At 37.8% G+C, this 72,089-nt stretch overlaps 1 long non-coding RNA gene, 1 other non-coding gene and 1 pseudogene across 2 annotated transcripts; all 3 read left to right on the top strand.

The window, feature by feature from the left end:
* Positions 1 to 12,004: 12,004 nt before the first annotated feature.
* Positions 12,005 to 49,873, top strand: LOC131253292 (uncharacterized; annotated as a pseudogene).
* Positions 43,664 to 43,767, top strand: LOC131254624 (small nucleolar RNA R71). The gene has a single exon (XR_009175747.1). It is a non-coding gene; the product is annotated as a small nucleolar RNA R71 (small nucleolar RNA).
* A 19,230-nt stretch (positions 49,874 to 69,103) lies between the features above and the next one.
* LOC131253290 (uncharacterized) lies at positions 69,104 to 70,988 on the top strand. Its single transcript, XR_009175075.1, has 3 exons — positions 69,104 to 69,779; positions 70,513 to 70,590; positions 70,705 to 70,988. It is a non-coding gene; the product is annotated as an uncharacterized LOC131253290 (long non-coding RNA).
* Positions 70,989 to 72,089: the final 1,101 nt, after the last annotated feature.

Raw genomic sequence — 72,089 nt, 5'->3', positions numbered from 1 at the left:
GCTAGAAATACTCATAGCATCTTAGTGTAAGCTTCATCTTTCTTCCTGCCTGGTGGACCCTTCCTTCATGAACACCCTCCATGACCATCATAGCTTCTTTTTTAGATAGGCACCAAAGCAATACTCCATCGGTCCCTTTTTTATATAACTCCTTGTCGACCATCACGTAATTTGTGGATGACCTTCATATACTTCTCTTAGCCTTAACTCGTAGGTTTTGCAGGTATCTAATGAAGGGGGTTCTCCAATCATTTTCCTCCACCTTTATTTGGCAGATTTTCATTATATTCTCCCTCTAGAAATAGAAGGCAAAGACGTTCTCTAGACCGTGATTGACCAATCGACCGATCCCCTCCATGCCTCTAGGCCTGCATCTAACTGTGTTATTCCATTGGCGTCCGCATTATATTCTCTAGCAATGTGCATCAATTCGACCTCCTCAAATCGGTCGATTAGTTTGATTGCTACAACATAATATGGTAACAATGACGAGTTAGTACATTTGAATGATCCCGCCATTTGATTTATTACCAGTCATGAATCACCAATTATCATCACATTCTTCACTCGTAATTCCAGTAACAATTCTAGGCCGATTATCATAGCCTCATACTCTGCTTAATTGTTAGTACATTTGAATTCTAACTAAAATGCTAACTCTTGCTGATTTCCATTGGGGGCAATCAATACGACCCCTGCTCCAGACATCTCATGCGTCCTCGACCCATCGAAAATTAATTTCCATGGTGTAAGTTGCACGTAATGTAGATCTAGGATGTCTTAGGGAATTTGTTCCTCTAGATTTGAAGGGTGTGTTCACCATTGTTTTGACGTTCCTTTCTCCAGTACAGGTGACGAGTGCATGGGCGTGCTAGAATTGGGATTGCAGTTCTAACTCAAACCGAACAATAATGACCCCGAGCACCAAAGTAGACAGGCAATGAGTATGACCGAGATATGAGGAGATCAATCGCCTATTTAGCCACTTGTTCAAAGTGTAAATGGATCAGGCGATAGTCAGATAGTGGGGTTCATCCTCTTATGATGGGTTTCTCCTTGCCTTTTGTACGAAAGGACTTCCATAATGCATGAAGAGTGGAATGTAAAGCGAGAAATCAAAATCGACTGCTAGTGAGTACTTAGACTACAACTACAACTATTGACTATTGCGTTTACACTACGAATTATGCTAAAGAAAGAAAGTAAATGATTACTCTAAAGGATTATACTAAAGAAAGCAAGTAAATGCCATAAGTAAATGATTACTCTAAAGGAAAGAAATTACTTGATAAAAGTAGTAATTAAACTATGAAATGTAAATTTGACAGGATAATTGATAGATAATTAATTTATTGATTTGTTTGGGTTGGTGTGAGATGATTTTTCCTGCTGAAATCTTCTTCTATTTATAGCTTTGATCCAACCATTCTAGATCCTTCCCACGATCTGATGATTACTATAACTACCTCTGCCCTTACTTTGCTTCTAAATTCTTCCCATGATCTTGCATTCCTAGACCCTTGACATCCATTCAGAATCTACATGAACTTAACCACTGATTAACCAATTTGTTAAACCACTTGAGTTCGGTCGCGCCACATTGATTGCTTATGGCGTGCATGGCACGTCATAGCATTCTTTTGAGATTCGATCACACATTCTTAGAATAATTCTTCGACCGTTAACATTGTGCACGTGTGACTCACACGAGTTTGACAGAAATAAGATCCGGTCGAAATAGGGTATAAACATTGCCCCCCTTGTCATTATCTTTTTGGAGAAAAGGGCTAAGACATTTGCATAGATATTAAATGTTCACATGTGTTTCCTATCACCAGCATCAATCACGTTGATATAAAACAGTAAATGTGTCTCGAATAGACACATGTCGTAAAAAGAAATCCGTTCTACTAGAAGAGGCATGCCTCGGCTTTATATTTGAACTTCATATAATCTCTTATCTTTTTCTTCCTTTACTCTGTCTCTTTTTTGCGATTATGGCTTCTTCATCTGAACCCTCTTTTGACCAGAAAGACATCATGTCCATGATGGAACTCTTTGCAGACCATTGTTTGAAAGACATAATTTTCAAGTCTCTGATTCATGAGGACTCTGATGAACCAATCTTCCCATCCAGGAAGAGGCTTAGGTCCCTCATTTTCTCTAGATATTTTGGTAGAATTGCTACAACTTCTAGATCCATTCTTCCCAATTTTCTTAAGAAGTAATATCTTGATTCAATCCGGAAATATACCCGATACAACGAATGCATTCAAAGTTCCAAGGTTATGGCCGAAACCTCTTCCTGGATGGGAAGATTGGTTCATCAGAGTATCAACCCAATTTAGAAATTTATGGAAAGAACTAGGTATCTTCGAATGTATTAAAATCTCTCTTTCCAAATATCTCCCCAATATCCCTCTTCTTCTATCCCTAACATCGTTTTGGAGCATCTCCACAACACTTTTATGTTCGGTTGCAGGCCGATGAGTATTTCCATCAAGGACATTTGCCATCTTACCGAACTTACCCCTTTTGGTATGCCCTACCATGCGAAAGCTAAAGCTAGACAATGCATGAATTTTCCCAACAAGAGTACTAAAGGGTACACCAATTTCATGAACTCTTATGCAAACTCATAGGACTAGTCAAAAAACTCGAGCATCTCGCTTTCCTCCTTTTTTGGATTTGCTGACATCTCCTATGCATTAATGCTCAATAAGTCACGATCGAGTACGTTGCTTTAGCTGAAAGCCTTGTCCAAGGTCAGTGAATAGCATTAACATTGTTTATTCTCATCCATTTGTACAAAGGTCTCTATGAAGTTAATTCGAGAGGATTATACTCAAGTGGGGGCCCTATATAGCTTGCACAAATGTGGTTCGTTGCGTATTTTCGGCCACAATTCTTCAATGGGAACGTATCTTTCTTCATATGGTGACCGAATTATGCACATCCCCATAAAGATTACCACTATTGCTGCGTATTTGGAAGAATTCTTCCCTCTTAGTCTTTCTAACAACAGTATGTCCTTCGTGCCCTTCGCAAAGAAAAATGCTTACGGCCCAGAATGGCTTACTGGACAGTTTGACCCTACTAATGAACATGTGGTCTATTAGCTTCATCATGATTAGAATTGCTTTGTTATTGGTCGAGATCTAGCTTTTGGAGGCGTTATTGAGAAAGGGAAAAATGCGAAAGCTGGAATTGAACAATATCATCTTTCTCTGTTCGCCCGGCAGTTGGGCTTTGTATAGTACATCCCTTATCCTCTTATTCACGTAACTAATAACCAACCTCAATTCCGCGGTGTGATAGTTATCGACAAGGAATTTTACACGTCCCTTAACTTATCTTATCTCAAAGAAGTAATCACTCTTCAAATGCCAGTGTATCCAGAACACCCGACAGTGCTGGATAACTTTATATCCTGGTGGAAGCACCAGTATGCCAAGCTTTTAGGCGATCGAAGTATGGAAGAACTCTTACATTAGTTCTGCTCTCTTCTAGACTTAGCAGAGAATAAGAAGAGAGCTCTCCCCACTGTCCCTACTACTACTGCAAAAGGACGACAAGAGTGAAGACAAGATAGACTAATGCAGTTTCTACATCGGTAGTTGAACCCCCATATCTAGATGTTCCACATATCACTTAAGAACACCTCAACATTTTGGTAGCTGCTCGGCCACAACGGATGGCCCGAAGGAAGATTTCCGACTTAAGAGGTATTAATCCTCCTTCAAAATTTCCTATCCTTTCTTTACAAAAATATTTCCTTCCAAACCTTTTCCAGCGATAAAAAATCGATCACTGTCAAGGTCCAGAAAATCATTGGACACTTCTTCGGCTGAAGCCATAGTGATGTTCGAAAATTATTTTAAAGTAAAGTACCGGCCTAACTTTAGCATGGCTGATTATTCCTATGAAATGGCCGAGGGCATAAAACGACATGAGGAGACTCAATTTAGCAAATCTTAGAACAACTAGACCAAAGCTACAAATAGTTTGAATGATCCTAACCTTCCATTTGAAAGATATCTCAAGCCTTATCATCCCCAACCTTCACCATATCCTACTGTTGTTCGGTCGTTAGCAACTATAATAAAAAATCCAGGAGCTGTCAGAGGCATACTAGTTAGACAGGCAATTCGGTCTGACTTAGGTGGAAACCATTTACTCATGTCTTTCCCTAGACTGATACCTTCATTCATATGCTCACCTCCTTTGCTTGATTCTTTTCAGTGACTCTAGAATTACCTAAGGAAATGGCAATGATAGTCCAAGAGCGGAGTATGCAGCCAATACCAGCAATCCCATTGACTGCAATTATACTGTCGATCCTAGAAATGACAACCATAATAGCTACTACCATGATCACTCCCATGATTCTCAACGATCCTACTCGGATGTCTACGATAGCAATACCTTTGGATTCAAAGATGACAACTGACACAAAAGATACTTCACCTGGAGTTGACACTACTCTTGATTCGCAGCAGGTTCCTTCTCTGTCATTATCAGTTGTGCAGCAAAAAGTTTCAATCTCTCCTACTTGACCTTTCAAATTAGCCATGGTTCCGTCACCCATAGTGATAAGGGAGATCTCGGCTCTGATCGAGCCTACTGTGAGTCTACGACCAAGGTGACAAAATTTTCTGATCGATCGAACGAAACTGAAAGGGTCATAACCGAAGAAGAAGCGATAGCTGATTCTCCTGCAGAGCTGATCGACCAAGTTTGCGCTGAAGTTTTAGAATGACTACTAGTTGATGTAGATTAATAGCCTAAAGTTGTTTCGTCCGATACACCTAATGAACCGGCCGGAGTGGACGTGGCTAATATAATTCCTCCCTCACCTCCTTCACCAGCTGTTCATGAGGTCAATACTTCAAATTCCATCATTCCTTCTTCTGTTGATGATGTGATCTCCCTTCTTGAGAAATACATTTCTAGAGAAACACCCACAATGATGTCTCCTCTCCAACATGACAATCTCCAAAGTTTACAAATTGAGTTGCATGGCCTCCTTCAGAAAGGATTGGTATTCGAAAAGGGTTGGTTGAAACCTTTGACACTGAATTGATAACCAAGATCGGCCAGTTAGTTAATTTGGCATGCGTGATGTCCCATTTGGATCCATCTTTAACGTCCAGACTACCACCTCTCCCGGAACTTTAGGGAATGCTTAACATATATTGTCAAGCCAAGGCAACTGTCACTAGTCTTGAAGCAAAAAATGCAAGTGGCCGATCTCAAAAAAGCCAGCACATGAGAAATTGCTCAAGAGCTCACAACCAAGAATGTTGTCACAAAAGCTGTTGAAATGGAAATTGAGAACTTAAGAGGCCAGAATTATGACCTTAGAGGCCGAGCTGATTACATTGCGAAAACATGTGGCTGATAAGCGAGCAGAACATGATGAGACACTTGAAGAAATCTCCAAATTAGTCCCTGCAGCACGCCTTAGAGCAGAAGACATCGGCCGATTATCTCGATCATCGACGAAAGAGAAGGCACTACTATGGGATGCCAGAAGACGACTAGAGATGGCCGAAATGTTCTTGTAAAATCTTTTATCCTCTGACTTGTAATTTTCTTTTGTAAACGAATGACTATTGAGCTTTTACGACTTAACTTCTTTGATTAACCATCTTGGACACATTCTTCCATGCTTTTCTCAAATTCATCCCACTTTCGAATTTCTTGCTTTAACCGCCCACGTCTAGCATGAACTACGAGATGCAAATCCTAATATTGTGTCACTTACAAATAACGGCCTCACATGACTTGCTATTTAAATGATATCGAATTCCTAAATTTTCCATTATCCTTTCTAATCTAGCTTTTAGTAATGGTTGTCAAGATACTTCCCCTTAGTGCTTGTGCGGATTCTTTTCTTCAAGAGATCTTGGAGGAAGGATTGAAAGATTTCACTTTTTGTTTCCTACCATCTAACGTGAAAATTTTTGCCACTAATGCCTCATGCTTGCTCGGTCATAATCCTTTGACCGAACTAAACAATCGGCTGGGAGAACTACTCCAGAAATTAAAGCGGGTAACCACCATGGCAGATTGCTACGAAAAAGCCTCCTTCTGATGTAGAGTAAATAAATGCCATATTAAACAACAAGAACCGACCGACATGAGTTATAAATATGAAAGGGATTGGTACCACAAGGTACGATGTGTTTAGGTTCATCAATTCAATCGGTTGATGCTCCGAACACTATAGTTGTATCACTCTGGCATGACGTACGAGTTACAAGAACATGGTAGCTCCTTTTACGCCAAAGATACGATTGATTCAAAGGATTTAGAATTTATAGACGAACAAATTTGTATGGATTAGGATCGATCGGTAGCGAGTTATATTGCAAAAGGGACAGCTAAGACCGAAGTTTGTATGATCGCTGCTCACATTGATCAGCTACATCACTTCTTACCGATTAGCTGCTTCACTTCATTTTGAGTGTGGTCGGTAGGGGAGCATAACCTGGTTACGACTCAGAACCAGTGATGTGGGTGTGACCCTGATCGTAGGCCCACCTCAATGCATGCATCATATCCACACCTCCCATTTGCTTTACGAGTTTATGTTAGGGCTTGGTCCAAAGAATGAATTAGATACAAGTTTTAGGTGAACCATCACCAGAAATAGTGGTCGTTGAACACTCACCATTAAAAACTTCCTCTTTGCCCTTATTTTGAGAAGTGAGGTGGAAATCGGGGGGCACAGTTTAGGTGGCCACCAAGGTTAGTGGATCCTTAATTGTGGGTCCCACTGTGATGTATGTGCCTTACATCTACACCGTCCATACATTTTGATAGCTTATTTTATGTAATAATCTAAAAAATGAAGAAGATTCATATCTTAAGTGGACCATGTCACCAGAACATTTATTGAGGATCCACTGAAGCCACACCCAAAACTAGGAGATCCATATTAAAAAGGAGACCAGATTAGCTGTTATCCATTATATAAGGCTTGTAACCTAGTCCGTACCGTTCCTTAGACTCCCGCGATCCTCCCCGTCGAATTTTGGCAACCCATGACCTATAACAAGCGTTTGCGTATGATCCTAAGTCACATCTCATATATCTGAGTCGGCTCAACTCAAAACTTGTACCCTAGCGACCGTGTCGTCGCCGCCGTTCCAATGCCGCGTCTCTCGCGCCGATGCAATACCCAGGCTAGGAGTTGTGGGCCCGCATTCATCTCAAAGAAAATGCCATGCATTACAAATTTCGAGAGAATCTCTACCATCCATTATATCAATCCATCAATCAATTAAGTACACATCCCATCAGAAGTCAAGTACCAACCCATACCCTGCCTATCCCTCTCTTACCCAAAAGTCAACTCTCTCTCTCTCTCTCTCTCTCTCTCTCCACCCATCCCTTTCTTACTCTCACTCATCACTCACACCATCCCTTTTATCCCATCACATCCTCTCCTCTCTCATTTCTCTCTTCACTCCCGAGCAACTAAGAGTGTGGACGTCCAAGCTTTCCATGAGAGAGCCAGGTGTGGCCCACTTCCTACCCCTCTCATCTCTCATCCTAGCCCTTCAATCTCTATCATCTTCCATCAAAGAGAAAGCTTAGGAGCCAAGGATTCCAAGGAGCTAAAGAAGAAGACCATCGGTGGGTGATCTTAGAATTTCTACCGTTGATTTTATTTGAGGGCCCACTTGTGATGGGATGTATTTTGATGTATGTGTTGTAAACAAAGCGGGGCCCATAGTGGCGGGGTCCCTCCACTACGTCGTCTCTCCCTCTCTCTCTCTCACTCTCCCTCTCTTTCATTTCTTTTGGTGATGATGTGGCCGTGTGGCCTACCCGGATGGACCCCACCATGAAGTATGTATTCTAGATCCACGTCATCTGATCGTGAATCCCACCTTGCTATTGCCTTTTAGCAGGCCCTAAATGAAGGGGATCGAAAATATTAGCTGATCCAAAACCTTGGAGGGCCATCACGTAGACCCACCTTAACGTATGCATTATATATTCACGATGTCCAGCTAGTGGGTCCATGGCCTGGACAGTCAGCACCGTCCAGTACATGGGTAATGCTTTAAAATAATCTCTATAAATAGATGAATGGTGTAGATAGTCCTGCTAGGATGATGGGCCCACTTGATGCATATGAGGCCCATTGTGTGATTGCATGAGGCCCATTATGATTGTATGAGGCCATTGTGATTATATGAGGCCCATTGTAATTGTATGTGGCCTATTGTGTGATTGCTTGAGGCCCATTGGGATTGTATGAGGCCATTGTGATTATATGAGGCCCATCGTAATCGTATGAGACCCATTATGTGATTGCATGAGGCCCATTGTGATTGTATGAGGCCATTGTGATTATATGAGGCCCATCGTAATTGTATGTGGACCATTGTGATTGTATAAGGCCAGATGTGATGTATATTGGCTCATATGGTCAGGTCCAATGTGATGTATGAGAAGCCTGTAGATGTGGCCCATTGTAATGTATTCGATTCCCATGGGACGTGGCCCATTGTGATATATTTGAGGCCTATGGGATGTGGCCCAATGTGATGCATGTGAGGCCCATGAGTGAGGCCCAATGAGATATATGTGAGGCCCAAAGCGATGTACATGAGGACCGATGTGATGTGTATGATTCCACCATGATGTATGTAATAATGTTTATGATGGGCCATGCCTTGAGAGCAATGATGGTTTGATGTCCATATTATAAGAGCAATGATGGTTAAATGTCTACATTGTAACTCTCCCTAGGGCTCATTGGTAGGCCTATTCTCACCTCCCCTTAGTGGCCTAACCCAAACTGTTGGGCCCTAATGATCGTTAGGCTCATTCTTGATATGAGTAGGCCGTTTAGGCCCATCCTTGATATGAGGAGAGTAGATCATCATCATATAACATGCTTAGTATAGCTTCACGATCCATGTCCATGTGCATCACATGTATGCTTGATATGAGGAGTTATTGATCACAGCACATGCCATTGGACAGATTATTATGGGACTCCCTGATAAGAGTTGCCCACATGAGCGTGCGGTACGCGTAGGATTACTGCATAACTGGATGGTATGACTCATGCATCTCACATTTTATAATATGACCACTGTATGCCCTAGCGACATCAGGGTCATGGCCTCATATCGTGAATGGTCAGATGAGACACCGAAAATGTTTGGTTCTAACATACGGGAGTCATAGATGTCCCTAGGTGAAAATCCTTAAACCACCGAGGCCAAGGGTTGCTCCAACGTCTAGACTGAGTGGATATACATGAGCGTATGAGGTTCGTATACCAGCGGGCCCCATCTCTCACTATGTCGTGATTGGTTGGAAGGGGGTGTGACCTTACCCACTTGAGTGAGGGAGCAATATCTAGGTTGAGTTTAACCAGCTTGAATAATGGGTCCGCTATTGACGAGCTGGGCTTGATATTGGTAGGTGGATAGTGAGGTCTCTTCCACTTACCCATTGTGTGCTCGGATAGGGGCGGCAAGCTGGCGTAGAGTGTAATAGACCCCAGTGATGATCTCAAAGATGTACGGTACTGAAATGTGAAATTATTGAGCAGGAGTTGCATACTCAGCATTTTACCCATTCATTCACTATCCACTCGGGCTGATGGTGCACAACTAATTTGTTATATGTACCTTCGCAATGACTAGGATTTTAGTTGGGTGCACGACCAACCTGAGATCAGGAGTTTACCACATTGAGTCTAGCTATTCAAATTTAGGTATGGTACTAGTTTAGATAGAAGTCTCTTGTGATGGACCCCATAGCCTGTGATACTACGTACTATCATCCCGACTTCACACTCCAGCTTAGTCATTTCATTCACATCGCATATTGCATTGCATCCTCAGTATATGATATTTGTCTTACTATGTCTCCGCATTGCATAGGTAATCTACAATGCTTCCTCAGTATATGATATTAACTTATTATGTTTTCGCATCGCATAGCTTAGATAAGGCTGATGGTATTTATGGGCTTACCAGCATGTTTCCGCATTGCTTTGATATTGTATACTTGACACTTATCTTGTGCACATACTTACACTACCCTCTAAGCTTTCTATAAGCTTATGCACGATAGATGCGTGCAGGTGGCGTTAGGTCGCAACAACGTTGAGCTTGGAGCCTACATCTGAGCTTCTGGAGCTTTTGGCATTTATCTTGTATTTCCCCTTCATGTATTATACTCAATATTTTGATATTAGTGGATATGTGATGATGATGTTGCCTTTGTAATTTGATTAAACTTGTGGTTATGCTTGTCTACAAAGAAATTCATGCTGAAAATCCTCCTTGTAGGATCCCAGGATTGGAATCAGGCGTATGGGCACTGGAAGCTAAGAATGGGGTACTATGGAGGCTGTCAGCACCGGATTCGGCGATCGGGAATTTTGTGAGCCCGGTTTCCATCATGTTGTTTCTCTAGCCCATTTTAGGGTGTGATCCCAACAATTAAGTAGATCCAAATCTTGGGTGGACCACACCACAGCAAATAATGGTGATTGAGTGCCTCACCATTAAAAATTCCAAAGGGCCCATCGTAAAACCAGTTTTCGAAATGTTTATTTGCCATCCAACCTGTTGATAATGTCAAGCAGACCTGGATGAAGGGAAAACATAAAGATCAGCTTGATCCAAAACTTTTGTCGCCCAGAAAAAGTTTTTAATGATCATTTATCCTTGTTTCTAGTGGTGTGGTCCACCTGATATTTAAATCTTCTTAAGGTTTGGGCTACGTAGCCAGTCATAAATTGTACATGTGGTAGAGAGAACAATTGTAGCCTCTTATCGATGGATGTCTATTTATGGAAACATGACCTTTGGATATTTTCCATTTAACCATCCAATAAATGTTTATAAATCTGCTACTTAGATGATGGAACAACCGTAATTTTGGTTCCATGATCCATCTGCACTAGGTACCATAATTTGGATGGTTTAATTTGACTACTTGTGTGTTACATTTGCAATTTCTAAGTTCTTGCATGTCATCCATCGCACTTTGTGAAGCCCACGTGATGTATGTATTTTATCCATGCTGAGCCTAAAAATGATGTAGATCCAAAGCTCAAGTGGACCCCACCATAGAAAACAGTGGGGATTGAATGCACACCATGGAAAACTTTGTAGGGCCCACCGTGGAGTGATTTCTTATGGCAACGCATGCTTTTTTGGGCCCCATTAAATGAAAACTTATTATGTAATGTATTCTTTTTGCAAGTTCTTTTATTCCTAAATATGCAAATATGTGTATTTAGGCATGTCCTGAAGTTTCATTGAAAAATTCCACCGTTGTCCCCATGTTTTTCCTTCTTCTTCTTTTCTTTTCTTTTTTTCTTTTTTTATTTTTTAATTTAATTTTATTTTTATTTTTATTTTACCCCACACTTCTAGTTATCAGTGATATTATCAGTGATAATGATATTATATCTTTATCTCCGACCAACGAAACTTGTAGCAATACCAATTGCTCGAACATTGGGCATTGCTTCATTTTGTGCACGGATATTAATAAACCTCATGAGCTCTTGCAACAATCTATACTTTGTGCAAAAACCATCAATGGTTTGCAAAGCTGAGAAACCAAATAGCCTCTTCATCATTATGGTATGGGGAAAAAATGAAGCTACTAAGAGGCACAAGGAACATATCTGGGAACCTTTCATATAGCTAGCCTTACATGTCTTCTCCTTTTGAGGAGGTTGATATCAGGTGGGCAGTCAGTTGTTGAAACATTGCCAAGCAATGCTGAGAAAGATGACTACAAATAGCTAGGACTATGCTATTATGATGATATTATGCCCTACTTCTTTTCATTCCAAGGTGACCTATGATAAAAATTATTTTTTTATTTAATTTTTTTTAATGATGCTTGTTCTATTGGGATCTTTTTCTCATCATAGACCCATGAAAGGACCATAATCATGTGTTTCTTTTTCTGTTTCTCTCTATCGTCCATAGGTTCTGTTTCCAAATGATTCATTAGTGATGTTGCTTGCACGCATGATTGGGATGCCTGGTCCTATCGACATGGAGATGTTAGTGGGGGGACAGGAGACACACAAGTATTTCACAAGCGACTACGATCTTATCATAGAAATGAGGTTCCTTTGCAATCTCCCTCTCTTAACTTGAATAGAGTAGAAGCCTTGAAATGTGTTACATAATGTCTACCTTATTGTTTCTTTTATTGAATATTGTTAAATGAAATTTTTTGATAGCTTACTTTGTTTATTAATTATTTTGCTAATAGGAATGCAACAAAAGAATTACATAGACCAGATTAAAGTGTGGAACATTCCAGCTGGACTTTCTTTGATATGTAACTCTAGAAAATTGTCCCAACTTAAGGAGGATCATTTATGAAAGTAACTATTTCTCTATTCATTGAGCTGCTCATATTTCAGTAAATGGATAAGAAATTTTACTAGATGAATATGTAAGTGAATGTTCTGGACTGTATAAAACCAAAACGCCAAAGACTGAATTGGAGCATGATGCAATCATCCATGTATTTAGTACTTGAGACTGTTCATCGCAATTGTATAACGTTACTATGTTCCTGTTGAAATCCCATTTGCTAAGCATTTACTTGGAGATAAGAGGTGGTTAACCTTCCTAAGTGCTTTAATAGAATTTGGATTATCACTTATCATTAGTGAATTGCAGTGGTTATAACCAATTTAATGCTCTCATTCTACACCCATTCTTATTAGCCTATTATGTTTAGGTGTGGTTGTGATAACTTACTTGCCAGTGTGCTTTAATAACTTTTATGGGGCCATAAAGGCTGTTAGGTTAAAGGCAACGGTGGCAACAGTTACATGTTATGGAGTTATAACAGCTGTAATTGCCGTTACGAAAAAAAATGACCTGTAACAGTCTATTACGGGTCCGATACAGGTTTTTTGAGTTTTTTTTTCAATAATTACAAAAAAAAGTAAAAAGACTGTCACGACCGTTATGGAGGCCGTTACAGCTCGTATCATAAAGGTAATGGTGGTGGCTATTACGGCCACCGTTACCATTGTGGATACCTGGCATCACACGTTTGTGCACCTTGTATATTTCATGAATCATGGTTTGGCACTCAATGTCTCATCAACTATCTTCAATTGATATTCTACAGTTACAAGTGTTTGTGTTTTGGCATCTTCATCTTAACTTTGTGTCTTCTTACCCTGATCTAGGACCTCCTTTTAAAAAAAAAAAAATTAACACACGAACGCACACTCCCACACACTCACGCCAAAGTGGAATTTCACCACCTATGGATACTCAAACCCTTGACCGGGTGTTGAAACTCCTCAGAGTCTACCACTTGAGCAAGAGTAAGGATCCCCCTGATCTAGGACCTGCACATTGGATAGATGTTAGAGGTTGGAAATTTTGGATTTCATATTGTAGCCATATTGCCATATATACAAACTGGAAGGGTTGCATTTTGTAGTAATTTCCAATGGGGTAAATCAAAATCCCCATGGTTAGATTTGTGAAGACATTGTCATTGTTGCTGCTTTGATAAGATAGCATTGCACTGGAAAGATTACTACTTGGTTGGTTTTTTTTGTTGCAGAATCACATACCATGAGACCTAATGTCCATATTTCATAGGAAGCAAAATCTATTGAAACATATTTATTTAGTCTTGGATACTCTTGAATCACACCCCTGAATGTATGGGACAACATTTGAGCTTAGAGTTTTTCAAATTATGTTTGGGACAGCATTGTGACCTTTATACTAATAAAAAATTATGTTAAATGGCGAACAATCTTCATGTCAATGCTTTCGTTGATTTCAGAAATGAATTGAAAACCAACATATGAATTAAACTGGGATATGGACCCTTAGATACGCACGCACGCACGTCATTGATGTATGTGTGTGTGTGTGTGTGTGTGTAGACACGCACACACGCACATCATTGATGCCCCACTCGTAAAAAATATTGTCAAAATGATTTCTCCCTAGAGCTTTGGTAAAGACATTGATGGGGATATTAGACGACCTACTTGAGTGTACCAGAGACGGAGGCGACCACCCACATCAGCGCAACTCTCTTTGTGGATGTGAGATGAGTTCTAAATGGGACCTACTGGGCCATTTTTGAAGACCACACATGCATCAAACGTGTATTAGGAAGACCCCACTTTGGGATGATGCATGTGGACTGCTTAGGAGACCATTTTAGTCATGCGGTTTTTATTTCGTGTTGATCCAACTGTTGGATCTTATCGATCAGGCCATCGGGCCACTAGATCTTCCAAATATGGGCCCCTTAGACTCTGATCTTGCTTCTTTTATGTTATTATTATTATTTTTAGGATTTATTTGATGGTTGAGATTGATAATAAATATTTTAGTTTTCTTATTTTAGGTAATGGGCCATTTCAGTTAAGTGAGTGGCATAGTTGTAATTATTTTGATATTTCATTATAAAAGCATGGAGAGAGAGAGAGAGAGAGAGAGAGAGAGAGAGAGAGAGAGAGAGAGAGAGAGAGAGTCTTATGTGAAGGTATTTTTCCTCTTTGTTTTCCAATTAAATTGTGGAAAGGTAGAGGCTTATTTGGTGGTGGACTCCTTCAAGGTGCTTTATTCCTATTTCTCTTCTCCAACAAGGTATTCATCTTTTTCTCCTACATGCACACACGCACGCACACATGCACGCACATGCGTCCGTACGGGTCTTCATGTGTGGGCCCTATTTCGTATCCTTTCGTCTAACCCTACTAGAGAAGATTAAGAAGAGAGAGAGAGAGAGAGAGAGAGAGAGAGAGAGAGAGAGAGAGAGACTCTCTTATGTGAAGGTTTTTTTCCTCTTCGTTTTCTAGGTTTGCGAGAAACCTTCCCTTCCAATTGAATTGTGGAAGGGTAGAGGCTTATTTGTTAGTGGAGTCCTCCAAGGTGCTTTATTCCTCTCTCTTCTCTAACAAGGTATTCATCTTTTTCTCTTTTCTTCATTACTTCCCTTCCCTTACAACCTTTCTAAACCTATTAAAGCCATAACCCAATCCATCCCTTTTCTTCTTTCTCCCTACCCATCCATGTGTTGACTCGCCCGCCCATATGCACACACACATGTACGTGCGTCCGTACGTGTATTAATGTGTGGCCCTTGTTTCGTATTCTTTCCCTCCTTGATCTCCTTCCAACGCTGCCTCATTCCTTTATCCTTTAAACCACCAGGACCCCAACTTCCAAATCTCAATTCGTGAACCTAAAACCCTAACGAAATCAGATTTTATTTTTATCTTTTTTGTAAAACATTTCCCAAACCAAAATTTTATTTGCGTCATTGTCTATTCATGTGGCTGTTACACTACCCACTCTAGATTGAAAGTCCCTACTTCCAAGTGGGCCACTCTCGAATTATTTTATATTTTTGTGCATCACGTATGTGATAACCTAGGACCTTTGTGTTACAAATCTGAATTTCTAAATCTATTTTGTGCATATGTTTGATTTTACATGTTGATTGCTGAAATTAATATGTAATTGATCTCTCATCTTGCATCCTATGGTAGTTTCCATTGTCCAACATCAGACATCAACTAGCTGACATTGAGATTTGACTAGCTTAGAGATTTCACCACCTGAGACCTCTGTTATGAAATGATAGTCAACATTGGTATGCTTGGTTTTCTCATTAAAAACTGATTTCTTGCAACACGAGTGGTTCTACTCAATTATTGCAGAACAACTACATTAGAGTAGTCACAAACTCCATTTCATTTAGAAGCTTTTTTGCTAGATCATGTAAGCACACTCTACTTCTTGCTCTTCTAGGTAACTAAATTACCTCCCACAAGTGGGCAACATCCAATAGCAGAATGCCTATCAATCAGAGAACTTTCTGATGCATTAGGAGTACCTTATATAATGAAGATTGTAAAATAGTAGAAGGAGAGATAGAATAGAGAAGAAGAAAGAAGTGAAGAAAATGTAGAGAGAAGAGAATGGGCTGAAGTTTGGGTTCACATCCCCCTTATTTTATATTATAGAAGTTTCATAACTGCAGATATTGTAATTAATAACAAAAGCAAAAATCCCCTCCATGTCCTATACCAAAATAAGCCATCTAAGTGGTTTATGTAGGTCCATATCACATTCATTAACACTCCCCATCAAGCTGGAGCATAGATATTATCTATGTCATGCTTAGAGTATGTGCTTAGCCTGAGTGAAACAAAGTGCCTTGGTGAACACATTAGCAAGTTAGTCCTAAGATCGAACATAGGGAGTAGAGATTTCACCACTGGAAACTTTCTTATGTATGAAGTGATGGTGGACTTCAATGTGTTTAGTACTTTCATGATAGCTGGATTGTTTTCTATATGTGAAGCAACACGATTGTCACAAAATAATAGCATAGGTAGGTGCACTATAAATCCCACTAGTTGCAACGATTTCTTAATCCATATCAATTCACAGGAGGTATGAACCATTGCTCTGTATTCTGCTTTGGCACTCATCGGGCCACCTCACTGCTTCTTGTTCTGCCGTGTGACTAGATTTCCTTTGACATATGTACAAATATCCAGCAATGGATTACTTATCTGCTAAAGAACCTGCCCAATCTACATCTGAATATCCCGTTACCTAAAAATGACCATTCCATTTATATATAAAATATCTTGACCTGGTGCTCTTTTGAGGTGATGCAAAATTCAAATTACTACTTCCATGTGAGGTACTTTTAAAGAATTCATGAACTAGCTTAACACACTCACTACATACGATATGTCTGGTCGAGTAATAGTTAAGTAAATAAAACTTCCAACTAATCTTATGTACTTCCTTGGATCTTCCATTGCATCTCCTTGATCCCTTACAAGCTTATGATTAGAATCCATTTGAGTGACAACTAACTTAGTCTCTAGATTATCCATCTCTATAAGTAAATCCAAAACATATTTCCATTGAGATAAATTAAGTCCTTTGGATCTGGCTACTTCTGCACCAATGAAGCATCAAAGATGACCCAAATCTTTTATGAGAAAATGTTGTTGAACATACTTTATTTTTTCAATCCTCTTGTTATTACTTCATGTAACAACAATATCATGTGCATATACTATAAAGCACAATGAGAACTGAGATACCTTTATGTACAATAATGGAATGATGAGCATGACTTCAAATAAAGCCATAGTTTTAATACAACCTTTGTTGAACTTGTCAAACCATGCACGTAGAGACTATTGTAACCCATAAATTGCTTTTCAAAGTTTACACTTTTTCCGACTCTCCCTTAGCAAAAAAACTTAAAGGTTGCTCCATATAAACTTCATCTATAAGATCACTATGAAGGAAGGCACTTTTTATGTCAACTTGGAAGAGGGTTCACCCATAATTAACAACTACAGATAGTATAACCCAAATGTGATTCAACTTGGCCATATAAGAGGAGGTTTCATGTAAGTAACACCAAGTGTTTGAGTGATGGAACTTGATTTTGTAGACTCATTTGTAACCCACAACATGTTTACTAGTCAAAAGAGTGGTAAGTTATTATTCTGATGAAGTGCACCCATCACTTCCTCATATAACTAAGGAACAAAGCAAGAAGACTAGAACAGGGCAAAGTTGTTGAAATTTGGAGATAAGCGATGAAAGGGATCATATTAAGAGCTGGGATGATCGACACATGTATTCTTACCTTCTTCTTTTTTTTAGGGCAGTAGGAATATCAGATATATCTGGATAACTTACTGGACCACAAGTTTCTGAAGAAGATATGTTAGATGGCACGTCATGATTGGTTGTAGCATCTTTTCATTTTCGTTGTGAGTAGACCTATAACGCCCTGGTTTTTTTAAACCCATGTATACAACTCAATTTCCAAAAACCCGAGTGTTAGCTTTTAAAATTCGATCTAAATTTAAACCGCTTATCATTAATCAAAGTTAGCAACACACATAGCTAAAGTAAACCATGCATTGTATGAAAACATTTCAAACACCATAAAAGTCCAAACGTAGTGCCCATACAGAACTTATACAATCCACATAACAAGAGTTCATTAAACGAAAACATGAATCTATCATGTAATGGTGGAGCTCAATATGGGTCACAGGGACCCTCTCTAACTCCTCAGCTACCCGATCTGCTCTAGCAATCTAGTGAACAACATTGGCTCGCTTTACACTTGCATCAACTGATATGGTTTGATAGCGTCAATGGCTATCGCAGTGAGGAGTACCCTCTAAGATTACACACTCATCATTCATAAGCTAGCATAAATCACAATATATGAGAAGAGACATATTAAACAATGCAAGTTAAAATCATGATCATATATTCCAAAATAAGCCAGTCAACATAATTTCATCGTAAGTAGAATATAATAGTAATCTCAATGCAAGTGGACATGTCCAAATAGTTGAATAATTTATCATACAAACTCTGCAAAATGGCTAGAAAATCAAGCCTTAAACCTCTACTTCACCCAGAAATCATATTGTATGTGAACACCGCAAGATGGGTAGAAAATCGAAAAGCGAACTTTAGCTCCACCAGGAAATTACAATACGATTGAACACCATAAAATGAAGAGAGAATTAATATACAAACATCTACTTCACCTGGAAATCATGTCATATGTGAACACCACAAGATGGCTAGAAAATATATAAGCAAACGCCCGCTCCACCCAAAAATTATAGTATGACTGAACACCGCAAGATGAAGAGAGAACATCATATAAACATTTACTTCACCCAAAATTTATATCATACATGAACACCTCAAGATAGCTAGAAAGTCGATAAGCGAACTCCCACTCCACCCGAAAATCATAGTATGATTGAACACCGCAAGATGAAGAGACAATCAACATATAAACTCTAAACTACCCGAAAATCATATCATACGTGAACACTGCAAGATGGTTAGAAAATCGATAGGCGAACTCCCACTCCACCCAAAAATCACAGTACGACTGAACACCGCAAGATGGCTAGAAAACCAACATACAGAACTCTACTTTACTCGAAAATCATATCGTATGTGAACACCGCATGATGGTTAGAAAATCGATAAGTGAACTTCAGCTCCACCCAAAAATCACCATATGACTGAACACTGCAAGATGAAGAGAGAATCAACAAGCCACAAAAAGGGCGCCAATGTTCCATCAAAGCCACAAAGGGCAAATAAACGATCTGAGCCACGTAAGGCAAATATGCGGTCATAGCCATAGAAGACAAATATACGATCAAAGCAGTATAAGTCAAATATAGACTGTAAGATGGTAGGTCCACAACAAGTCCCATTCAATCCATCAATTGATCACAAGTAATAACATCTAATCAATTAGCATCTTATACAACTGAAAATAGCATGTGAACATCAAATCAATTATGCTTGCCAAATTTAAAGAGATATATACATTATCTAATACAAGATTAGTTGCCCAACATGTTAGCATATTCATGTAGTAAGATAAACAACTCGATGAGAGAAATCAAGACATCATCTATTTCTAGATTGATGAATTTAAGTGGGAAGTTTAAAAGGTGAGTCTTCACCTTAGAGCGTAGATTTATTTCTTAATTGGTTGGAGATCATTAAAGGACTCAAAACACTTGATTAACCAAAAATATCACATGTCAATGGTTAAGGTAGAATAGATTTGGATGCGCCCAAATGATTAAGGTTCCCAATGTGTATTCGGGTTAGATTCAAATTGGTACAACTAGATAAGTTAAAGCGTTATTTAAATCCAAGAAATGAGTAATCTCAAATCATAAATTAGTCACTAATTAGTTATAATGAACATTCTAGATAGAGTAGGGCTTGCTTACCAAAAATCCAAGTTAACTTGGGTCTAGCCCCACTCAAAATGATCTATCCTTCTCAATGAAAATGATCTGCACTAATATCATTCACATACTTGCAACTAAGGAACTAAATAAATATTTAATTGAATTAAATTAGGGTTAATCATTGCAAGAAGCTAAGTTGACTCACCTCAACTTGGATCAACTCATTTGGGCTAGGCGAGCTTCATTCGAGTAGAATCATCAAGCCCACTCTCTTCCTCCTTGCCCCTCTTTTCCTGCTGGAGCCAGGCTGGACTAGGCCTACCTCAACACTGTCAAACTCAGTTTCAACCAAGTCGACTCGGTTTTGATTGAACAACAACCCCAACCTCCCTTCTCTCTCTCCCTTCTTCCTCTCCTTCTTTTTCTTCTTCTTCTTCTTTCTCACTCCGCTTCTTCTGCTAGAACACCCAGCACTAACCCCAACCTAAAACAAGGCTTTCGACCTTGCTGAATACCTGACTGGGTCAAGTCATCTCGACCCGCCAGTGCACCTGTTTGGTTGAGGCAAACCAGACGGAACTAGTCTCGATTTTCCTAGCAACCCAACTCACAACCCCCCTCTCTCTCTTCTCGTTCTCTAGATTCCGACAAGTCCTGGACATGAATCCCCTCCAGAACTCTCCAACTCAGTGAGTTAGACCGAGCGAACAACTGTTTTACCCCGACAGCCTATTACAACGCCCAAAGCATGACCTTCTTCGTGCTTCTTCCCTCATCTCTGCTCTTCCTGCTTCTTTCTTTCCTTTCTTCTCCTATTTCCTAAAGTTTGTGGCGCTCTGGACTCGGTCCAAACTCAGCAACACCATGGTTGAACGTGCGGTCAGCATGAAGAAAGAGGACAACGTCCTCTCTCTTGGTTTCTCGTTTCTTTCTTCTTTCTCTCTATCTTCTCTCTCGACTTCTCTTTCTCTATTTCCTTCCTTACTCTCTCCCTCTACTGCTTACAATGACGTCTGGACTAAGTCCGCCCAACTCAAGCTGGTGCGGCAACAGCGTTCTCACCTTCACTCATTTTTTTCTTTTATTTATTTCAGATGGCATCCCTAAAAGAGTGGGTTTTATAAGCCACTTAATCATATTTTTGAGAGCTTGAAGAAACTAATCAAGCGGTTAGTTGAGTTATTAATCAATTTCATTTTGAGATGGGTTAGAAAAGATCGGCTAGGCAGGGGCTATTTTGAATGCATGGATGACATGTAACCTTGGGGATGATCATCTGTTGAAGTGGCCCTCCAAATGAACATCTCCGATAAGCAAATGGGGCCCAATGGATTACAATGGGTTTGCCCAATCGACGGAGAAGATGACGCCCTTGATCATGTAGTTTCTGATCGGGAGGGTCATCCTCCATTCCAAGGCATCTGGATGGCTTGGATTGGGCCTCTAAACATTGTGGGACCCTCCAAACAGAAGGTGATTAGTGTATTTACTCGGTGGGTTCGGTTTTCACTTGCGGCAGCGGGTGAAGAAAAGTTTCAAGTGTAGATAGGAAAACCTACTTTGAAGGGCTTGGATTTTGCTTATGTGGAGGGTTGTGATGATAAGGGGGAGGTTTCATGCGGATTGCCAACGTGTAAGGCAAGAAAAATAAAAACTTTCTGTTTTTAGAAAAAGATTGGTTGCACCTAGCCCGCTTGCTCCCGTGATTGTGCATCTGTACGTGCGATGCCACGTGTGAAACTCTAGGGGTTCAGTCTAAATCTCATGTTCTCTAAGATGGATGGTCTAGATCACCTGATGAATGGCTAATGGTGGGCCATCTCGGGACAAAAAACGAACGTTGTCCGCAAGCTGCTCGCGGGTGGGAAAAATTCAAAAGAGAGTTTTTCTCTTCTTCGAGCGGCTAAGTTAGCGCCCTGTTTGACCGACTTCTCGGTCTGGTGCTCGGCGGGCACACGCACACATTGTGCACTTGCAACGAATGTGGGGTCCACAATGATGTCCTGACAACATCCCTTCCATTCAGGACATTTGGTCGAAGGTGAGGCAGATCCAAGGTTTAGGTGAGCCATACATGCAGATTTCGTGTTCAATTAGTGGTTTGCAGGACCCACCGAGTCATTTCAGTAAATCCAATCCACCCATTCATTTAACAAGGTTAGTTAGGGCAGGGGATCAGATACGTGGTCTATCAAAAGTTTCTGGTGGGCCATACCTTTAGATCTTGGTACTTAATGGTGGATTCTCGTTAACCCAATGGCCAAATTGCATTTAAATCCGACCATCAATGGTCATCAGGGTTTCTAGTCTAACCTAAATGGATTCTTGAGGATTGTTTCCATAACTAGGTGGTTGAATTGAGCGATCAGGTGATGATTTGATCAATAGGGTGTGGTGGCCACGATGGATGGTGGATATCGTGATCCGGGGTCCTAAATCTAAGTTGGTCGGTCAGATTTTTCTATTAATGAAATTTGGATCCTAAGAATAGGTTTTTTTAATGATGGGTTGATCCATCTTGAAATATATCGGATGGATAGATTAATATATGGATGGGGACTGTTTCCAAAGGTTGGATTTAGACTAGGAAGCACGTGAATGTTCTCTTAAGCTAGGTTGTATTCATGCTAAATTAGGTTACACGATAAAACTCAAGGACTGAAAAGTATGGGGTGTTACAAGACCTTTAGTGAGGCATAGTGGGAATGGAAGAGCCAGTAGATGAATAAGGTTTCATTTTGTTGACTACAATAGGTATGTCAACAAGTTTTATATTAAGAGATTTGTTATCTTTTAATAAGAACAGAGTATTACTTTTTTTTTTTTTTTTAAAGGTAACATCTACACATATATATTGTCTTCGAAATAATGGGCGATAACAACAATAACCCTTCCATGTGCAATAATATCCAAGAAAAAGACATTTAACTACTTGAAGATCAAACTTATCATAGCCAGACTCTAACTGATGGACAGAACAAACACATCAAGGTAAAGGCATTGTTTTAAATATCGATGATATCGGCCGATATATCCCATAATATATCTTGTATCCCACCTGTGTGATACGAAGTACATAAGTAGTGGGATATATCCTAGATGTTCAATCCGGTTAATATTTTTTTATTTTCGATCTTTTATTTTGTTTCTATAAATCATGTTAAATCAATGTCAAATTATTATAAATCCATGATTTTTCATGTTTTGCATGGCATGAAAAATCACAGATTGGAAACTTCGATTTTGAGATTTGGAAGAGGACCGAGTTGCGAAAAATTTTAAAAAAAAATCAAAATTAAATCAAACATGTATATGTAACCTAATTTAATGATTCTTCTTTTTCTTTTGAACGTATTGCTTGTATTTCCACATGTCTGCTTACATTTATAATTTATATGAATAGACTTTGAATATACTTGCATCAATTCAGTTATACAACGCATAAATTAGGACCCCATACAAAGAAACCCCATTATGTGCAATTGTTTTTTGTAATGTTTTGATTTGTAAGTGTATTGATGTCCTTTTTAACAATCAATGAAATTTCATTGAAAAATTCGACCAATTTCCAATGTTTCCAACAATAACGATATATTAAGCGATACAAATGATATATCTCATGTGATAACCAATACGTATCTGTATCCCAAGGGTGCAATACATAATGCGATACCAATAATTCGAACATTGGGTAAAGGAAACAATGGAGTATCTTGGAACAAAACTTATGAGGTGATTAGCCCTTTAAAATAGATGACGATATCTGCTTTATTAGAAAACATATTATGAGTACTACATCACTCCAAAAAATCTTATAAATATTTATGTGAAATAAGACAACACAAGTTATTTCAAGGAGATGATAATTTTCCCCTTCTACACCCTTGTTTTATTGTGGGGTGTTTCTACATTATATCTGATGTAAGATTCGTGTTTCAAAAAAAAAAAAAGCTTTGGACATGTACTTGTAAGTGCTATAGTTTCTATCCCTCTTTGTTGTCAAATTTGTAGTGCCAAAATCACTATTATACTCTGTTATATAACTTGCATAAGTGAAGCTCTCTCAAGGATCAACATTCATAAACAAGCTAAGCTCACAACAAGCAAAGCTCTCAAGTACAAGACTCAAGATCTGGAATGAAAGAACTGCTCACAAGACAAGACTCTGGAATGAAAGAACTGCTCACAAGACAAGACTCAAGATGAACTTAAGACTCAAGCTGAAACTCAAGCCACTTTCAAGATTGAGTTACATGAAGAGTTCAACTACATCAAGACTTCAAGACTGATACTTCAAGGTCACTTGTTCCTAATGCTTCAATGTCCATACTTCATGATTGAGGTTTGTTTGACCATAGATTGACCTTAGAAGTAGGTCATTTCGGATACATAAGTCGAATGTTATTTTTCATGTGATTGGTCTATTCTTCGACTAGTCCTAGGCCTTCTTCGACTAGTCCTAGACTTACTTCGACCAGTCTAAGAAATTCCTCGACTAGTCGTAAGTTTGTTACAAATTCCGGATAAAATCTGTTAGCCTTCGACTAGTCCTGGAATCTGTTCGACCAGTCGTAGGAACAGTGTCGACTGATCTTCGACTCGAATTCCAGCGAAGCTTTTTAGGACCTACGACCAGTCGAAGGAGATCTACGACCAGTCGAAGGAAGCCTACGACCAGTCGTAGGAGAGCTACGACCAGTCGTAGAACAGTCAGAGCATATCCCGCCGAATTTTTCAAATATCTGTTGTTGCTTCGACTAGTCGAAGAGCACTCTAGACCAGTCGAAGACCCGATCTTCTCACCTATAAATAGTGCACGAATCTCAGAAGAAATTATCAATTTAATTAAAGTATTCAAGCCAATCTTCGTCGAACTTCTGAGAGATAATTCTGTGCTCCATCTAAGCTAAGTGTGCTTATTTAATATTCTTCTTTCCTTAGCTTTATTTTAATTGATTTTGTTTCTGCTATTCCAATCTGAATTTTGAGGTTGTTTTTCTTTCCTGCATTGTTATTTAATTTGGCTATCATTTTCTTTATTATTCCGCTGTTATAAGTTTTTATTTGGCATTGTCCTATTCACCCCCCCTCTAGGACATATAGCTTGGCCTTTTCAAGTGGTATCAGAGCCTAATAGCTCGTTTTTTGGATTTAATTCCTGAGCTAACGATTTAAGCTATTTAAGATGTCAAATTTTGATAGCCTTTCAGTCACTAGGCCTCCACCCTTTGATGGCTCCAACTATGCTTATTGGAAAGCCAGAATGAGGATCTTCCTCAAATCAATGGATGAAAATGTGTGGCAAGCCACAGTGACTGAATGGAATCCTCCTATCATGGAAGTTACTGGGGTTGATGGTTCAAAATCAATGAAAGCCACACCATATTACCAATGGACCACCCTTCAGAAAAGTGAGAGTAGTGCAAATGCTAAAGCACTAAATGCAATTACTTGCGCACTATCACCGGATGAGTTCAAAAGAATCATTTCTTATGATACTGCAAAGCAAGCTTGGGATATATTAGAAATGACACACGAGGGTACTACAATTGTCAAAAAATCTAAAGTCCAACTCCTCATAACCAGATTTGAAGAAATTCATATGGAGGAAAATGAAATGTTTATGGACTTCTACACTAGATTGAATGACATTGTAAACTCAATGTGGGGTCTTGGCGATAAAATCCCAGAAAGTAAAGTGTGTGCAAAAATACTACGCTCACTTCCTGAACGGTTCAATTCTAAAGTAACCGCAATCCAGGAACTTCGTGATACGGATAATATGAGGGTTGAAGAACTAGTTGGTTCTCTACAAACCTACGAGTTAAACTTTAAAGCTCCTAAAGGTAAATCTATCGTGCTAAAATCTTCTAAATGTAATTCAGAAGAAAATTCTGATTCAGAAGATGATATGGCTCTTTTAGCTAAAAAATTTTACAAAATTTTCAAAAGCAAGAAAAGGGTTGATTTTCAAAAATCAAATGACAAAAAGAAGTTTAGACCCAAATTTTGAAAATCTTTGAAAGATAGTCAATGTTACAACTGTCAAGAATATGGGCACTTAGCAAATAAATGTCCTAAAAGGGACAAACCCAGGAAGAAGGGTATGTTGGCTACATGGGATGAATCATCTGATCCTGAAGGTTCTTCTGAATCAGAAGATTCTGAAACTGAGTCGGGCAATGAGGTCAAAGCTCTTATGACTCTAGCCAAATTCACATTTTCAGATAATGACTCTACAAGTGAAGAAAATCTGAATAGTGAATGTGAAAATGAAGATGATCTTCAAGACGCTTACAATGCCCTATATAAGGAAAGTTGTAAAATTGTTGTCAAACTTAAACTTCAAAAAGAAAAGTTTTCTAAACTCAAAAATTGTTTTGAATCGCTTGTTTTAGAAAAATCACAAATTTCAGATTGTTTTGAAAAATCGAAATGCGATTTGGAATTCAAAAACTCCCTAATTGTTGATTTAAAATTTAAAATTGAGAAACTTAAAACTGAAGTATCTTCTCTTCTGAGTTTAAAGGACACATGGAAATATGCCCAAGGTGATCCAAAGTTAGAAAAACTTTTATCCGGATCTAGAAAATGTGGCGATCGATCCGGGTTGGGCTATGATAAAAATCTACCTCCTAAAAAAAAGTATACTCCTCCTATGTTTGTTAAAGGAGAGTCCTCAAACTCAAAAAGGAAAAGTACTTATCAAGATTTTTCTAAAAATTCAAAAACTTTTCAAAAACCTAGAAACAGCCATGTCAACTTTAATCAGAAACGAAATCCACTAGCTGAAAAGATAGTTGATTTACTCAAGGAGCTCTTAAAATCTAACTCTACAGGTCATTCCTACAAATATACACAAAAGAAGACCAACTATGTTCCTAAACCCAAAACAGTTATGAAATGGGTTCCTAAAGTCACCTGCTTGGTTGCTCACACTACTTTCAAAGCAACAAATCATTCAAAGTGGTACCTAGACAGTGGATGCTCCAGGCATATGACAGGTGACAAAGCCTTATTCACCGATCTGAAAGATATGATTGATGGTTCAGTCATATTTGGTGATGGTAGCAACTGCAAGATTATAGGCCCAGGTACGGTTCAACTTTTTAATCTTCCCGTGTTTAAAAATGTTTTATACGTTGAAGGCCTAAAGCACAACTTGCTTAGTATATCACAAATATGTGATAATAACCATAATGTTCGGTTTTCTAATCAAAGCTGTGAGATAATAAACAATAAGGGTTCTGTAATATTAACTGGACGTAGAACGTCTGAAAATTACTATATTATTAGTGAATCCAGCTCATCTAATCAAACATGTTACATGGTCCATACAGACGAGACTGATTTATGGCACAAACGTCTTGGACATGTACATTATCAAAATTTATATCGATTGAGCAAACGAGAACTTGTAAGAGGTTTACCCAAACTTCAGAAATTAGATAAAATATGTGGTGAGTGCCAGATAGGCAAACAAACAAAGAACTCACACAAAAAGGTGAATTCAAATACCACATCAAGACCACTCGAACTTCTCCACATGGATCTGATAGGACCTACTAGAACGGAAAGTCGTGGTGGTAAAAAGTATATCTTGGTAATAGTTGATGACTTTACCAGATTTACTTGGGTAGTCTTCTTAAGGGATAAATCTGAAACCCTTGAAGAAGTAAGAAAAGTTCTTAAAAGGATTCAAACTGAAAAATCTTCTCAAATCAGTAAAATTCGTAGTGATCATGGATCTGAATTTGAGAAAAGCAATTTTGAGAAGTTCTGTACCGACCAAGGAATATTACATGAATTCTCTGCTCCCAAAACTCCACAACAAAATGGAGTTGTAGAAAGAAAGAATAGGGTGCTTCAAGAAATGGCTAATGTCATGTTGAATAGCATGAAGCTCTCTAAAAATCTTTGGGTCAAAGTTAACACAGCTTGCTATATTATTAACCGAGTATACACTAGCAAAGATAATAATAAAACGGCTTACAAATTGTGGTTCAATAAAAAGCCTACTGTTAAATACTTTCGAGTTTTTGGCAGCAAGTGCTATATTTTACGTGATCGTGAAAATTTGGGAAAGTTCGATACGAAGATTGATGAAGGTATTTTTCTAGGATATTCTTTAAACAGTCGAGCTTATAGGGTCCTGAATAAAAGGACTGGTGTGATTCAAGAATCCATTAATGTTGTCATTGATGATCACTTAAACACACCAATCTCTAATTCAGATAATGATGAAGTACTAATCATTGATAAACCCGATACTTCATCGAATCAGACTGATTCTGAGTTAAGGACTGTTAAAGATCATCCAACCACACAAATTCTTGGAAACCCTCTCACCGGTGTTCGCACCCGTAGACAACTTGAGGATATATGTAATTATGTATGTTTTACATCCCAAATTGAACCATCTAACGTAAAAGAAGCTCTGGCTGATGAAAACTGGATTGTTGTGATGCAAGATGAACTCAACCAATTCGTAAGAAATGATGTTTGGTATCTCGTACCAAGACCTAAAGATAAACACATCATTGGAACAAAATGGATTTTCAAAAATAAGTCTGATGAATGTGGAAATATAATTAGAAACAAGGCTAGACTGGTGGTACAAGGTTATACTCAAATTGAAGGGATTGATTTCGATGAAACCTTTGCACCAGTAGCACGTCTTGAATCTATCAGACTATTTATATCCATTGCATGTTTTAGAAAGATAAAGATCTATCAGATGGATGTGAAAAGTGCTTTTCTAAATGGCGATTTACATAAAGAAGTCTATGTTGAACAGCCAATGGGATTTCAAGATTCCAAAAATATTGATCATGTATATCGGCTTAAAAAGGTGTTTTATGGATTAAAACAAGCACCTAGGGCATGGTATGAGAAACTAACAAAATTTCTTTTAACTCATAATTTTCAAATGGGATCTGTTGATAAAACTCTGTTTGTTAAGAAACATAATGATCATATCTTAATGGTACAGATTTATGTTGATGATATCATTTATGGATCAACTTGTACTGACTTGACTACTGAGTTTGCAGATTTGATGAAATCACAGTTCGAAATGAGCATGGTTGGGGAATTGACTTATTTCCTTAGATTACAAGTAAAGCAACAATCTGAAGGAATATTCATTTCTCAATCTAAGTATGCCTTGAATCTAATCAAGAGATTTGGATTTGAGAATGGCAAAAATTTTGATACTCCTATGAGTACTACCCTGAAACTATTAAAAGACTCTAATGGTAAAAATGTTGACTCAAAACTTTATCGGAGTATGATTGGTAGTTTGTTATATTTAACTACTAGTAGACCTGATATTTCTCTAAGTGTTGGTATTTGCGCAAGATATCAATCTGATCCAAAAGAATCTCACTTGATTGCTGTCAAGCGAATTATTAGATATGTCGCAAGTACTGTAAATCTTGGTCTCTGGTATCCTCATGAAACCCATGTCCAATTAGCTGGGTACTCATATGCTGACAGGGCTGGTAATCTAGATGATAGAAAATCAACCAGTGGTGGTTGTTTTTTTATTAGAAATTGTCTAGTTTCCTGGTTTAGTAAGAAACAAAATTCTATATCACTTTCAATAGCTGAAGCTGAGTATATCGCAGCTGGTAATGCATGTACACAGCTTGTTTGGATGCAACGAATGCTAAGTGATTATGGAATTAAACAGGATTCTATGTTATTACATTGTGATAATTCCAGTGCGATAAATATTTCAAAAAATCCTATTCAGCATTCTCGTACTAAGCATATTGACATTAGATTTCATTATATAAGGGAATTAGTAGAAGAAAAAGTTATATCTCTAAAATATATTCCTACTGAAGATCAACGTGCTGATATTTTCACAAAACCTCGTGATAAAAGCAGGTTCAAAAAGATGAAATTTGATCTTGGCATGTGCATTTTAAATTGATAATTTATGCCTTCTTGTATAATATTGTATATATTTGCTAGATTAAATTCCAATTTTTGTGTAAATTGCAAGAAAATTGAATTTTTGGGGTTTGTACGACCAGTCGTGAGTATACACGACCAGTCGTACTACGACCGGTCGTAGATACCCACGACCAGTCGTGGAGCACAGGTTTCACTTCAAATTGGAGATTTTTCACTTTCTTCCTCATTTCTTCTTTCTTCTCCTTGGAGCCGAACTTCGACTCGTCGAACCCATCCTTCAAGTTCTTCAAGGTTAGTGTTCCAAATCTGTTTTTCTTGCATATTTGTGTCAAGATTGCTTCCTTTTCTCTCTTGAAGCTTTCTATCTTGAAAATCATTGAGATTTGGGGTTTGGGTTGTGAAAAATCTGTTTTGAGCAAACCCACTTCTCAATCCTTTGTAACTTCTTTATTCCTTTAATTCCTTGTTGCAAATGGCTTCTAGAGGAAGAAAAACTACTTCACGTGGTCCTTCTTCTTCCTCTAGATCAACCCCTATCTCTAAACGTCATCTTCTTGTTCCCAATGATGATCCATCATTTGTTAGGGACATTAGATCTCGTAAGGTTATCGTTGAACATCTTGTTGATGTCAATTACATTGCTCCATTTGACATCCTTCCTATGCTTGAAGCTGTAGGTTGGACTAACTTATTGCATTGGGGTGGGCCTGCATACCGGTCCATTGCCCAATCCATGTTTTCATGTATTAGTGCATTTTCACAGGATAATTTAACTTTTCAAATTTCTACTAGAGAAGGGCCATTTGACGTTGATCGTCATTTAATTTCAGCCCTTATGGAAATTCCTGTGAATGATGAGGGTATTCCAATTCATAATTTAACTGATAAACCTTCAATGGCTGAAAAACTCATGCTCACTAGAGACTTGTGCAATATGGATGTTCAATGGACTCAAAAAGGGAATGCGCTCCCCGCAAGGTATTTGTTACCCAAATACAGAATTCTTCACAGAATTTTTGTGTCTAATCTGTATCCTCGTTCGGGTAATAAATCTGACTTGACTTCATTTATGGTTCGTGTTATCCATGCTATCTCCAATGGTACTCAGATTTGTTTGCCATCCTTAATCTGTCATTTCATTCTTCAGTTTCGACTCCATCCTGGTCATAGTGACATTCCATTTACATACTTTATGACTGTATTGGCTACTCATATGTTAGTCGATATGCTTGTTGATGAAGCACCAATCCATCATCTAATCTTCAACAATACAAATATTAATAAGATGAAGTTGGATCTGCTTCCTGAACAAGGTGGTGGTGTTTGTGGTGGTCCTGAAGAAGCTGGTGTTGACATTAATATGGATGACATTTTTGAGGAACTGGATTCTGACTCAGCTAATGATCCAGATTTTATACCATTTGATGTTGATGCACGTCTGAGTGCATTAGAAGGTAAAGTTGTGAATATAAATGTTAAGTTGGAAAACATGTCTGTTGCTCATGATTTGCAATTCAAGTACATGCGCAAATATCTTAGGCGCTTGAGCAAAGGCATGCACCAACTTGATCCTTCTATTCCTGCTCCATCTTCAAGTTCTAGTTCTGACTAGTTTCTATGAGACTTTTTGTATGTAATAACTTTCTTACTTAGCACTTGGCTGATTTTGATTTGGATTCTATCTATGTTTAATGCTGGATATTTGTTCTTGATGTAATATTTATGCTGGATATATGTGATGCTATCTTGAGTATCTCTATGACTCTTTTGCTATACTCTATTTCCTCCTTCTGTTTACTCTCATTCCTTTATTTAGTTCTCCTTTGTCATATTGTGACAAAAAGGGGGAGAATGGTTTGTTGTTAATATGATTGTGAGAGGAGTAGCATTGGTTATGTTACTCAGGGGGAGTGGGGTGTCAAGGGGAATATATGTTTGATCTTGTTGAATGATAATGGTTGAATGTTGAAACTGGTTGAATGTTAAATGTTGAATATTGATTTACAGGTATTAACCAGTTGTTTTACTTTTGTTTATCTTGGTTATGTGTTTTGTCACTAATTTGACAAAGGGGGAGATTGTAAGTGTTATAGTTCTATCCCTCTTTGTTGTCAAATTTGTAGTGCCAAAATCACTATTATACTATGTTATATAACTTGCATAAGTGAAGCTCTCTCAAGGATCAACATTCATAAACAAGCTAAGCTCACAACAAGCAAAGCTCTCAAGTACAAGACTCAAGATCTGGAATGAAAGAACTGCTCACAAGACAAGACTCTGGAATGAAAGAACTGCTCACAAGACAAGACTCAAGATGAACTCAAGACTCAAGCTGAAACTCAAGCCACTTTCAAGATTGAGTTACATGAAGAGTTCAACTACATCAAGACTTCAAGACTGATACTTTAAGGTCACTTGTTCCTAATGCTTCAATGTCCATACTTCATGATTGAGGTTTGTTTGACCATAGGTTGACCTTAGAAGTAGGTCATTTCGGATACATAAGTCAAATGTTATTTTTCATGTGATTGGTCTGTTCTTCGACTAGTCCTAGGCCTTCTTCGACTAGTCCTAGACTTACTTCGACCAGTCTAAGACCTGGATCACTCGTAAGTTTGTTACAAATTACGGATAAAATCTGTTCGACCGGTCGTGAGGAATGCTCGACCGATCGTAGGTCAACCTCGACTGATCTTCGACCAGTCGTACAACCTTCGACTCGAAGTCCAGCGATGGTTTACAGGACCTACGACCAGTCGAAGGAAACCTACGACCAGTCGTAGGTGACCTACGACCAGTCGTAAAACGGTCAGAGCATATCCCGCCGGATTTTTCAAATATCTGTTGTTGCTTCGACTAGTCGAAGAGCACTGTAGACCAGTCGAAGACCCGATCTTCTCACCTATAAATAGTGCACGAATCTCAGAAGAAATTATCGATTTAATTAAAGTATTCAAGCCAATCTTCGTCGAACTTCTGAGAGATAATTCTGTGCTCCATCTAAGCTAAGTGTGCTTATTTAATATTCTTCTTTCCTTAGCTTTATTTTAATTGATTTTGTTTCTGCTATTCCAATCTGAATTTTGAGGTTGTTTTTCTTTCCTGCATTGTTATTTAATTTGGCTATCATTTTCTTTATTATTCCGCTGTTATAAGTTTTTATTTGGCATTGTCCTATTCACCCCCCCTCTAGGACATATAGCTTGGCCTTTTCAGTACTCCTTGGCACTATTAGATCAAAATACAGACACTTTTGAACTAAAACTGATTTTGCACTTCTATATGAAAGGTCTTAAAATAAAAAGCAATTTAGATCAATCTTTCATTAAATAAAGCCATGTCATTCTCGAATAATCATCAACGAATATAATAAAATAGACATACTAGATATTTTAACTATACTCCAAACATGTGAATGAACTAGAGAAAAATGAACAAAACAATGCTTCTCAACATTTAGTGAAAAATATCACGGTGATGCTTACTTAACTTACACACATCACACTCTAGATATGACATCGACAATAAGAAACACACTTAAGAATTTTTAATGATGGATGACTGAAACGGTAGTGCCACTGATAAGCTGAGATATTTTTATTTTTATTTTTGTGTGTTGTTGCACCCACAACGTCATGATAAAGATAATACAACCTATAATTCTCATGTTCTCTGCCAATCTTCCTCTGTCCTTAGATCCTAGAAAACACAATGTGAAAGATAGAAATTGACACAACAATTAAGAGATTTGATAAGTTTGCCAATAGATAGAAGGTTTAAAGGAAATTTTGATACAAATAAAACAAATGATAATGAAGGAGAGGAACTTGTATGAGTGGTACCCATTCCACATTCTTTGTTCACTAGTTGGAATTGTGCCGTTATAAATTAGCCCCTAAAGCAGTTGAAGGTATTTTTCATGGGTTTTTTTTTTTCTTAACACAAAAGGGCTACAACTAATACAGTTCTCATCTTCAAAGAATTGTGCTGATGTTACCCTCTTTAAGTCCACTCCATTCTTCTTAAATGATGGTAGTTCTCTTGACTTGGAAGCTTCACCATAAGTGCCTTTGCCTCTTCCCATTGAAGAAGATACTATCCAATCACCTCCTTCCACTAGTTCACCGATTATTGCTATTGTGCCTACACTCAAAGTCTACTCACAATGAAATTGGGAAGATAATGTTACTGACTATGATGTTTCATCTATCATACCTTCTTTTGAGCTTGTTGATGTAGTCAATTTTATAAATGCCCTATTTTATCAATTAGCATGAGTTGTGAGGCATAAAGTCCGGAGAGCTTCAAGGAAGATTCAAGACTGAAGACTTGAAGATCGAAGGCATCCAAAGCACTGAAATGGCTAAGTACTGGGACATCTTCAAAAACCTATACACACCTTGTAAAACTTGACCTTCTATCTGGCCAAACCCCATAGGAAAAACCTATTCAAGAAGTGCTAGTAAGTGGTTGTGGGAAGAAATCTGTTCAAAAAGAAAATCACAAAAATAGTTCAATTTCGATCCCATCGAACTCCCATTCACAACTCGATGGCATCGAACAGGCAAACAAAAATGTCCAGCAACTTCAAATAAAAAATCTGGATTTTTCCAATGGCATCAAAGTGCCTTCGACGGCATTGAAGCCCATTCAATGACATTGAGAAAATGGCTCAAAATGTGTAGCAACTTCAATTTAAAAATCTAGATTGTCTCAATGACATCGAAAGAACACTTCAATGGCATCAAAGGCCACTCGATGACATCGACAGAACTATCCAACAACTTATTTAAGGAAAATCCTAATTTTCTTGATGATATCGAAAGTCCTTTGATGGCATCGAAGACCAATCGATGACATCGATTCTGATAGTTTTCTGCCCATTTTTTAACCATTGCAAAACCTTTCTACTTATACGAAAGAGGGGTTTCTTTGCAAAACGGTGAGAAATAGAGAGAGTCGTGTGTGTGTGTGTGCGCGCGTGTGTGTGTAACCCTAGTTCAAACCCTTCTTCCCAAGTTCTCCTTCCTCATGAAGTTCATCATTTAATCAATGTCTTAAACACATTGATTGAGCATTCAAAGCTTGGATTGAAGAATGAACTCAAGCATTCATTAATGCTCTAGCAACCATTTTTGTTGGCAAATCCTTTATGCTAGATAGCATTAACTGCTTAGCCTTAGGAATCCTAATCTTAACCATAAAGACCTTAAGGCTTGGGCTTTATGGTTAAGATTAGGATTCCTAAGGCTATGCAACCCTAGTTTTCTCTCTCCATTCTCTTTTTTCCCATTTCTTTTCTTTCTCTTTTCTATCTCCTTTCACTTCAGCATAATTCTATGCAATTCATGCTAAAATTAAAAAGAAAATGAAATTTTCATGAAATGTTTTCTCACCTTTGACTTCTGGCCTACCTCTACTTCGTGTTGAGATTTTACCCTGAATCTTAGCTCTAATTCAAACAAAGAAAGAGGAGTGATGGAAATCACCCGAGGAACAAAATCCTCCCACAAAAATGGAGTTTTTTTTTTTTTTTTTGGGGGAATTTTCGTCAAAATTTCTCAATCGGCAATACATTTTCCAAGTATCAACAATAATATCGCTGATATTGCCAATACCAAGCAACTTTTATAAAAGATTCTCACAAAAAAAATCATTTAGTCGATTTATCATGAAATGTTGCCAATATTCATATTAATGTGAAATATCACTGATAATATAAAAAATATCAGTGATGTTTAGAAATTTACCTTGGTAACACTATCTGTATTGCTGACCTAGCAATATTGATAATATTCAGCCATATTATCAATATATCAATTATATTTGGAACACTAAATATAGCTAAGTGAACTTGATCCATCCAACGGCCCCATTTTATATGGGTTATGAGCCAGATGTTGACAACCAAAATTGTTCATATCCTCAATGCTAACCTTCCTAAAGGTCCAGATCATCTCAGATCATCCTCCATCAAGCTCAAATAATGGCTTACAATAAGGGTATCTTATTAGCTGACACGATTGTGTCGTATCCAAATCAGTTGGATATGATACGTGATACGGGGCCAATTCAGCCTATGTTAAAAAAATTTGAACCACATTGGCCCAAAACTGGTTGTTCCAATTCCACACCAAATCAGATCAAATAAGAAAATAGGCAAAAGAAAATCCCAAATTAATCCTCTTAAATATATGCAAAGAGTATACAAGTAAGAGCAAAGAATCAATAAGTTCTAGTGGGAGGAGGAGACCTTTACCTCCCCATTCCCCAAATTTGCACGACCATGATCTGAGAGAACAAGATTTTTCACCCCCGAACTCCAAGATAGTTTTTAAAAAGGAAGTAGTTGATTTCATTAATAAATTTTTTGTTTCAGGTTTGCCACCTACGGAGCTTGGTGCTACGTTCATAACATTGATCTTGAAGGAAGGTGCGGAAAGCTTATCGGATTACAGGCCTATCAGTCTATTTGGTGGGTCGTACAAAATCCTAGCCAAGATCCTGGCATTGAGGTTCAAAATGGAAATTGGGAGATTCATATCAAAATCCCAAGGAGCATTTGTATTGGGAAGGCAGATTGCGGATAGCGTGTTGATGGCCAATGAAAGTATAGATACGTGTCATAGGAGAAAGGATAAAGGGGGGGTCTGCGAGCTGGATGTTTAAAAGGCATATGATCATGTTGATTAAGACTTTCTTGATTACATGCCTCATCAGTTGGGATGTGGAGAGAGATGGCGAGCATGGATTCGTGCGTACATTACTTCGACAAAGTTTTCGGTATTAGTGAATGGTTCGATGTTCATAACCCCAAGTGCAGGGTTGCGATGTAGTAATAACTCAGTGAGACTGAGGTCGAATCCTCAGGGATTAAATTTGTACGTGTTTTGAAAGTAACTAGAAGTAGAACTAGAATAAAAAAAAACTAATCTAAATTCTAGAATAAAAGAAGTACTTGTGAATAAGTATCAATCAATCAACAGGAAACTAGAACACCAAGGATCCACTTGTAGCTATCAAGATGCTACCTTACTTGATTAAATAAACACAACTGGAATCGAAGTTCTATCCTATCTAGTTGGAATATAAAATAATTGAAGCACAATCTGAACTTTGCATTGAATTAGTTCACACATGAAGGAGTATTGTAAAGATTGGAAGGGATTCCATCATCCTACCATGCCCAAGAGATGATTGTGAACAACAGGATTTACTGATCTCACAATCTCATAATGGAAAAAAAGATATTCAGAGCTATCGCAGCATTTATTGTAATTTGAGTCATAATAAACCATAGAAAACTAAAAATATTCCTTATAGAAATCAATGAAGTTTAACATAAACAAGAATTAAAGCAAAATAAACATCCCAACATGCCATAAGCTTCACCTCTTAGCCCAAGCTAAGAGATTAGCTAGTCCTAGCTAACTCAAAAATATAAGAAAAACAAAAAAGATCTACTACAACCTATGAAGAAATCGAAGTAAAAAAATGTCGTCGGCGCTCCACTTAGGCCTCCTCTCCCTTTCAAAACTCTAGAAGATGGTTTAAAATAGCCTAGGAACTCCTTTATATAGTTTTACAACTCAAACTTTCGCACCGAGTTGGAAAAATTTACAAATCGCACCTCGATGACACCTTCAATGTCATCGAAAATGGCTTTGATGTCACCGAAAATCATCCAAAACTGTCTAGCGAGTTTAACCTGAAATTCCTGAATTTATCGAGGCATCGAACAAGCTTCCATTGCACCTTAAATGTCAACGAAGGCTATTCTGGAATTATTTCAGAACTATGTTTTTCTAGCTCGGAATTTCAGAATATCTTTTTTTAGGACAATTTTTAGGATTCCTTTTCTTCACTTCAAATTTTTGATTCTCTTCATTCCTCACTTGGTTTCCTTGGATCTTTAGCATGTGAATTCTTCATTAATGCCTTCAAAATCTCTAATTCTTCATTATCTTCTTTTAAGTTCTAAACCCATCCTTTTAAGCACATATTTATCATAAGCTTCTGAATCACCTCGCATGACAAAAACATATATAATTAAATCAAATTATCAATTAAATGCTAGAAAAACTAATGTAATTAAAGGGTTAAATATGCAATATTTGAGTCTCAAATTCCCCCCAACCAGCATTTTTCTAGTCCCGAGTAAAACATGCATGGCATAATCTTCAAATCTTGAATTGCAATCCTCTTTCAAAAATAATCTTTTGTGTAAACAAGTATGAATGAGTTTAATCCAAAGAGGTGCAAGTGAAAAATTGAAAACCTAGAGCCGAATCATACGAGCAATTAATCAAGTAAGTTCTTTACCAATCACTTAAGGACATAAGTTCATATATCAGGTTTCCAATGTGCTTAGTGAATTTCACTTACTTTCCTTAAAAATACTATCTTTTCATAATGTTAGCCATGTTCACCACATTAAGATTAATTGAGAAATCAAGTACCGATTCTGAATTTATCACCTTTTCCTTCTTTTTCTACTTTTAAAGTTTATATCGACGGTCTTCATTTTCATATTCTTTTCCAGTCTTTTCATTCATTTTCAATGAATTCTTTTTTTCTTTAAATTATCATGACCTTTTTGTCGATCTCTCTGTTTTCTAACTGGTTCTTTTCATCTTTCTAAGGTGGATAGTATTCTCCAGACTTAATCCTCAATATCTATCAATGATAAACATACTAACAATTAGAAATTCTAGTACAATTCATAGAAAACAATTTGAATGTGGCTTGTGACTTAGATTAACATGATATTCAAACTTCCTCTTAATCAATTAAATGCAAGAACTTAGATGATAGTCTACTCGGTTGATCAAACTCCAATAATTCAAAGTTCAATCTCCATCTTATCATCATACTCAAATCATTCGTAATTACACAACCTATCACTTTCCAAATAGGTTTTTAATTTGAGAAATTGAAAATTTTTAAATTTTTTGCTCAACGGCTAAAAAAAAAACTGATTAGTTTACCTAATCCACACCCCCAACCTAAAATCTACAAGGTCCTCAAAGTAAAAGATATAAGCATGCAATGCACATGAAACAATGAAAAGAAAGGAGAAGTGATGGAAAGGTAGTACCTGAAGAAGGAGAATTGAAGCTTTTCCAAAGTTCTCAACATGTAAATGGGTTAGCATGAAGATTAAGCTTACTAAAAAACAAACTATCGTAATCCTAAATTCTATGAAAACAATAAACCTAACTACACCTCCATCAAACTAGGAAGTTAATCCTGATACACAGGATCAATCAGAGATACGAACATATCCTCTGAATTAAACTTCTCAACAAATGGCTTTACATGATGTCCATTCACTTTGATTGCCATTTGTCGGATTCTTTATCTCAACAGCTCCATGAGGATAGACATTGGTAACAGCAAAAGGGTCGGTCCAACGAGATTGAAGTTTTCCCAAAAAAGATGTAACTGAGAATTGTACAGAAGGACTTTTTGATTTGGTATGTAAATGATTTTCAAAGGATGTTCCGATCATGAAACACCTTTATCCTAGCCTTGTAAATTCTTGAGCTCTCGTATGTGTTGTTTAGATTTTTGATAGCTCATTAGGATCTATGCTCCAATTCCACAGGTAAGTGACAAGCTTTCCTATATAAGAGTCTAAAGGGAGACATTTCAATGGGGATCTTAAAAGTTGTACGATAAGCCCATAAAGCATCGGTCAAGCGAATTAACCAATCCTTACGGTCAGGGTTAACCATTTTTTCAGGATTTGTTTAATTTCCCTATTGAAAATCTCAACTTGTCTGTTTGTCTGCGGGTGGTATGGAGTGGTCATGTTATGGGAGATGCCATATTTCTTCATTAAGTTCTCAAATGGCCTATTGCAAAAGTGTAACCCTCCATCACTAATGATGGCCCGAGGCATTCTGAACCGGAAAATGATGTTTTCTTTTAGGAATCTAATGACCGTTTGATGATCATTATTCCTGCACAGGATCGCTTCGACCCACTTAGTGACATAGTCTACTGCCAACAATATATAAATATCTCCAAAGGATTGGGGGAATAATCCCATGAAATCGATGCCCCAGCAATCGAATGCTTCAATGATAAGAATTAGGTTTAGTGGCATCATATTTCGACAGGACAATCCTTCCAAATTCTGACAATGCTCATAAGCTTTGTAAAACTCATGAGTATCTCTGAACATAGTGGGCTAGTAAAAGCCACACTGTAAAATTTTGGTAAAGGTCTTTTTAGTAGAGAAGTGACCACCATAGGCCTGAGAGTGAGAAAAGGAGATGACACTCTGATGTTCATTGTCTGGCACACATCTCCTTAGAATTTAGTTTGGGCAATATTTAAACAGATAAGGACCATCCTAGAAGAACTTATATACCTTGGTAAAGATTTTTTTCTTATCTTGTGCAGTCCAATATGTCAGCATGAAACCTGTGGCAAGATAATTCGCAATGTCAGCAAACCAAGGTAATTGGGAGAGTTTAAACAATTATTTGTTAGGGAATATATCATTAATAGGCTCAAGGGAATTAGGGAGGTCAAGTTGAGAAAGGTGGTCAGCCACTATGTTCTCTACTCCTTTTTTGTCTCGTATTTCAATATTAAATTCTTATAGTAATAGGATCCACCTTATTAGGCGAGGCTTGTCATCCTTCTTAGAAAGAAAGTACTTCAGTGCCACATGATCTTGGATCTGATTAAGTAGGACCTAAATTTGTCCAAAGTGAACACTACGACTAAGAGTTCCTTCTCCATAGCAGTGTAGTTCACTTGGGCCAAATTTAGAGTTCTACTTGCATAGTGAATCACATATGGATTCTTTTCTTTTCTTTGGCCTAACACCACCTCAATGGCATAATCAGATGCATCGCACATAATCTCTCTAGCCTAACACCGCCCCAATAGAATAGTCAGATACATCGCACATAATCTCAAAAGGTATGCTCCAATCGAGTGGCTGCATGATAGGCGCAATAGTTAAAATGCCCTTGAGCTTAATGAAAGCTTCTTGGCATTGTTCGGTCCACTCATATGATACATCCTTTTGTAGTAGATTATGTAAAGGATGAGAGAGATTATTAAAGTCCTTTATGAATCATTTATAAAATCTGGCGTGTCCTAGGAAGGATCGCACGTCACATACGCTCTTGGGTGGAGGTAGGTTAGAGATAAGATCAATTTTTGCCTTGTCTACCTCAATTCCCTTGGACGAAATTATGTGTCCAAGCACAATTCCCTTAAGAACCATGAAATGACATTTCTCCCAATTCAAAACCAAATTATTTTCCTCACATCGCTTCAACACATTTTTAAAATTTTTCAGACACTCGCTGAATGATGAACCAAAGACAGAGAAGTTGTCCATGAAGACCTCTAAATATTGCCCCACCGTGTCAGAAAATATACTCAATATGCATCACTGAAAGGTGGCGAAGGCATTACACAGTCTGAATGACATCCTTTGGTAAGTAAAGGTATCATAGGGGCATGTGAATGTTGTCTTCTCCTAATCTTCAAGGGCTATCTCTATCTAATTGTAGCCCGAATACCTATCAAGGAAGCAATAGTAAGAATGACCAGGTAACCTTTCTAAATTTTGATTAATGAAGAGCAAAGGAAAGTAGTCATTCCTCATGATGCTATTCAATTTTCTGTAATCAATGCACATTTTTCAACCAATGGTGACTCTAATTTGTACAAATTCATTGTTGGCATTGGCTACGATGGTGATTCCGGACTTCATAGAAACCACCTGAGTTGGACTTATCCATTGATTGTAAGATATAGGGTATATGATACCCACATCCAACAACTTAAGTACCTCTCCTTTAACCACTTCCTTCATGTTTGGATTTAATCGACTTTGTGGTTGTCGGGAGGTTTTCGCATTATCCTCGAGATGAATGCGGCGAGTACAAATTAAATGGTCAATTCTCTTGAGATCTATAATCAACCATCTAAGGGCTCCTTTATGCTCAATGAGAGTAGAAATAAGCATACTCTCTTTTTCTTGCTTAAGGTGAGAAGAAATCACCTCTGGGTATATCTCATCGTAACCTAAGTAGACATATTTAAATCAGTGGGCAAAGGTTTCAGTTTAAGCTTCGGTGCCTTAAGGCTAAACGGTAGAGGCACTACATCGGTTCAGGGCAATTTTTCAAATTGTGGCCTCCACCAGTTAATTTCAAGTATCGACGCAACATCAAGCAAGGAATCCATCTCCTTAATTGTGTCATCATCTAAATTAGGGGAGTGGGCCAAGCACCTCTCTAGAAGGTCTGAGTATAGAGTCAGGATTACTCTATCTTTCATGAAAGAATTCATCATATTAATGTCGTGGGTATCGTTATCATCCTCTACTTGTTTGCTCATATTGAAAAAGATGTTGAGCTCCAATGTCATATTTCCGAAAGATAAATTCATAATTTCACTCCTACAATTAATTATTGCATTTGATGTAGCAAGGAATGGATGACCAAGAATGATGGGAATTTGAGTGCTCATATCTACGATGGGTTGAGTATCTAAGACAATAAAGTTTGCTGGATAGTAGAATTTATCAACTTGGACCAACACATCCTCAATCATCCCTATCGGTACACGAACTAAGCAACTGACAAGTTGTAATGTGGTCCGGGTCAGTTTTAATTCACCTAGACCTAATTGTTCATATACCGAGAAGGGAATCAAATTAACGCTCGCTCCCAAGTCAAGAAGTGCATGCTCAATCTGGTGATTCTCAATTATACAGGTGATAGTTGGGCTATCGGGATCTTTATATTTTTGTGGCACATCTTGCTTAAGGATGACACTCACCTTTTTTGTCAGAAAATTTTTCTTTTGAATGCTCTGTCGTTTCTTGGTTATACATAAATCTTTCAGAAATTTGGCATAAGAGGGGATTTGTTTCATAACGTCCAGCAGAGGGATGTTGACTTTCACTTGTTTCAACACCTCTAGAATATCATGTGAGTTAACTAGAGGTTTTGTTGCAATCAAGCGTTGAGGGAATGACGCAATCGACTTACGTTGAGGTTCTGGTTCTAACCCATGTGGAGTAATGTTAGGTCTATCATTCTCATCTTCTTTCGGGGCCTTAGGCTTTTTAACCCTCACAGGAATAAATTTGTCAATTGTCTTTCCACTCCTAAGAGTGGTGATAGACTTAGCCTGCTTTATCTGATTTGAAGAGCGTGGGTCACTTATTTCATATTGTGGTTTTGGGTTAGGGAGAGGCTGGGCCAGAAGTATCCCTTTCTCCCTAATCAAATTTTTTATCTCAAGCCCTTGTATGACCTTTGTAAGGTCTTGAAAGGCTTGCACTATACCCTGATTAAAAAAACTCTTGGTTTTGCATATGTTTTAAGACTGGATCCTTTTGAGGTTTCCTTTAATTCAGAAATTGGTTAAGGATCCCTTGAGGAGTAGCCGTTTGTCCGTTCCACCAACTAAAATTTGGATGGTTCCTACAACTTGAGTTATATGTATTTGAGGTGGGTCCATTGAAAGGTCTTTGGTAGTTATTTATGACATTTGATTTCTCATTCAATATCTCTTGAAAAGCAAAAAATTTTGGGCATTTCTCAGTTGTATGTATGTTACAAGCACAAATACCCAAACAACTTCCACAGCCTTGTCGAGTTCTGCCTTCTTAAGTTTCATGGCCTTGACTTTTCTTGTGATTTTGTCCATTCTTACATTTATATCATCTTCCTCTTTTAAAACATAAACCCCTCCCCTTTCTTTTGATTGAGTAGGCTTAGAAGTGGTAGTTCTTAAGGAGGTATCCCATGATTGTGTGTTTTCAACAAGTTTATCAAATAATCCCATACATCATCGGCTTCCTTGTTCATGAATTCTCCATTACACATCATCTCCAAAAATTGGCACGTGGGTGAGGTCAATCCCTCATAAAAAAAGCATGTTATACGCCATGTTTTGTAGCCATGTTGTGGACATGAATTTATGAGATCCTTAAATCACTCCCAATATTGGAAGGTCTCATCCTCTTTTTACAAAAATTCATGATTACTTTCCTTAAGGTATTCATTTTATGATACGGGAAGAACTTTTTATGGAACTCCCTTGTAATCTCAGCCCATGTGCCAATGGACCGTGGGCTTAAGGAATGTAACCACGACTTAGCCTTTTTTTTAAGAGAAAGGAAACAATTTCAGTCTAAATGTGTCCTCGGGCACGTTTGGGAAGTGTAATGTAGATATTTTCTCATTGAACTCTTTCATATGCAAGTATGAACTTTCAGATTCCAGTCCATGAAACTTAGGGAGGAGTAGAATCACCCCTGCTTTAATATCCACAATTCCTGCATTCAATGGAAATATCATGCAGGAAGGTGTACTCACTCTCACCGGTGTAGTAATAACTCGGTGATACCAAAATCGAATCCTCAGGGACTAAATTTTTAGTAATAACTTGTTCACAACCCCAAGTGTAGGGTCGCGATGTAGTAATAACTCGGTGAGACCAAGGTCGAATCCTCAAGGACTAAATTTGTACATATTCTGAAAGTAACTAGAAGTAGAACTAGAATCAGAAACTAATCTAAATTCTGGAATAAAAGAAGTAATGGTAAATGAGTATCAATCAATCAAAAGGAAACTACAGCGCCAAGGATCCACTTGTAGCTATTAAGATGCTACCTTGATTGATTCAATAAACACAACTGGAATCGAAGTTCTATCCTATCCAGTTGGAAGATAAAATAATTGAAACACAATCTGAACTTTACATTGAATTAGTTCACACATGAAAGAGTATTTTGATGATTGGAAGGGATTCCATCATCCTACCATGCCAAGGAGACGATGGTGAACAACAAAATTTACCGATCTCACAATCTTATAATGAAAAAGAAGATATTCAGAGCTATCGCAACATCTATTGTAATTTGAGTCACAATAAATCATAGAAAACTAAAAATATTTCTTAAATTTAAACTAGAAATCAATGAAGTTTAACATAAACAAGAATCACAGAAAAATAAACATCCCAACATGCTACAAGCTTCACCTCTTAGCCCTAGCAAAGAGATTAGCTAGTCATAGCTAACTCAAAAACATAAGAAAAACAAAAAAGATCTACTAGAACTCATGAAGAAGTTGAAGTAGAAGAACATTTTCGGTGCTCCACCTAGGCCTGCTATCCCTTTTCAAACCCTAGAAGATGGTTTGGAATAACTTGGGAACTCCTTTATATAGTTTTGCAACTCAAACTTTCGCACCGAGTTGGAAAAATTCGTAAACTGTCTCAAATATATGCACTCTGCGCAAGCCTTCAATGACACCTTCGATGTCATCAAAAATCGTCTAAAACTGTCTAGCGAGTTTAGCCCGAAATTCCTAGATTTCATAATATATTTTTTCACGACAATTTTCAAGATTCCTTTTCTTCACTTCAAATCTTCGATTCTCTTCATTCCTCACTTGGTTTCATTGGATCTTTGGCATGTGAATTCTTCATTAATGACTTCTAAATCTCCAATTCTTCATTATCTTCTTTTGAGCTCTAAACCCATCCTTTTAAGCGCATATTTATCATAAGCTTCCGAATTACCTCGCATGAAAAAAACGTATATAATTAAATCAAATTATCAATTAAATGCCAGGAAAACTAATGTAATTAAAGGGTTAAATATGCAATATTTAAGTCTCAACATTCGTCAAATGGCTACTTCTCTTTTAGAGGTTTGCGATAGGGAGATCCTTCATCCCCCTTATCTCTTTGTGGTTGTAATGGAAGCGTCGAGTAGGATGATTGATAAAGGAGTGAAGGAAAAGCTAATTAGGGGTTTCTTTGTTAATAACACCAATTTTCAAATGTCCCACCTTTAGTATGTGAATGACATGCTTTTACTTTGTAAGGCTGAAGAAGACTTGGTGGAGAATTTGCACCTGATTATTTTATGCTTTGAAGTAGTGTCAAGACTTGGAATTAATATTACTAAGAGCGGACTACTAGGTGTGGGATTATTTAAGGAGGAAGTGGCTTCGTTTACGAGATTGTTCGAGTGCAAGGGAGGATTGTTTTTACTACTTACCTCGAGCTTTCTTTATGCATAAACAAACCCCTGAAGTATGTATAGGATAAGGTGATTAAGCGGTTTGTCAAGAAGGTTTCGAAATGGCGTTCGAGGACTGTCTCTTTAAGGGGAAGGATCATGCTCATATAGGCAACAATGTCTAATCTTCTGGTCTACTTCATGTCATTGTTTAAATATCTGAAATCAATGTTGCAGAGATTAGAGAAAATAATGAGAGATCTCTTATGGAAGGGTGTGGAAGATAAACACAAGTTTCATCTTATGATGTGGGAAGAAGTTTTTAAGCCTCAAGAGCAAGATGGCGCAGGTTTGAGAGTTTTGGTGTTTATTAACGATGATTTAATAACCAAATGGGGGTGGAGATTTGGGGTTGAAGAGGATACCTTTTGGAGGGAAGCAATGGGTAGAAAGTATGGGGTAGGCGAAGGGGGTTGGTCGATGTGGGCCTCGTCCTTGTATAGGGCCTTCTCGGTGTGGAAGGGGATAACTCGGATGAGGAAAAAGGTGTGGGAAGGCGTTGGGTTTTCATTAGGGAATGAGCTAAAAATTAGGCTTGGGGAAGACATCTAGGTGGGGGAGCAAAAATTGGGGGTGGTTTTTCCATGGTTGTCGAGGGCTGCTTTGGGGGAAGCCCTAGTAGTAGCAAGGTGCTTTTCGATCCTAGGAGAGAGTTGTATATGGTCTCCACCTTGCATAAGGAATTTAGTAGATGAAGAGGTTGAGGACCTACCGGCTTTGCTCTCCCTACTTGATAAGGTGAGGCCGATATTATTTGGATCGGACTTGTTGGTGTGGCTAAAAGATAGATCCAGGAGATTTTTGGTTAGATCCTTCTAAAAGGTTTTTGGAGGGAGGTGATATGAGTAGTGGGCCAAGCCCATATGCTTTAGTATGGTGATATGGCAAACCCTCTAAGTTGGCAGCTTTTGCTTGGTTAGCAGGGAGTAGCAAGGTTCTGAGAGTTGATAATCTCATAAAAAGAAATATGATTCTCCCAAATGTATGCTTGATGTGCTTTCAGAATGAGGAATCGGTGAATCACATATCCATTCATTGCGACTTTGTTCATCAAGTGTGGCATAAGTTCTTCAACCTTTTTCGAACTATGTGGGTTTCGCCAGAATCCATTGGTCAATTCTTTCTCATGTGGCACAAAGGTGGTGGGGGGAGGGCAGATCAAAAAGTGTAGCGGCTCATGTTGTTGGTAGGATTATGGTTTTTATGGTTGGAAAGGAATAACTAAACTTTCAGGAATCAATTGCGATGAGTAGAGGATGTTCTTAGGGCGCCGAAATTTCATGTAATAGAATGGATTGTGACTACGAGGGTTGTAGCTCAATTTTCGGCCAACTGGGCTGAGCTTATTTATCTCTTGGGTCCGTGTATAGTTTTCCTGATTGTATATTCTAGCCTCAGCCTTTTCTCTTTATAAATTTTCTTTCTCATCGCTCAAAAAAAAAAAAAAAACAAAGAAAAAAAAGATCTGAGAGAACATGCAAACACAAAACCCTGTTAGATTGAATATGCTTGTAGGCAATCATGATTACTAAAATAACCTATAAGATCAACAATGTATATCTATTCCTTGTCACTATACTACACATCAAATGTACAACTGATTTTTAATACCTTTGCCCAAACCAAAGGCTTTGACTCATTTGGTTGTGTAATTTGTTAAGAGAACCAACTCCAATTCCTCTCTTTTGTTCCTGAATGACTGAGCCCTCTTTCCTTCTTTTACCTGCTTACAACCTCTTGATCAACTCAGTGTTTTGTCATGTTTCCGTGAGAGTGGGAATTAGCACAGAAGAGCCAACAAGTATTGTTTAGGCCATGCTCCATGTACAATGTCTGGCACTGTCTCTTAGGGCCTGTTTGGATACGCATTTTGGGATGTATTGTATCGTATTAGATGTTATGATGTGATGTTAACTGTGTTTGGATTAGAGTGAATAAGAATTTAATCTCATGCGCATGAATATAGACGCGAGCCAAAATTTTCAAGAGGCGATAGAGTATTGTCAGTGAGTTCATAGTCCATCAGTACTTTCTCTTCATTGCACTGTATTCAGTAGCGGACGAGATTTTCAAAACTCCAGAGGCTATTCTCCAACGGGAGAAGGAGACATCTCTACACCATCAGCCCCTTCATTTAACATCGATCTTCTGCATGTCATTTTGCAGTTGAAAATCTTGTCTTCCGCACACAGGTTACTCCGTTCAATGGGCAGGATTCTCTGCTTACAACGTTGCGACTTGCCAATCGGGCAATCGCAAACCTGATTGTGGTTTCACATGGCAATCCTACAGGTATGAATCTCCCTCTTCCAAACAAGGGTGATACTGGCAGCGAAAGACCAGTGCAAGTTAGCAGTTTGCATTTATATGGCCCTTGTATCGCCCTCAGAGACATGCATGTCATGTTTCCTTTACATCATGGTGTGTATATGGTCTGCTGTATATACCAGCAAATTTTTATCGCATTTACTCCCTATCCACTTATGGCTATACCTCCGTTGGGCTGAAAATGAATTTAAATCTCTGAGGGTAAGAATCCAACATTGGGATTTTGTAAAATCGGGGTGGTGTGTGTGGAAAGCTGGAAATGAAAGGAGCATGCGCCACAGAATTAGGTACACGATTATGGCTATGGCTTGCAGATATTTCGGTGTTTGGAATGCATTGGTTTATAAAAATCCATCCTTCGTTTAATCTCTTCAAGGGATTTCTATATTTCGAAAGATTTCCTATTCCCCGTAAACATGCTCTGAGTTTTCCAGGATGGCTATCTTTGTTTCCATTGAAAAGTCTACATTTGCTGGTCTGCTTACCATATGTGAAGGTTGTAAATAAGGCCAGGCCTAAGGTTGTTTTGAACTATTCAGGCTAGGCCATTGGGCCAGAGCTATTCAAAAGTCTACATTTGCTAGCTTAGGCCCAGCCCATTGAAAACCCTAGTGCATGTTCTTTGTGATTTATATCACCATAGACATAAGACTTACATTCTCCGCCTGGCGTAACTAAGTACATAGCATTTGAGGTGCAATATCTATTTCAGTTGCAACTATTGTATGTTAGTCTTGACCCTACACAATGTACAAAGTATCTGCTAACATTGGAATATGCAATTGGTATCCTTTGTGGTATACATGTACAACAGTTTCAAATAAAAATAATCTAATCATTTCATGACAAGTTTATTTGGAGTTTGATGTTTGGGTGGGTGGAAATGTTGGAGAATAACAAAAGCATCCTCTTCTCAATTTGGAAGATGATTGATTTGCATACAAACCGATTTGCAAGATACATTGCTCAGTAATAATCCCCTTTCCAGGATAGCTATCTATGTTTCCATTGATGCATTTGCAGTTTGATTTTCCAATATCCTTTTGATTCCCATCTACAATGAAAATGTTGTGTGGCTGTATTACCCATCCATATCTGACTAGGACAATTTTTTTTTTTTTATTAAAATCTTATAAATGAATGGAGGAGAAGAAGATATAATTTCACTCTTTTAAATGGATTATTTCCCTTTCAGGAAACTGACCAGCTGGAGTATATAATCCCAGAGAAATCCTCACTGGAACATCGGCTTGAAGTTTTTGACATGGAATTTATTGAATTTGTTAGATAATTGCTTCAAACAAACCCGGATAAGCGGCCCACAGCTACAAAGGCACTAGAACATCCACGGTTATCCTACTCATATTAATCACTACCCTGTTCCTGTTCAATAGCTTTTTAAAAAATCTCAAAGTCACTGCTACCGCTAAGCAGATTTGGTGCGGTGTTACTGGTTTGTCTTTTTTTCTTTTTTCTTTTTCCTTAGCATATATCATGTATAGTCATGTATAGTTATGAAATTGAGTGATCTGCAATTCGATTGGTTCACATAGGCAGTGGGACCCACACATCCGAGCATGGAACCTTGTTTTTATTTTTCTACTTAGGTTGACTGCCTAAGCAATAAATCAAACTGCATGGGTGCACATTTCCTCACAAGTGTGTCTGAGATTAGTAGGGCTTTCCATTGTAGCTACATTTTTTTATATTTTATTTTTTCGAGGGGGACATTTATTATTGATTTATATGTTTCATTGCAAATCTGCTGACCCGCTTATGAGTTTCAATGCTATATGAGAAATATTTGCATTATCATCTTAGCTTCTCATAGTCTTATTTTATTCTTTTCCTTTATTTAATTATATTTGTTATTTAAAACTCAAAACAATTTGTTTCCAGTATGACTTGAGCTTAGTCCAAACTCAACTGTATATCCTAATCCCATTGATCCTATTCATACTTGAAATTACATCTCTTCCCAAACATCCTGCAGATTTGAAACTCAAGTGGGCCAAAATACTAGATATGGAGACACCCACCATTGAAACCATCTTGGCCTCACTATGGTGTTTTCATGCCATCCAAGCTATTCATAAAGTGAGTCCCAACAGGATGAAGGTAAAAATGCTATTATCAGCTTGATCCAAAACTTAAGGGGCCTACCATAATGTATATCTTTTATCCACCCGTCTAACCATTTTGCTAGATTATTTTATGGGATGAGCTCAAAAATGAGTTAGATCCAAAGTTTAACTGGACCACACACCACAAGAAACAATGGGGATAATGATGCTCATTGTTGAAACTTTCCTAGGGCCCATGGTGATTTTTATTTGCCATGGAAACTATTGATTGGGTCATTTTAACCTAGATGATGGGAAAACAAAATATCAGCACTAAGAAACTTTTAACACGGGCCGTTCAATCCCCTGTGTATGGTCCACTTGAGCCTTGAATCTGCTTAATTTTTTAGATCGTGCACTAAAATGATTTGTTAACATGGATGGATGACATGGATAAAACACATACATGTAGATCCAATCTTAAGTGAAACTGCATAAGAGGAATGACAGCCACCCTCAAAACCTTCCCAAGGCCCACTGTGATATTTATTTTCCATCCAACCTATTCATAAGATCATATAGACCTTGAAGGGAAAACACAAATATCAGCTTGATCCAAATCTTTTGTGGCCTTTGAAGTTTTCAACTGTAGACGTTTAATCCCCACTGTGTGGTCTGCTTGAGCCTTTGGATCTGCCTCATTTTTGGGCTTATAACCTACAATTGTCTGGGAAAATAGTTGGAATGGTGTTGATAAAATCCATACACCACGGTGGCCTCCTCAGAGGCCTCGGGACAGGTGTGGAAGTACCAAACCGCGTCCCCTCAACTCAACATTGGTTGTGTAGTTGTGCAGTCAAACTTAGGGACATGGAATTTCTCCCCAGGCCTTTCGCAGGAAGTTCTTGCCGTGGCATGTTAGGTGGGGCCCACCATGATATTTGTGAGCCGTTTTACAAGATCATTTTAGAATATGCAACAAAAAATGAGGTGGATCTTAAACTTACGTGGGCCACACGAGAGGGATGGAAACCTTCATAGGCTCCACCTTGATGTTTAAATGCCATCCAAACCCCAAACCTTTTATAAATTCATTCCCACTAAGATGAAGTGAGAATATAAAAAACTTAACATGATACAAAACTTTTATGGCCATATGAATGTTTCAATTGTGATCATTGAATCCTTACTTTTTCCTTTCATATGGCCCACTTGAGTTTTAGATCCACCTCGTTTTTTGTCACATGTCCTAAAATGAGCTTGCAAAACAAATAGATGAGGTGGATTTCTCACAAACATTATGGTGACTTCTGTATTAAAAGGCTTTCCTAGGAAATTGCATTCCAAACTTACCAATGGCGGGGAAATTAATTATTTAGCACTTTGGGTACTCACCTCACTTTCAACACCTGAAGTCATTATTTATTTAGCACTTTGGGTACTTTTTACATTTTTAGAGGATGAAAATGCCTCTCTACCGGCCATTCCCTCATACGGTGGTAGCTTTCGCGTAAGTCTAGAGAGCTTTTTGAGAATGATAGTGTGGGCCCCACTAAATCAACGATTGGGCTATTCCTCATCCGATTTGAACTGTTCACTTTAATAGGACAGATGTGAACTCATAATAAGGTCATTTTAAAAAATGGAGTTGTCTACGGCCCACAACTGTATTAATGTCGTAAATTAATTCTAAATTATTTCCTCCGGTGTGGTTCATTCGTGAATTTTACCCTCATACTTTGGCAAATGACATGAAATTAAAACTCGTTTCATGTGGACAGCTTAGATCTGCTACAAGATGATTTAGTGGGCTCCACACAAGATGTGTGATGGGTTCAATAGTTGGGTTCCTTGCACGAGAGAGCCATTTAACATTTTCTTTCTCTTTCTTATTCATGTTTTTTCATGAGAGGGGACCACTTGGCCATTAAGACCATTGTCACTTCTGTAGAACTCACTCCGATGAGCTTTCAGCGTCATTCCCTCCATTATGTTGAGCTTTTAAGTGTTTTCTTTTTAATATATTTAGTCACACTTTCCAGCGTAAAAGCTATGATGGACAAATGTAGGTTTATGTTTGAATAACAGTGGACTTTGCCCTCTTTTTTTTTTTTTTTTTTTTTTGTATCAATAATAGGAGTTTGTGAAAGGAATGGGGTTATGGTGGTTCCCTTTATAAATTTTTATTTTATTTTTTATTTTTTTATGGATATGAATGGTGAGAGTTTGTAAAAGGTATTAATTTTTTAATAGATGAATGTGATGAATGTTCTCGAAAAGTGGGGCTAAAGTTGCTGTGGATCATCAATGCTCACTGTGGATCCCTGGTACTCACTATGGATCACTAGTTCCACAAAAATGGTCATAACCCCTTGTTACATGTCTAATTTGGGTGATCTTATTCTCGCTATGAAAGATAATTTGATGAAATTTCAAATGGATTTGGAAACACCTCATCTGAACACCATTTTATCACTCAAAAGTGGTCCCAAAGTTACTGTGAATTGTCGGTCCCACTAAAATGGTCATTACTCCCTTGTTACATATTCGATTTGGGTGATCCTATACTTGTTGGAAATGTAATTTGAAAAAATTTCAAATGTATTTGGAAAGAGATCATTTGGACACCATTTGATTACCTAAAAGTGGACCCAAAGTTATCGTGGATCACCGGTTCTCATTGTGGATCACCGGTCCCACAAAAATAGTCATCACTCCCTTGTTACATGTTTGATTTGGGTGATCTTGTACTCGTTGGAAAGGTAATTTGATGAAATTTCAAATAGCTTTGGAAAAACCTCATCCGGACACCATTTGATCACCCAAAAGTGGTCCCAAAGTTACTGTTGATTGCTGATACTCACTATGGATCAAGGGTCCCACGAAAATGGTCATTACTCCTTCGTTACATGTTTGATTTAGGTGATCTTATACTCATTGGAAATGTAAGTTGATTAACTTGCTAATAAATTTGGAAACACCTTATTTGGAACCATTTGATTGCCTAAAAGTGGGCCCAAAGTTTCTATGGATCATCGGTCCCACGAAAATGATTATAACTCTCTTATTAGATTTTCGATATGGGTGATCTTATACTATTTGAAAAGATAATTTGATGAAATTTTAAATGTATTTATAACCACTTCATTTAGATACTATTTAATTTTCAAAAAAATAAGACTAAAGTTATTGTGGATCGCGAATACCCTCTATGGATCGCAGATCCCATGAAAACAGTCATAACTCCCATGACATGTCTAATTTAGGTGATCTTATACTCGTTGGAAAGGTAATTTGATGAACTTTCAAATGGCTTTAGAATTGTCTAATTTGGACACTATTTGATTGCCTAAAATTGGCTACCAAGTTCATATGTCCTCAAACTTATTTTAATAAATGTCATGATGAACTTTGGCATTTATTAAAATAAGTCTAGGAATAGATAAACTTTGGGGACACTTTTGCACAACTAATTATCATCCAAATGAGGTAATTCTAAATTCATTTGAAATTTTATCAAATTACCTTTCTAATAATTACATGATTACCCAAATCGGACATGTAACGAGGGAGTTATGATCGTTTTCGTGGGACCGGTGATCCATAGTGAGTATCGACAATCCACAATAAATTTGGACCCACTTTTGGGAAATGAAATGGTGTCTAACTAAAGTGATTCTAGATCCATTTGAAATTTCATCAAATTACCTTTCAAATGAGTATAAGATCACCCAAATCAGACATCTAATGAGGGAGTTATGATTGGTTTTGTGGGACCGATGATCTATGGTGAGTACCAACTATCCATAGTAATTTTGGGCCCACATTTAGGCAACTAAATGGTGTCAAATGATATGATTCAAAATCCATTTGAAATTTCATCAAATTATCTTTCCAACGAGTATAAGATCACCCAAATCGGACATGTAACGAGAGAGTTATCACTATTTTTGTGAAACTTTTGGCCCTCTTTTGGTAAACATTCATCCATTTTAACATTATCACATTCATCCATATTAACATTCTTACATTGCAAAATTTATCAATTTCAACATTCCTCCATTATAAAATTTATCCCTTTCACAAACTCCCACCATTTATACCCATAAAAAAAATTATAAAAAGAGTTGCATACCCTCCTCCCTTTCACAAACTCCCATCATTAATACCCAAAAAAAAATCGCACATACACAAAATCTACTATTATCCTAACATAAACCTACCTTTGGCTATTATATCTTCTACGTCAGAGAGTGTGGTTGGAAATCCTTAAAAAGCGCTTAGAAGCTCACCATAATGGAGGGAATGACATTGGAAGCTTGCTGGAGTGGGTCCCACAGAGGTGGGCCAAATGGTCCCCTCCCATCAAAAAATGAAGAAGAAAGAGAAAGAAAAGTCTAAATGACCTTACCGTGCAAGGGACCCACCTATTGAACCCATCCCACATCTTGTGTGGAGCCCACTGGATCATCTTATAACAGATCCAAGTCGTCCATATAAAATGGGTTTTAATTTCACACAATCTGCCCAAGTTTGAGGGCAAAACTCTTCGTGACCACACTGGACAAAACAAACAGTTTGAAATTAACTTACACAATTAATATAGTTGTGGGCCACAAACAGCTCCAATATTTTTTCAAAATGACCTTATCGTGGGTTAACGGCTGTCCAATTAAAGTGAGCGGATCAGATTGGTAGAGCGGTAGCCCCAATCATTGATTTAGTGGGACTCACACTGACATTCTCAAAAGGTCCGCTTGACTTCACCAAAAATTTATGGTTGTATGAGGGGACGGCTGGTAGAGGAGCATTTTTGTCCTAAAAAAATACATAAAGTACCCAGAAGGCTAAATAAATAATGGCTTCAAATTCTAAAGTCACACCTTTGTTACGTCATAATTAAATGTTATTTTAATTAATTTCCCACAAGGGCACGAATTAGGTGTTACCGGATAACAACTTAGTGGGTGTTTCCCTTTTCACTCCATCCATCCGTTTTAAGCCTATTTTAGGACACATTCAAAAAATTAATCATATCCAAATCTCAAGTGGACCACACCATAAGAAAGTGATGATTGAACGGTCATCATTAAAAACTTCTCAAGGCCTACTCTAAGTAGGTCCATATTGTTTATTTGCCATACAATCCATTATAAGGTCAACTAGAATTGGATGAAGGGAAAATACAAAGATTAGCTTGATCCAAAACTTTTGTGGCCTACAAAAAGTTTTTAATGGTCATTCGCCACTTATTCCAGTGGTGTGGTCCACCAGAGACTTATATCGGCTTAAGTTTTTGGATAAAGTCCTTAAATGAACTTTAAAAATATATATATGTCACGGATATGAAACACATTCATTAAGGAGGGCCCCACACGGTAAGGGTAACATCCAGTAAGTTATTACCCGGGTAAAAGTAACATCCAGTAAGTTATTACCCGGGTAAAATCTAATCCGCTCCCACTTAGGAAGCCTGACGATCTTTCCAAATTGGAAAAAAAAAAAAAAAATCTTTGATGCTCTCATAGGGGGTGCGACTTCGATAAGTGGGATCACTGTGGTGCCACGCTGATGTATGTTCCTTACATACACGTTGTCTAATCATTTTGACAACTCATTTTAGGGCATGATCCAAAAAATTAAGTAAATCCATATCTCAGGTGAACCCGTTATTGCACTGATTTATGCATCTTTTTTGTCAATTACGTGAGTCTGTGTGTCATTTAATCAGTTGAGCCCTTGAAAACTAAAGACCAAAGATACAAGTGGAAATAAGCATCAAGGAGCAAAGAACATGTAAATGATGTGCCTTAGTGACAATAACCTTTAACCCAAAACAACCCCTTTAACCTTTAGATGATCATGGCTAAATAAGTAAACCTTGTTGATCATCTCTTAGCCTTAGGAGCCAAAATGGAATATTATATGGCTAGAAGATGTTCTAAGCTACTGTGTAATCGTATGCCCAAAACAATAGTTTTCGAGTGGACTTCGATCCTATCGACAGGTTGTCGATAGGACTCAATCCAATTGAAACTCCATTCAATCAGATCGAAGAATGAGTTGAACAACCATCAGAGAAATTCTAAATTTTCCCGATGAGATTAACAAAGGGTTTGATCACATTGAAGGTCCTCCGATCATATTGAAACAACCGTTAACTAACCGTTAACCAGCCATTGCAAATCAATTTCTTATAAAGGGCATTTGGTTCTTATGCATTTGGATAGGCTTTTCGTGCAATAGAAGTCAATGTGATTACATGTTTATATCCCTCATCGTAAACCTCCAAACCAATTAGGTCTAAGTCATCTTCCATGACATTAACACTCTAGTGAGGATTTCAACCTCTACCTAGAATATGAGCTTAAACTCCGTAATTTTTTAGAGATTAGAGCCGCCAATATTGGTATACCCTTTGTATAAATACTCTAGAAGACCTATCTAGGTGAATCCCCTAAAAATTACAACCTTCATTAGTTAAACGAGATCCAATCAACCTCTCATCACCTTAGTCACCTCAAAGGAGAAATTCATACAAGATGTTTGATCTTAGAGCTGAAGCATTGATAAAGCATTGATATCATAATCGGGAGAGTAAAATGGTAGCTATATGAAGCACGGGAGAGTATCAATTAAGCAACCTAAGATGGCACATCATTGGAGCTCAATTCGACAAGTGTCATCGAATGAGTCTATGTACACTCATTCCTTATGTAGGATTGAATGTAAGAATTTGATTAACAAATTCGATTAGGTTCTTGTGTAGGACTTTGGTTCTTATGTAGGACCTAAATCAAGTCCTTTTGTATGCTACCCTACATAGGTATGTACGTGTTAGTCTTCAAGGGAGCCTCTAGTAGAAGTAAAAGTCGGTCTTTGGACTAAGACAGAGGTGAAATTACGGTAATGACTGCTTAAGTTGAAGTATGAATATGCCAATATGTCCTAGAGGGGGGGTGATTGGGACTTTTTAATAATTTTATAACAATTTAAATCCTATCACTCTAATCCTAACAACAAGCATACATTAAGATTACTCAAGAGTAACTCTACTGGCTTCCACGCCCAGTAGAGGATCCAATCACAAACTATTTGAGAGATGAACAGTATGCAAAATAGTTTATGATGGATATGACTGTGTGCGTGAGGTTTGATCTCAAATAGTTAAATATGAAAGTATTTAAGGAAATCACATAAGTAAATTTAAGACAATAGCAATCTCAAACACAATCATTTTTATAGTGGTTTGACTACTAATATACTCCACTCCTGGCAGACGTACTCAACCCTTGAGTGTGTCGGATTTCACTAAGGAAGTTTCACACGGTTCACCTCAAACCCAAGGTTTTAAATCAGGTTCACCTTTAACCATTACAACCTACACCTAGGCTGACAGTTTATGCTCCCACGAGCAAGGGTCAACACACAACACCCAATTTTAGGCACACTGGCCAATGATCTACACAAGGAACCTAACTGTTTATGCTCTCCATAGAGAAAGGGTCAACACAACACACTCACCACGTACACTCCCGCTGGAGGCCTCCTAGAGGACTTGCAAAGGGTGAGAAACACCTTAGACCCAATCCTACAAAGGAATGATCACAAGGGTCCTCTGGACTCTAATAACTTATAGATAAGCAGATGAGTCCCTTTAAGCGCATTGTTGAAGATCTCCTCCTTTGATGAAGAACTTCAGCTTCCTTAATCCGCAACTCAGAAGATGTACCAATACATGGCGATGGGTTAGGTCAAGGTTATGATGAAATCCTACTCTCCTAAATGTTTTCCTATAAGGGAGATAGTGCGATTCCAATCATTTATGCATTTAAGGCATCCCAGCTTAATGATTTTCCATTAAGATGGTAGCTGGAGGATCCTTGAATGCGGAAGTTCATTCCCCAATCCACTCTATTGAATGTCAATGATAAGGGTGGATTGGAGGATGAACTTCTATGAGAGAAAGGGCTTTGGGTATAAGATCTATGGTTAGACACTCAAAAACACTCCCTTCTTTCTCTACTAGCAACTAAAGACAAGTTCTCTATATATACGCAAAAAGTTTCAATGGATATAAAATGGTCACATTTATGACAGAGTTCGATATCATTGAGTAGAGTCAATATCATCGAGCGTATACTCTCGATTGTATCGACTGGCCGCTCGATGACACAAACTCAGATGTCATACGCTTTTAAAACATTTTGTTAACTGGTCGAGGGAATCGAAACACTTGTCGATGTCATCGGATTTCGAACTCCAATTTTATCGAAACGAGGATCGATTCCTCAACATTTGAAAATGAGAGAGACATGCCTTAGAAATATTTCAGGTCAAAGATATGATCGAGGTGTACTCGATATCATCGAAATTTAAATGTCGATGATATCGATAGTCATGTCAATGCATCGATAAATCAAATGGATTTTTCAGTTAAGCTCGCTGGATAGTTTATGTCCATTCTCGATGCAATCGACACGGCCTCGATATCATCGATATTTGAACATCGATTCTATCGAGTGACCCTCGATCCAAGATAAAAACTACCTGAAAATATTATTGGTAAACTGTGTCCAAGATCGATATCATTGAAGAGCTTCTGATATCATCGGTTTTTAAATTCCGAGTATATCGAGGAGTATTTTGATATATCGAAGGTCTTCATGATTTTCTTTAGAAAAACAGGGACACAAAAAGTATATATGATTGCTGGACAACATATGTCCTCATTCGATAATATCGAGTGAGTTCCGAGGACATCGACAACATGTCTCGATTATATCGATAAGTCTATCGATAAATCGATAGAGACAAAACTTAGAGATTTTCTGAAAATTTTTAAAAAGTTTTCTAACTCAAAAACCCTATGATATTCTAATCAGTTTTAAGGGTTTTAATCACCTAGTGTTTGGGGACATGGGATGTGAGGTTTAGATTTACCTGTTGCGAGTTCGAGCCCACATCCTGTTGAGGCAGATGGTTGATTGATCTTCCTATGGAGCTTCTCTGTCTAACTGACTCAACATTCATGCTAATTGACAAACCAGGGCACTTTTAAGAGGTTCATGGCAAGCCAATAAAAAATTATGTAAGTCTCTAAGTGTAACGCCCCGAAAATCGACACCTAAGTACATAGACTCCTGTCCCAAGTTTTCAGGTGTTAATTTAATAAAATGCACATGTGTCATTTTATTTCATATTAAGTCCGTACACGAATAATCAGAGTTGCAAAATTCAACTTAGAGGAACCAAAGCAAGGCAGAGATAACAAAAATTAATAAATATAGGATAAACGGTCAAAGTACAATTGAAAAGTGGTGTCTGCCCTAATGAGGATTATACAAGGTACAGTATACATACCCAAGATGGTTAAAGTGTAAAGTTTTCAGTTTATTCCAAATCTTCCAAAACATAATGGTGGTGGCGCAAGCTGCTCTAAGCCTACCCGCCAAAGGCCTCAATAGAACCTGCATCAATAATATGCTTGGTTTGTATTTTAAAACACTGTCCCAAGTGGGAGTGAGTAGCTAACTCAGTGGTTCCATTAGTTCTAAATTACACATGCTATTGACACAATCAACGCAGTTAATGATAAATAAGAAATCAAACAATTCCTAAATACTCTTATTAAATGTGGATATGGAAATATGACATGATACATGCCCTTTCCAAACAACACCCCCTCACATGCAACTCTGACCACTTGCTTCGCAAATGACAACACTTCATCAACATTTGACTTTAACACCTGTTTCGTGCATTCTAAACTAATGTGATGCGATGAATGATCATGTTGGTTGAGTAATTATTAACTTTAATTCATCCAGCATATTGGCGAAGCTAGGATACCAACATTATATCATGAGTCCTTATCTGGATTACATAGCTCGTTGCCGCACATAGTGACTCTTTACCAGTGTCCCTTGATCTAAATTTAGGTGTCACCCATTTATCTCACAAATCAACAATTCCAAAGGTACGGTATGATACCTAAATGTATAGGGATCAACCTGGTATGGGTCGTCACCCAACCAAGTATGATCACTCAGTTCCGAGGTGCGGGTTGTCACATAAAACCAAATTACCACAAGGAAATAGCTCGTCACCCAACTCCATTCACACCCATGTCATTCGAATAGTACTCTAGCACGTAACCATCAGCTAGATAATTTGATAGTGGCCGTTCGAACAATAGTTTATCACTCCTATCAGTGCTCACTGGTCACTATGAGGAGGCTCGTCACCCCAGCATAGGCCGACAGCTTGGACACGGTGTCGCATACCACCATGCCCGGCTCATGAGTCTTAGTTGCTCGTTAGTCACTATAGGGAGGCTCGTCAACCCAGCGTAGGCCGACAGCTCGGACACGGTGTCCCGTACCACCATGCCCCACTTATGAGTCTTAGTGGGATCGTATTACACTAACGGTTATAAATGAACATATCCATTAGGAACGGGGTATCATAGATTCCATTTAATCGTGTCATACATTGTAAACACACATAATCAGTCGGTTAGTGGACTCATTTGATTGACTTGGGAGAACCATAACACAACCAGCATTAGGTGCAAGCAGCCCGTGTAGTTTAACTACTACCGGTCGTCCGTGTTCAACCCGGGTTGATTGAACAAGCCTAGGGTGGCCACCCTAACTCGGGCCACCCCTTGGTTTGAGGGATTTATCGACTAACCCAACATTGTAAGCAACCTAAGCATCACTACAAACTTAGCAATTCGTCATGCCGTCAACATGGATTTAACGACACAACCACATAGGCATTTCATTGAACACATGTAAGCATACATAAGATACTATGTTCACTAAGGCTTTAAATCAAACATGTGATCATGCATAAAGTAATACAATTACTTAGGTATTAAATCAAGCACATGAGCATCAAAAAAGCAATACATTCCACAATTCAAGCATTTCATCAAACACGTGAGCATCCATATTCAACAAATAGCATATATTATAGACAAATCAAAACATTTACATATTAACATGTATAAATTTATTTACAAGTATCTAATCATTAATTGTGACCATCAAGGGTCGATAAATAATAACCTAGAGATAATGGTATGCACCTTTAGAAGGAATATCCGATTTTGAGCTCCTGGGGTTAGAGATTTGGGGAAAAATCATTAATTCTTAAATGAAAATCAAGAAAACACAATTAATTACTAAAAATCTACACTAAGTTGCTTAATCGAAGGGTAAGATATATATTTTACCTTCGATTCTTGGCATGGGTAGATTTGGTAATAGCCAAAGGTTTGGTTGAAGGAGTATTAATCCTACAAGCACCAAGATTTCCATCACTCAAACACATATACTATCCATTCTCTTTATCTTTCTCTTCTCCCTCACCCAAGTTAGGGTATGAAATTCGTATGGAAGAAGGGGGTGCCCAAATGAGGCCCTTATATAATGTCAGAAGTGGTGTAAATAGCCTTATTGACCCTTTATCCATTATATTAACCCTAAGGAAGGTTGTTTCCCACTTATAGGGTCTTTTCGGGGCCTCACTAGCTCATCCACGTTAGGGGAAAGGTGCCCCACTATAGGACACTTCGATCAACCGTGGGAGCCCCACTTACGATGGATGGTCGTCGGTGATCGATCGGGGCCGTAGCTATACGAATATAAGAAGGGAAATATCATTAACTCATACCTCGAGTGTGGTTGCGATCTAGTGGTTGGAAAGCCACAACTTGGTGAAAGAGCGGAAAGTATATTTCACTTAAGTTTCAGGCTTCAGCTTAGGGTATTTACATATTTCAAGCATTCGGCCTTTGGCCCAAGTTGCGTAATTCTTATCAAAATATCGAATAAAGGCTACGGATTATGGAAGTTTTTAGCTACGAATATAAACCGTAATAAATATGCTACAGATTTAATCTGTAGCTAAATCTTAGTTAATCCGTAGCTAAAACCTACGACCCCACCACAATCCTTTTAGAGATTGACGGTGCTTAAGGGGCTCCATGGGGCCCATTGGAATATATGTGTTTTATCTAAGCCGCCTATCAATTCTAATATATAATTTGGGTGGATGAGCTAAAAAAGTAAGTAGATTGAATGTCTAGACTATACCATAAGAAATAATAATAAATAAATTTTTATCATTAATATTTTATGTGGTCCGCTTACAGCTTCGATCTGACTCCTTTTTGGGATAAACCCTTAAAATGATATGTTAAAATGAATGGACGGAGTGGATAAATAACATACATCACGGTGGCCCCACAAGACATAAAACTAACCAGTAAAATGCCGTCAGTCACCCCCCAGAACCTAATCCCGCGCGCACCATCTCTGAAAACAAATCCCTCTCTCCTGCGCCCATCTCCCAAACCCAATCCTGCGCGCGTTCTCTCCCAAAACCCAAAAGCCTCTCTCTCTCTCTCTCGCACTCAGCCTCTCCCTTTCCCAATCCACTTCAATGACATTTGTCCTTCGTGTTTATCTTCTTTCCTTTTTTCCTTCTTCCAACACCCGACAGCAGCGATAGAGGTAAAAGCTCTGGAATTTTTCTCCACCCGCTCCCTCGATTCTCTTAGAAAACCCTACTATCGATTTTCTCTCTCTCTCTCTCTCTCTCTCTCTCTCTAAATGCTGGAGGAGAGAGATCTCCTTTGGATTTGCAGATCTCAACGAGCTCACGTTTTCGACGGCAGACCCGTTCGGTTATCGCCTTCACATCGGATCTAGGGTTTCTTCTACTTTCTCGCTTCCTGTTTTATTTATTTAAGGTAAGAGCAAACACAATCTTTTCGATTAGTCTTCCCACATTGTAAGGTTAGGGTTTCATCAAACTGCATTCTGTTTTCTAGGGTTTTTTGAGTCACATTTGTGTTCTGCAACGATTTTTGGGGGTTTCTGGAACTGCATTTTGATGTTGAGATCGTTTCATCTGATTTTTATTTAATTTTTTTTGTCTGATGTTTTTCATTTGTGCTTTGATGATGTAGATCTTTTAAATATTAATTAATTTATTTTTTAAAATTTTCTTTTAATTGAGGGATTTGAAATTTCTGCGGAGGAGATCATTTTTTGGTTTAGTTCTTTGATTAGGAGGAAAAACAGAGAAATTGAGAAAAGAAAAAAGAAAAGAAAAGAGATAATGCCTTTTTTGGTAATAGGTAGCATTTGAGAAACTGATATGTGTAGTATTTGATTTCCATTGCAGTTTGGGATGTTTATTTCAGAGATAATCCCTCCGTGGGAAGAAAATCAGACCAATAACATAATGACTAATATGCAGAATAGTTATTGAGCTCTCCATCTACATTCATCTGACAGTGGCAAAGATATAAAGGATCGAGATCGTTCATCTGCTAGGCCCCTGTTTGGATGGGCTACACCTAAAAACTTACGCCGGTGGGATGAATTTATCCTCTGATTTTATGATTTTTGTTGATTAGAAACCGATGGTTAGAAAAAAGTCTGACCAATGATTTACATACAATGAGCAGAAATTCTCCCATAAGGAGCTATGATCAACTTGACTGTTGGCTTATGGCACAACAAATGAGCTGTCTAGATCTCATATGGATGTATATTTGTAATATCAGGCAGATGATTGCAAGAGTACATGCTGCTACAATCTATTGTGCGCTGGTTTTGTACAGGTTATCAGAGATATACCCGTTGGCTTTATCATACAACCAATTTCTACCTACAATGGATATCAAAAGGAAATCACCCTCCAAGCTTTCAAAGTACCTTACGTCTCTCATTCTTATCCAGCCTGATTCTGTACGATTACTGTACGTTTGAGATGTTTGGGGCCCATGCACGATCCTTATGTGGAATCCAAACCATGAATCTGGTGCAGCTCCCAATGTTCAACATACATACCAGGGACCATCTTGACCCAAAATTGACGTGGGACACACTGCAGGGAGCAATGTACAACCATGCTTAAAAACTAAGTTAAATGGTTTACTCACCCATGTTGAATGGTTTACTCATCTTAATCGGGCATATATTGGGGGCTGACTCATGGCATTAAACCAGATCGGACAGTTTCTGTTGTTTTCATGGCATTTTCATATAATCTTGGTTCTTTGAGTAACAATTTGATTGGAAACCCTAATTCTCATACCCTTGTAAGATTTTAGCAGTTTCCGTAGAGGTCGTGTGATTTTTTTTCTTTTTAAAAGAAGTCATTTACAAATTGCACCATTTCATGGTGTCAATTAACTATACGCCCATCACACTCTCTTGGAGTTCTTTTAGTTTTTTGGATATACTTAGTTGCTTGGTTTTTTACGATATTCTGTGTAATGTCGATCTGATTCAATCCATAGTTATGTCATTGGCAAAATGAATCACATGCTGGTTAAATTAAACGCCTCATCCAGCAGTTTATACAAGTGGGACCCATGGTTCCCTGACCCACTTTTTTTTTTTGCCCAAATCTCCTACAGTGGAAGGTCCTAACCCTTTGATAAGTCACCCACAAATTAGTTGGTCACAGAAAAATGAATACAATTATAGTTTGTCAAAGAGGCATATGGTTGGATGGGTAGGATCTTCATTGTAGAAGTCTTTGTGAGTGTTCCCCTATGCACCTTAGGGCTTGTCAGATGAATGGCCTAGATCAACTGAAGCATATGGTTCCTTCTCTAATCCTCCCACCAATTTGAAGCATGTGGTTCCTTCTCTGTGTTTTTACTATAGATGCAGATTTACTTGTATATGTTGATATGAAGCGAGCTAGTTACCATTTGTTTACTTTGGTGTCATGCATTGTTGCTGATGATTTTAATTACAGCTTTGCAGTTACTTTTAATGAGAAGGTGACAAGAACCGTGAGGCAGTTCTCTCCACATTTAGCTGCAAAGATGAGACCCCCTATAATGTAAGTGCAGTTTCCTTTTTTGTATTGTTGTAAGCAGTCAGCAATTTGTGTTGTTTCCTTTTTATTGTTGTAAGCTCTTGCTTCTGATCTGTACTTCATGCAATCACCAGAAGAGGGATGCTATAAACCGAAGTTTAAAACCTTAGAAACTTGATTTGACTCTATGTTCAGCCATTTTGGGAAAGAAAATAGTGTTTCTCAGGAAACCTTATTTCTAGGAAGCTGCTGTAAAAAGGATATGCAGTTTTGTTGTTTGTTTTTTCAACTTATCTTCAAAGCTGTTGTTTGGCAAAAATAACATAAAAACATGAAGAAACATTTACTAATGGTTATCGGCATGTGTTAATACATCTTGCATGTATGGGATGGTTGCACGTGTGGCATACGCAACATATATGGGGGGCTTGAAATTGAATTATGGCACATGTGAGGTATCTCATGGTTGAAGTTCTGATTATATTCAAATTCATGGCTTGGTATTAATTTCCATATCAGTTGTTTCTTGTTTAGATATCATCTGAATCCATCTTAGTCTCTTAGATAATAACAGAATGATGTTTTCCCAGCTTATTCCTTCAAGTTGTACCACTACATCTTCCTCTGGGTGACACATCAACAGAACAGACAGTTTTCATAAATTGGAGCAAGGAATAAATTGAACAAATCCAACCTTTTTGGTATTTACATCCAATTCTCGGCATTTTTAGAGGAATCTGATTCACATGATTTTGTCGCATTTCATTTTACGTTGATTCCAACTGTTGTTTATTATCAACCAAATAACCTTTTTTCTAGAATACAAATGATAACAAACATATTTTGATAGATGTGTATTCTACAATGCATTTTTTCCAAGTATGGCACAATAGAATATTTCTGGAATTCTTTTCATCATTGAAATTACCGGAACTATGGTACAAGGTTAATATAGACGGGCAATTAATTCCAGAGTTATCTACACTTTTGTCTTATTCTTCATACTTATTGCAGTGGTTGCGGCCAAATGTGAAATGTAACCTATTATTAAAATTACTTCATTATTTCTGCAGGAATTGCACCATCTTGACCCCTTTTGCAAATTGAATGAAGCAGTTTCGTGTGATTTGAATACAACTTGCAGATGCATGGAATCTGGACTTCACATGCATTGGATTTGGATGTAAGAATGTTGGTTCTCATTTTTCTATTCATCCACTTCTTCACAACGTGTGGCCCACCTGATCAATAGACTAGCTGAAATATCTGGTGGTTGAAGGTAACTGACACTTGACACAGATGAATCATATGATTGTGTGACGAGAGTTATTTAATACTCTATGTGGCGATTGTGGGTTTTCTTTAGTTTAGACATTTTCTATTTTACTATGCAGAAAACCTTTTTGCCCATGATTACTCTTATTATATGTGATCACAAAAATCTTATTTTTCTTGTCAATCTGTCACTTGAGTAGAACATCCAAAAATCAGCAGGGTCCACTAACAGGTGTTGCCTAGCTAAGTAAATAGGTCAACCTGATTTTCACAGCAGTTGATATTTGGCGGGGTCCATAAGTGGGATGTTCGCAAACATGACAGGTTGGTGGGAAGGAGGGGACTGTGAATAATTTCTCCTATTCATTATGAAGGGAAAAAAATCATTCACTAAGTTAGGAATTGTATATGGGATAGATCCAGGGATTTGCACTTCTCATTTACGGTTTCTCAAATTTTGAAGCTTTAAATGTTCTAATCATTCGTTTGCTTCACCATTGAAAAAAAAAATCATGTGTTTGCATACAAGGCGAGGGTGATTTATAGCTTGTGGACATGCTCTTGCTTCTTCTCATTTAGGCACACATACACACATCCATCCATATATCCATATATATATATGGATGGATATAGCAAATGAATGTAATTTGAGAGTGAGTGATATGTATCAATTTTCAAGAGGCAAAACTAGGTTTTTGAGATGATTTTATTTGTTTCTTTTTTGATGTTTACGTTTGTTGATTATTTTTCCATGAATTTGGTATTTCAATTAAGTAAAAAATACAAGATATACTTAACTAATTGCACAAAGTCGTCAGCTGATGGAAACTGGTGCAAATGGAAGGAATGCAACTATACATTTTAACATGACAGTCAGTTAACTTAGGAGCTCACAAACAGAAGCCATGACCTGGTTAACTTTTCTAAATTTTGCAAATTTTAGAAAATATATGAGAAGGTTTTCGCTAGTTCTGATATTTTTCTCTTATCATTTGATTATTTATTTAGTCTTTTGAAAGACAGCTTTTTCTCTTGTTATTTAATTGGATAGTTCCATCTTTTTTCAAAGCATAAATTGTCAGATTGATTTTCTTTTATCCTTACTGTAGGTATGATGGCCAACGAGCTCAGATTCATAAATTAATGGATGGGTTTGTGCAAGTCTTATCACGAAATGGCGAAGAAACAACATCTAGATTTCCAAATTTGGTGAATATAGTCAAGGAATCATGTAAGCCTGCTGCCACGACTTTCATACTGGATGCAAAGGTAACACATTTTTTGTTTGGATGTGCTCTTTAGTTCTATTTTGTTGAATCTATAGTCCGTGCATGTGCCTGGAAGTCTTATATCTTTGTTTCCGTTAATCACTCTTTTTTTGTCTGTGTCAAACAGTTCACCGTTCAGATGCATAAGCCAATCAAATTATCATTGGCTTATGGATCTAGTGCATGCATGTCACATGTGCAGCAATGACATGGGGCATGGTACCTCCCACGCCTCCAATGGCACTGGATCTAGTCCCTTTCTGGTTACTTGAGTGTGAATTTCACACAATTTTGCTTGGTGCACTCCATCTTGACTCATGTGTTTATTGTCTCATTTGAATTTTCTATTATCTGCAGAGTTTTTCAGCGGTAGTGGATCTGAATGGAAGTGGTAAAAGCAACGTCATAGATGCAATGCTCTTTGTATTTGGAAAACGAGCTAAGCAGGTAAGCTCCATTTATATGTGGGAATCTAATCAGGGTCATAGATGCAATGCTCTTTATATTGATTTGTTGCAAAACTTTCGTTTTGTACCCTTCATAGCTGTAGCATCTGACTTTGAATTACCCTACATTCATATGCTTTATATTTCAAATTTCATATAAAGCATATGAATCAGTTTATCTATTCACTCAATAAACAATCACAGTTCTTTTCCACACCAAGGAGAAGTGTTAACTTTCAGATACTAAAACAAGCCTCACAAAACGATGCCAAACACATGACTTGCACTTGAGCCATACATTAGGTGGGCCCCACTGTTGAAATGACCTGTCCAAGAAATCAGGCTGATTCAATCATCATTTGGACCACATGCATATGTTGCATGCAGCCCATTGGCAATCTTTAGACCAGATCATCTGCACGGTTGGACCACCTGCTGTGGGCTCGTATGTGCTACAGATGGTCCAGGTTGGCACATGTATCTCTTCAGAAGTGTAATTGAGCAGATGAGAAATGATAAAGAAAACAATGACATGAGTACAGGAGTTCATCAAACATCGAGAGAAGGATAATCAGAATGTATTGAAGATGCCCAACCTGGATAAAACTAGTCAGGATAAGGACAGTAAGTCCTGCAAATAGAACGGGTCCAAGATAGCTAAAGTCCTTGCCCTTCTTTGCGGCTTGGAAAGTATAGCCAGTCAAGGCAGAAACCACAACTGATGTTAAAATCAATGCCTCAAGCACGATTCTTCCTACAATACCAACAGGGAAAGAACTGAATATCCACAAATATTAATTACATATTATAATAAGGTTTGCTAATTCAAAAACGTGTAGATCCCATCACCCTTGACATACTACTGCATGAATCAAGTTGGCATCTGCATGGAGCATCCAAGCTGTCAATGTCAGGTGGACTCCACCATTTAAGATGCCCTGGTCTAGAAACCAGGCCAGTCCACTCAGTGTAATGAAAAAAAGAAGGATGGCTAAAGAACTTGCCAAGTTTTTCTAGCCATCCATTTGCTTATTACATTGTTGCCCCACCTGATGAGTAGACTAGAGAGACTGTTGGGTCTAGTTGCATATGAGGTGAGGTAAATCTCATGGATGGCTAGGATGTTGCACACATGTGCTATGTTGGGACATGTGGGCGAGTGTAGATGGCCTGGAATCTACATGCATGAGGAGCTTGGAAACCTCTATAATATAAATTAATTTAGAGAAAGAGAATTATAGATCAAAGGGAGAGATGATCAAAACCTTTTGTGTTAGCACAGGCAATTCCAACGCTTATGCTCAGGCAAAGTGTGAACAGTCCAAGGAATATAAAATTCAATGGATGACTCTGCCGATATGGATACAAGGGGCACAAGACTACACATTGGAGAGTATGAGGTATGTTAATTACTTGCTGATTGGATGTTAGAAGACATTTCATGAAGATGAAATTAATTTAGCATGTAGAGCATTAGACAAAATATTTGGATTTTTCTTAAAATGTGTAAATTATCTGAGAAGCCTGACCTGCATCCATATGGATGGGACAGGAGGCTGGATGAAACAAATGTTTACCTAAGCAGGTAAGCTCCATTCATATGCTTTATATAAAATTTGAAATATTTCTGGATTACTAGTTTTTCCTATTATTTATTCATGTTCTTGTTTTTCTGTTTTTGCAACTCAATTGGTTTTCTTCAAAAATGGTGAAGGGAAAGTGATATGTATCCTTGTCGTGGTGGCGGTATGTTCACTCATTACCGTTAACTTTTGTGTTACATCTCTCAACTTAATATAAGGTGTCTCAAATTGATTGTGAAATTCACATGCTAAATCAAATGATCAAGTTTAAAAATTGATTTGGCTAGATTGTTCGGTTCATGATCAAGTGCTCAACTGCAACTGAATATTCTGTATTGAGATATCGTTGATACGTGTCACATGTATCGATGATATTCAGGAATATTTGTAAATGGGCAGTGCAATATTTTGAGATATATCAATGTATGGCTGCAACATTGAGTATGTCTAATATCCCCTTTATAAAAAGAAAAAAAAAGAAAAAAGAAGCAATTGCCTATATTGCAAAATGCTTTTTTATCTTCATTGATATATAGAGGACGTGGTCCTCTTTGGGAGTTAGTTTTCTTCTATCGTACTTCCAAGAGTGACCCATTACTGGCAGATTTTTCTCTAAGTTTTCTTCACATTGAGCCCACCTAATGCACATGTCAAACTTCCCATGCAAGTGTTAGGCCAGTAGTGTGGCCTTGTATGAGGTGCATGTGGGCTTAACAAGTTGCTTTATTAATTTCTTTTTTCTTTTCTTTGAAAGTTGCCAATTACAGACACTTTCATCTCTCTTCATATTTTCAATTTTACCACTCTTGATTCCCTTTCCATTTTCAAATTTTCATCACTTAACTAATGCTATGGTATTTGATTCTTATAATAAGATATGTATGAATCATCTGCAGGTGTTTTTGAACTTGTTGTACTTCTATGGAATGTGTGGTGTAGTGAATGATTGTTTGCTTCAACGGTACTTTAGCAATGTATGAACGCTGTTTGGAGCATTAATTCAGTTTACATCAGGGAAATTTTATGTTTTCCTTGCATTTAGTTTTCATCCTTCTTCAATTGATTGATTCTTTGTTTTTATGTTGCAGAGTCTTCTAGTGGTGGTTCGCCCTCGAATATAATTACAAAAGACGCACAGGAGAAGTTATCGGTATAGCTGTTGGATGTGCAGGTGGACTATTGATACCCGCATCCATTTTCTATCTATGGTGGATGAAGGAATCACCTAGCCATATGCGAGTGCACACAGACTCACCAAGATTTGTACTTTCAGCATTATTGTAATTGTAATTGAATTGAATGAATGAAGGTTTGTAATTGATTCATTATTGAATGAATGATTGTAATTGACTGAATGAATGAATGATTGTAATTGATTCATTATTGAATGATTGTAACTGAATGAATGAATGAATGATTGTAACTGATTGAATAAATGAATGATTGTAACTGATTGAATGAATGAATGAATGATTATAATTTCTTTTACATGTAGGCAATAGCTATGGATATTGACCGTAGCTGTTATTAAATTCTGCATATTGCTACGGATGTAGCATCACTTTTAGCTACAAATACTATCCGTAGTTGTAGGTACATTTGGCTATAGAAATGATTGCTACGGATTATATCTGTAGGTACTTTAATCTATGGGTACGGATTAAATCCATAGTAATAGGTTTTAGACCTATTGTTATAGCATCTACGACTGCGGTCATGCTACGGACTAAAACCGTAGTCATAGGTCTTTAGCTACGGATTTTATCCGTAGCCTTTGCCCTGTTTTCTGGTAGCATCTAGGTACTATCTTGATTCTCCACCCGAGATGGACGTCAAGTCCAACAAGGCAAACAGTATTCTATAGTTTCGGAACTAGTGACCCACTAACGAGCGGTCTAGAGCTTGTTTAGAAAATCGGGACATTTCTGTAATGAATTAGGTATTAAGATTTCTTGTGCGCAATTATTAGGGTTTAGATTAACTACGTTCATAGTGTGGCCTATTTATAATTAGCGAAAATGACGATTCGGTCTTAATAATCATGAACCGTTGGTTTTTTGGCTAAAGGGGTAACTGGATTGATTTGGTTTGTTAATTAAGATTTGACCTCTATTTGTCTCGGCTTTGGGTAGATCTTTATTTAGTTACAGTTGTCTCGATTAGTCAGTGATAGATCGACTAGATTTGGACCCAACTTGAACAAATCTCGAGGCTAAGCTCGATGTTTAAGTGATCGGGCAGATTCGTTGGCTTTCTACGGTTGATTAATCGAATTTGTATGGTTCTTTACCAGTACCACCCATGTATAGGCTCACTTCGAGCATCAAAGGTCAATAAACGACAACGTAAGCTGGTCATATCAAAAGTTTTCAAGGGTTTTTAAAAATTTAAAATAATAAAAATTTGGGATGTTACAATCTACCCCCCTTAAAAACAATTTTGTCCATGAAATTTCCTAATGTAAATAGGTAAA

This window comes from Magnolia sinica, chromosome 8 (assembly GCF_029962835.1).
Source record: "Magnolia sinica isolate HGM2019 chromosome 8, MsV1, whole genome shotgun sequence".
Taxonomy (NCBI): Eukaryota; Viridiplantae; Streptophyta; class Magnoliopsida; order Magnoliales; family Magnoliaceae; genus Magnolia; species Magnolia sinica.
This window is presented reverse-complemented; position numbering and strand designations above follow the sequence as displayed.